The sequence below is a fragment of the Zea mays genome, chromosome 4, assembly GCF_902167145.1.
Source record: "Zea mays cultivar B73 chromosome 4, Zm-B73-REFERENCE-NAM-5.0, whole genome shotgun sequence".
Taxonomy (NCBI): Eukaryota; Viridiplantae; Streptophyta; class Magnoliopsida; order Poales; family Poaceae; genus Zea; species Zea mays.
Genome location: NC_050099.1, coordinates 244,421,583 through 244,493,671, shown reverse-complemented (window position 1 = coordinate 244,493,671; position 72,089 = coordinate 244,421,583). Strand labels below are relative to the sequence as shown.

The following is a 72,089-nucleotide window of genomic DNA, read 5'->3' as shown; positions in this document are numbered from 1 at the left end:
GCCGGATTACGCAGGCCGCGCGGGCTGTGCAGACGAGCTACGCCAGGTCGTCGCGCTGGCTGGCTGCGCCGACTGGCCGCGTCGAACTAGCCGCAGCATGGAGGCCGCTCGGCCGCCTGGTTGGGCCCACCTGCAACGGGGCAAAGCTCTGACACACGGCGGCACTGCAGAGGCCGCGGCGAGCGAGACCAGCTTGGCGCGGGCGGCTAAGTCGCGAGGGCGACCCCGATACGGACGGGCTCGATGGTTCTATGTGCGAGATGGAGGAGAGCGGACATGGGGGCAGTGTTGGGGGCCTTCGGCTTCCGAAGGTCCTCAAAAACATGATTTGACAATGTTTTCCAAGTAAGATATGTAAACAGGTATCTTCGAAATCAGGTTACGGGTATACAAGAGTATGGTCAAGACGAAGCTTGAATGGGACGAAAGGCGATCATGACGAAGGATAAGATAATCACGAAGCTATGCGCAGAAAAGCTTCGGCATGACAGCAGAAAAGGGGAACCGACTTAAAGATGAAAAGCCAAATTAGACCTCGTAGAATTACTATAGAGTTATTGATAAATGTAAAGGGCATTAATGTAATTTTACACGGGTTGCGTCCCGTGCCTATAAATAGATGAACAGTACTCTCGTACTGTTCACGCTGACTTTGCATTCACTTTTCGCATCACGCCTGTACCTTTACTTTCTGTCAATCCGAAGGTACTTTTATAATTTGTTATTATAAATATGATAGTGAAAATAAAAATAAATTGATGATAATATCTGTATTATTATTTGTATTTTATATATGCATTCTTCTTTGTCATCTATAAAACTTACGAAGGTCTCTTCCTTCATAACCTTCGTCCGGAATTCATTATATCCGAAGGGATATAATGTCTTGAAAGACGAAAGACTTTAACATTTAACACTTTTTATGTTGCCTTGTTCTTAGCTCTTAGCATTTGAGAACAAGTCACCAACATTGACGCCCACCTCCGGTGAACTCACTTCCATTTTTTGAGTTTTGAACACTTTCGGCAAGCATCACCTTCGTCATGCCGCCGAAGAAAGCTTCAGCAACAGGGGCTGCCACTCTGCAGCCGCTGGACCCCAATCAGGATGTCCTTTCTCTTAGGGAGGCCCGAAGCCAGAAGAGGAAGGCCACAAGTCCAACGCCTCCGGAGGATGACTTGGATCAAGAAATCCAAAACTTGGAGATGCTCCATCAACAGGTTCAACGAAAAAAGGAAAAGATGGCTCGTCTAGCTGACCTATAGAGGCAGATAGATGAAGCTTCGGAAGAAGTTCGTCATCTTGCTCAAGATGACCAGAACCGAAGGCCTCTGCGCAGAGAGCTTCATCATGAGGGCTTCTACAATGAGGACGACTGGTATGAAGATTTCCATCATGGAAATTTTGCTTTTGATGATGCTTCTCCTCTGTCAACAGAAATGCAGGCTACACCATGGCCACAGTCTTACAAGCCACCCCAGCTCCCCATGTACGACGGTCATTCAGACCCGAAGCAATTCTTGATGAGCTATGAAGCAACCATATCTTCGTATGGTGGCAATACTGCAGTCATGGCAAAGTCTTTCGTCATGGCCGTCAAGAGTGTTGCACAAACCTGGTACTCTTCACTTCGGCCAGGAAAAATCACCTCATGGCAAAAGCTGAAGGACATGTTGATAACCAGCTTCCAAGGGTTTCAGACGAAGCCGATCACTGCTCAAGCCTTATTCCAGTGCACCCAGGACCACGAAGAGTACCTTCAGGCGTATGTCCGAAGGTTCCTGCGTCTGAGGGCACAGGCACCAACAGTGCCCAATGAAATTGTCATTGAGGCCATGATTAAGGGACTTCGGCCGGGACCTTCAGCTCAATACTTTGCCAGGAAGCCTTCTCAAACTTTGGAGAAGCTGCTTGAGAAGATGGATGAGTATATTCGAGCTGACAATGACTTTCGCCAAAGAAGGGAGGAAGCATTCAGGTTCTCTGAAATGACCAGGGGCTTCGGAGGAAGATTCCATCCGAGGCACGTCAGGTCAATTCACAATTCTACTCAAAGTGATGATAGAGGGAGTCAACAGCAAAGGCCACAATACTCCTCGCAAGCTTCAGGGCAGCAGCAAAGCTCTTTCCGGCCGCCAGCGCCAAGGGGCAGAGGCGCCAGGGGCTTCGGGGGAAGATTTGGGGATCAGCCAAGAAAAATTTACTGCCTATTCTGTGGTGAAGACAAGGGCCATACCACCAGGATGTGCCATGTTACCATCCAGAAGCAAAAGGAGATAGCAGAAGTTGCAGCACAACAGAGTCAGCCGAAGCAGGTCATGCATACTGCTTCGTACCATTCGCCTTACATTCCAGAATATGTAGGCAATCACCCTGCAGCTTCTGTTGCTTCGGCAAGCCAATCCCAAGCATCTTGGCAACAGCCTCCACCGCCACCACCAACACAACGAGGTCAGCAGCCAGAAGGGAGTCAACACACTCACATCCAGCGGGACTTCAGAGAGGAGTCCAAAGTTCGCACAGTCAATAGCACTGTGCCAGAGTCGAAGCACATTTACTGACAAATATCCTACCTCGACAGCAGCCTCTCGCATTTTCGCATTTAGTATTACTTTCTTTTTAATAAGGAACAATTATGGGAAGTTTAAGTGCTTTTTATCGTTTTTCAATCTCTTGTAACAGTTTTGCTTTTTACCATAATGAAAATATATCTTCTCCATAAGCTTGAGTTGCCGAAGCATGAGAATTCATGGTGGCACGGAGGACCTTCGAATTATCAAAAATTTGTTCTAAGGAACGCAGTGCAATTTCTTCGAAGCAGCAAAAAGTCGTTCCTAAGGGAGCGCAGTGTAAGTTTTCTGATCAAAAGTCCTTCCGAAGGGAATGCAGAGCTTACAGCGAAAAATAAACGCTGATTCCGTTGAAAGTAAAAGGCGAAGAAGCTCCTAAGGGAGGCTTACAGCGAAAAATAAGCGCTGATTCCGCTGAAAGTAAAAGGCGAAGAAGCTCCTAAGGGAGGCTTACATCGAAAAATAAACGCTGATTCCGCTGAAGTAAAAGGCGAAGAAGCTCCTAAGGGAGGCTTACAGTGAAAAATAAATGTCAACCTTCGGCAAATATCATTTTGCATAACATCACATCATTACATCATTTGCATAGCATAACATCATACATCATAGTGCATCAACAACGCAAGAAGGAGGGGTCTCGATATTGATATTCGAAGATTGTTTTGAAGAAATAGTGACACGACACAAAAAATAGCCATTGAAGAGTTATACCTTCGTCAAACTCTGAAATGGAAAGATCTATTGATTATTGATTTTACGAGGATTGGTTACTGATTTTATGAGAACACAGATATTATTTACGAAGCATGAAAAGAAGGGAAGGTGTTTTTTTCGCCGAAGGCTCAAAAACGGTATGTATATAATGTTTCATGCATCGTAAAGAATAGAACTATAAACAGCTAATATATTACATCCAAAGTTGCACAATATTACACATGATTCTCAAACAAACATTACATTCTAAATGTTTTTACGACAGCATCTAATCTTCCTTTAGGACTACTTCTGCAGCTTCGTTTAGTAGCTGATCAACAACTTTATCCATGATGGCTTCGGCCATTTGTCTAATTTCGTCATCCCCCTTCGTGTGGGGGCCCGAAGATAGCTCAGCAGGTTCTAAGGGAAGAGAAGATACAGATATATTACTATTACAAACCGTGCACAAGTTCGAAATCAAAAAATTACAACGAAGAGTCAAAAACCACTAATTAATACCTATTTGCCCTACGGGCTCTGCGCTTTTCTCAGCGACCTCTGCTACTTTTCTAGCATCATGGATGCCTTTTTCGCTTTTTTGAATAATTTCTTGGGCCATTTCTCGGCCACCATTGTCCCAGATGTCGGTGAAAAATTTTCCACCGACCAAGCTTGCTTCGGCCGAGGGGTCTTTTATATCTTCGTAAGATAAGGCAGTTTCAGATTGTGCCAAAGATTTCACATGCTCACAGCCTTTCCTCTCCAAAATAGTAGCAATCCCCCTGGCACCCGAAAAGGCGCATATGTCTCCGCGGCTATTCAAAATTTCCTCAAAGGCCTCAGCTTCGTGACTGATCCATTCAATCGGGCCTTCGGGGTTACCCCTTGTGAAGTTTTCTTCGCTCGAGAATGCGCCAACGCTGGCGAAGCTGGATTTTATTTTCTTAGCACATTCTATGGATTTGTCATAGCACCTTTTCTTGGATGCGCGAAGCTCTTCAACATTTCTTTCTAAATGATTTGCCCACTGATCACTAAGTTCTCGTTTCGTCTCTTCAAGTATGCGTTCTTCTTTAGCTCTGGCTAGCTGTTTCCGAAGATCCTCAATTTCGCACTTTTGAGCCTCAGCTTGAGCTTTAGAAGTAGCTTCGTCTTCCTTTATCTTATCCACCAATGTAAGCAGAATTTTATCTTTTTCCAAAGCTTCGTTCCTCAGCTTAATAACCTCTATTCGTAGGTTGTTGAAAGCAATATTATAGCTCTCATCTTCAGCATTCTTTTGCGCTCTCAAAGCTTTGCTAAGTATTAAACCCTATATGAAAAGAATTAGTATAAAAATAAAATAATAATTCAAAAATTATAAACTTCCGAATATACAATTTTCATACCTTCAGACTATTATAAGCGAGGCTATCTGCAAGATCGTCCTTTGTCATAGCGCAGAGGCCAGCTTCAAGCTTCGGGAACCCCATACTTCTAGCCATCTCCCGGCAGACAGATAATTCTTTGTTGTCTGGGAGGCAATATAAGAAGTCATCTTCGTCTGTACCATTGAATACTAAGGCCCCCTTTGGATACTTCAGTTCTCGGACATAGTGATTAGCTTCAAAAATCTCTTCTTCAGATAATCTTTTTCCCGAGGCATGTCGTACAATATAATCGAGGGCTTCGGAGGATGCTTCGGAGGCAGCAGTACCAGTTTCTTCAACCAAAATTGGCTCTGCTATTTCTGTTTCTTCGGCTCCCAAGGATTTCACCTTGGCGGGCTCTGAAGGCCTAGCTTCAGTCTCTGCCTGGTTCTTTGAAGCTTCGACAACAAAGGCTTCAGTGTGCACTTCGGAAGTTTCAAAAATTTTCTTCGGAGTCGTGCTCGAAGACTTAATTGTCTCCAAAACATCCAGCACATTAACCATCCTTTTTCTTTTGGGGGTCACTGCCGGACCCTTTTGGCTTTTTGCTGCTTCATTTTTTGCTGAAGACTTAAAATTTCATGTGTCCTTGTTTCTGTAGCCTCCGGTTCTTCCATTTTCTTCATTTCTCGTATTATAATTGGCTCTTCAACATTCGGTAGGAGAGTAGGTTCCTTGGCTTCAGTGTCCGAAGAGGTTTCACCGACATATTCAGGCACTGTGGCCGGTTCAATATAGCGTGGCCGGTGTGTGAGAACCTTGACCCTTTTCCTCTTCGGCGCCGGCTCGCTAGGAGCGGCTGAAGCAGCTTCCTTCGCAGAAGATGTATTCTTTCTTTTTTGACCCCGCGCTGGATAACGGTAGTCAGGGTAGACAAACCCAATTGCATCGAATACTCGATTGAGTCTCTTCTTCTTTCGGCCTCCGAAGGCTGCTGATAGTGCAGTGTCTTTGGCTTTCGAGTATAATCCAAGCAATTCATCGCTTATGGCCTCAATACTTTTCAACCAGTCATCATCTGGCTCAACGAACTTATCTCCGTACTTGAATGTGTATTTTAGCCCGACTAGTCCACCTTCGTCAGGTTCCTTGATGGTTTCCTTCGGCATTTCCCAGTTATCTGCAAGTGGCCATACTCTGAAGACAATGTGTTCTTGCATCAAATCCCTTGTCCCAATAAAAGAGCACACCGCGCCGAAGGCTCTCTGGCATTCTTCGGCTGCTTCATCCATCTCCACCTTCGGCCTCCGGAGGACGAAGCGTTGCCAAATAGGGCACATAATGATACCTCTAATATCTTCCCGAGTTTTTAAATCATTCTTCACATAAAACCATTCCGTCATCTAGTTGTCGGGCCATCTTTTTCGAAAGGTTGGCACGGGACAGCTTGATCCAGATCGGGCGCCGAAGCTGTAGCAGCCAAAATTGTTGTGATACTGCTCTTTACCCCAGGGTTTCGTCTCGTACAATAGCTCATGTATGTTGCAGAAACTTTTTGCATTTGGTTCTAAACCTTGGCTCCTCACGGCCCACACAAAAATGCCCATCCTCATGACTGCTTCGGGAGTAAGTTGATGAAGGTAGATTTCGAATATCTTCAGTATTTCCACGACAAAACTGCTCAAAGGAAATCGCAGTCCAGCTTTTAAGAAGCTTCAGAATATCACGACTTCAATTTCTTCGGGAGTCGGACAAGTCTTCTCTCCTTCGTCAGCCCTCACAATAGACAAGTCCCGAAAATATCTGACCCTCATATTGACAGATGGCTTTCTTTAATACTCGATTTACCAAAAACCGCATGGCTTGGTCGCCAAGGTCGATCTTCGGAGTCTTCACCACCACTATCCACATCATAACTGTCACTGTCACTAGTATCTTCAGATAAACCCTCCAAAATCTCCCTAGTAATCTTCTCTGTATTGGTCTTTGACATTGATTGAAGAAAGCCCAGATGCATCTCCTCAGAAAGGCTCAGCTTTGAATCACCAACAGCTTTCTTATCCTCAGACATCTTCGTAAACGCTGAGAAAGTGCTCTCCAAACCGAAGCTTAAAAATTTAAAAAGTCAAACAAGTGTTGTCGCACACAGGCTAAAAGTTGAGTGAGCAAGAGCAGATGGCAAGAAAGCGTGCCAAATAAACTCGTGGTGAGCTCTTATTTATACGCCTAGTGCGTTGAAAACTGGAGGGTCCCGCTTGTCAATGACTGTTGCTATTCTAGCAAAGGGAAGGTGTTTTTTCGGACCTTCGGCTTAAAGCCTTCGTCCATGTCGCAATATGAATTTATTATTCCAGCAAATTAATATTGCGAGGGGCTACTGAGAGCACCTAGAGGGGGGGTGAATAGGTGATCCTGTAAAACTTAAACTTAAAGCCACAAAAATTTGATTAACGTTAGCACAAATAATGCCAAGTGGCAAGAGAGAAGTCTCAACAAAACACAACAACCACAAGAGATCAATCACAGAGATGACACAGTGGTTTATCCCGTGGTTCGGCCAAGACCAACGCTTGCCTACTCCACGTTGTGGCGTCCCAACGGACGAGGGTTGCAATCAACCCCTCTCAAGCGGTCCAAAGACCCACTTGAATACCACGGTGTTTTGCTTGCTTTACTTTATCCCGTTTGCGAGGAATCTCCACATTTTGGAGCCTCTCGCCCTTACACTTGAAGTTCACAAAGAAGCACGGAGTAAGGGAGGGATAAGCAACACACTCAAGACAAGAAATCACAGCAACACCACGCACACAAGTCGCAACAAGAGCTCACAACACAACTCAATGAGTTCACAACTCAACTAGAGCTCTAATTGCTATCGCAAAGAATCAAAGGCGCGGAATCGATGTCTTAGTGCTTAGGAATGCTTAGAGAATGCTTGGTATGCTCCTCCATGCGCCTAGGGGTCCCTTTTATAGCCCCAAGGCAGCTAGGAGCCGTTGAGAGCATTCCTGGAAGGCAAATCTTGCCTTCTGTCGCCTGGCGCACCGGACAGTCCGGTGCACACCGGACACTGTCCGGTGCGGATTTCTTTCCTTTCCTGGCAAAGCCAACCGTTGGCGCCTGGGAGCCGTTGGCGCACCGGACACTGTCCGGTGTACACCGGACAGTCCGGTGCCCCCTCCCGACCGTTGGCTCGACCACGTGTCTCGCGCAGATCGCGCAGCCGACCGTTGGCCCGGCCGACCGTTGGCTCACCGGACAGTCCGGTGCACACCGGACAGTCCGGTGCACACCGGACAGTCCGATGAATTATAGCCGTACGCCGTCAAATTCTTCCCGAGAGCGGCCAGTTCGCCTGAGCCATCCTGGCGCACCGGACACTGTCCGGTGCACCACCGGACAGTCCGGTGCACCACCGGACAGTCCGGTGCTCCCAGACTGAGCAGAGTCTTGGCTGCTCGAGCCAAGACATTTCCAATTGTTCTTTTCCTGTTTCCAGCACTTAGACACAATGCATTAGTCTCTAAAACAATGTACTAAGTCTGAGAAACATACCTTTTGACATGATTTGCACTTTGTCCACCACATTGCATAGATCAACACAAAAGCACTTGCGTTGGCACTCAATCACCAAAATACTTAGAAATGGCCCAAGGGCACATTTCCCTTTCAATCTCCCCCTTTTTGGTGATTTATGCCAACACAACATAAAGCAACTAGAACAAGTGCAATATCAATGCAAATGAGAACTCAAATTTGTTTTGAATCAAATTTGGCATATATGGATCATTCTTTGCCACCACTTGGTTTGTTTTTGCAAATCAAACTCAAATTTCTATCTCTAAGTTAAACACACTTGTTAAGACATGAAGAGAGTCGTTCCAAGAGAAATTGATTCAAGATTCCAAAAACTCCCCATTTTTTCCATAATCAACACTTCCCCACAAGAAGCCAACTTTTGACAAAAAGAGCCAACAAGAGTATTTTGACAAAACAAAAGCTCTATTCTATTATTTTCAAAATTCTCAAGTGGTAGCTGATCCATTTATTGCTTTGGCCTTATTTTCTCCCCCTTTGGCATCAAGCACCAAAACAGGGTCAATTTTGGCCCTTGAACCCCATTGCCTCACCAAAATCTTCAACTAAGAGTAAAAGGCAATAAGATCATAAAGATGAACTTGGAATAAGTTACCCTCTCATCGGAGTGCAGTGGAAGTCTCGCATGGTCCAAGTCCACCTTTTTCCTTTCAATCCTCCTTAGAGACTAAATCAAGCAAACTCAAGCACATGGTTAGTCTCAAAGGGTCAAGTTGTAACACATCTCCCCCTAAATATGTGCATCACTTTGCAATGGACTTGTGAGGTCCGGGGAGTGTTTGTACAACTCGAGCACCATAAATAAACAACACAATGCAAAAGGAACATGATCAAAGGCATAAACACATGTATGCTATAAATCAATCCAAGTTCCGCGAATCTAAGACATTCAACTCACTACGCAACTTGCAAAAGGTCTACTCATCTAAAGGCTTGGTAAAGATATCGGCTAGCTGGTTCTCGGAGCTAACATGAAACACTTTGATATCTCCCTTTTGCTGGTGGTCTCTCAAAAAGTGATGCCGGATGTCTATGTGCTTTGTGCGGCTATGTTCAACAGGATTAACCGCCATGCGGATAGCACTCTCATTATCACATAGGAGTGGGACTTTGCTCAAATTGTAGCCAAAGTCCCTGAGGGTTTGCCTCATCCAAAGTAGTTGCGCGCAACACTGTCCTGCAGCAACGTACTCGGCCTCAGCGGTGGATAGGGCAACGGAGGTTTGTTTCTTAGAACTCCATGACACCAGGGACCTTCCTAAGAATTGGCACGTCCCCGATGTACTCTTTTTATCGACCTTACATCCAGCATAGTCGGAGTCTGAGTATCCAATCAAGTCAAAGGTAGACCCCTTTGGATACCAGATCCCGAAACAAGGCGTAGCGACTAAATATCTAAGAATTCGCTTCACAGCCACTAAGTGGCACTCCTTTGGATCAGATTGAAATCTAGCACACATGCATACACTAAGCATAATATCCGGTCTACTAGCACACAAATAAAGTAAAGACCCTATCATAGATCGGTATGCCTTTTGATCAACGGACTTACCTCCTTTGTTGAGGTTGGTGTGTCCGTCAGTTCCCATCGGAGTTTTCGCGGGCTTGGCATCCTTCATCCCAAACCGCTTGATCAAGTCTTGCGTGTACTTGGTTTGAGAGATGAAGGTTCCCTCCTTGAGTTGCCTCACTTGGAACCCAAGGAAGTAGCTTAACTCGCCCATCATCGACATCTCGAATTTCTGAGTCATCACCCTGCTAAACTCTTCACAAGACTTTTGGTTAGTAGAACCAAATATTATGTCGTCGACATAAATTTGGCACACAAAAAGATCACCATCACAAGTCTTAGTAAAAAGAGTTGGATCGGCTTTCCCAACCTTGAAAGCATTAGCAATTAAAAAGTCTCTAAGGCATTCATACCATGCTCTTGGGGCTTGCTTAAGTCCATAGAGCGCCTTAGAGAGCTTACACACGTGGTTGGGGTACCATTCATCCTCGAAGACAGGGGGTTGCTCCACATACACCTCCTCCTTGATTGGCCCATTGAGGAAAGCGCTCTTCACATCCATTTGGAACAACCTGAAAGAATGGTGAGCGGCATATGCTAGCAAAATGCGAATGGACTCTAGCCTAGCCACAGGAGCAAAAGTCTCCTCAAAGTCCAAACCTGCGACTTGGGCATAACCTTTTGCCACAAGTCATGCCTTGTTCCTTGTCACCACCCCGTGCTCGTCTTGTTTGTTGCGGAACACCCACTTGGTTCCCACAACATTTTGCTTGGGACGAGACACCAGTGTCCAAACTTCATTTCTTTTGAAGTTGTTGAGCTCCTCCTGCATGGCCAACACCCAGTCCGGATCTAGCAAGGCCTCTTCTACCCTGAAAGGCTCAACAGAAGAGACAAAGGAGTAATGCTCACAAAAATTAACTAATCGAGATCGAGTAGTTACTCCCTTGCTGATGTTACCCAGAATTTGGTCGACGGGATGATCTCTTTGAATCATCGCTCGAACTTGGGTTGGAGGTGCCGGTTGCGCTTCTTCCTCCATCACATGATCATCTTGTGCTCCCCCTTGATCACACTCCTCCTCTTGATGAACCTGTTCATCGTCATGAGTTGGGGGATGCACAATTGTTGAGGAAGAAGGTTGATCTTGTTCCTGTGGCCGCACATCTCCAATCGCCATGGTGCGTATTGAGGCTGTTGGAACTTCTTCTTCGTCTATATCATCAAAATCAACAACTTGCTCTCTTGGAGAGCCATTAGTCTCATCAAATACAATGTCGCTAGAGACTTCAACCAAACCCGATGATTTGTTGAAGACTCTATACGCCTGTATTTGAGTCATAACCTAACAAAAACCCCTCTACGGCTTTGGGAGCAAATTTGGAATTCCTACCCTTCTTCACTAGAATGTAGCATTTACTCCCAAAAACTCGAAAATACGAAACATTGGGTTTGTTACCAGTTAGTAGCTCATACGACGTCTTCTTGAGGAGGCGATGAAGGTAGACCCTGTTGATGGCGTGGCAAGCCGTGTTCACGGCTTCCGACCAAAAGCGCTCGGGGGTCTTGAACTCTCCAAGCATTGTCCTCGCCATATCGATATGCGTCCTGTTCTTCCTCTCTACTACACCATTTTGCTGTGGTGTGTAGGGAGCGGAGAACTCGTGCTTGATCCCTTCCTCCTCAAGGTACTCCTCCACTTGAAGGTTCTTGAACTCGGACCCATTGTCGCTTCTTATCTTCTTCACCTTGAGCTCAAACTCATTTTGAGCTCTCCTTAGGAAGCGCTTGAGGGTCCCTTGGGTTTCAGACTTATCCTGCAAAAAGAACACCCAAGTGAAGCGGGAAAAATCATCAACAATAACTAAACCATACTTACTTCCTCCTATGCTTAGATAGGCGACGGGTCCGAAGAGGTCCATATGTAGCAGCTCCAGGGGTCTTGATGTGGTCATCACATTCTTGCTGTGATGCGCTCCTCCCACTTGTTTACCTGCTTGACAAGCTGCACAAGGTCTATCTTTTTCGAATTGCACATTAGTTAAACCTATCACGTGTTCTCCCTTTAGAAGCTTGTGAAGGTTCTTCATCCCTACATGTGCTAAGCGGCGATGCCACAGCCAGCCCATGCTAGTCTTAGCAATTAAACATGCATCTAGACCGGCCTCCTCTTTTGCAAAATCAACTAAGTAGAGTTTGCCGTCTAATACACCCTTAAAAGCTAGTGAACCATCACTTCTTCTAAAGACAGACACATCTACATTTGTGAATAGACAATTATATCCCATATTGCATAATTGACTAACAAATAACAAATTATATCCAAGAGACTCAACTAAAAACACATTAGATATAGAGTGCTCATTTGATATTGCAATTTTGCCTAATCCTTTCACCTTGCCTTGATTCCCATCACCGAATATGATTGAATCTTGGGGATCCTTGTTCTTGACGTAGGAGGTAAACATCTTCTTCTCCCCTGTCATGTGGTTTGTGCATCCGTTGTCGATAATCCAGCTTGAACCCCCGGATGCATAAACCTGCAAGGCAAATTTAGGCTTGGGTTTTAGGTACCCAACTCTTGTTGGGTCCTACAAGGTTAGTCACAATTGTCTTAGGGACCCAAATGCAAGTTTTGTCTCCCTTGCATTTTGCCCCTAATTTTCTAGCAATCACCTTTCTATCCTTTCTACAAATTGCAAATGAAGCATTTAAAGCATGATATATTGTAGAAGGTTCATTAACTTTCCTAGGAACATTGACAACATTTCTCCTAGGCATATGATGAACAACATTTCTTCTAAACACATTTCTACCATGCATATAGGAAGAACAAGAAGCAAACATGGCATGAGAGTCAAAAGCATCATAAGCAATACAACCCCTATAAAACTGTCTTCTATCATTGTACATAAAAGCATGGTTCTTTTTAGTACTACTAGCCATAGGGGCCTTCCCTTTCTCCTTGGCGGAGATGGGAGCCTTATAGCTTGTCAAGTTCTTGGCTTCCCTCTTGAAGCCAAGCCCATCCTTAATTGAGGGGTGTCTACCAACCGTGTAGGCATCCCTAGCAAATTTTAGTTTATCAAAATCACTCTTGCTAGTCTTAAGTTGGGCATTAAGACTAGCCACCTCGTCATTTAATTTAGAAATGCAAGCTAGGTGTTCACTACAAGCATCAATGTTAATATCTTTACACCTAGTGCAAGTTACAATATTTTCTACACAAGAGTTAGATTTACTAGCGATCTCTAACTTAGCATTCAAATCATCATTAACACTTCTTAAATTAGAGATGGATTCATGACAAGTAGATAATTCACAAGAGAGCATTTCATTCCTTTTAATTTCTAGAGCAAGAGAATTTTGTGCACCAACAAATTTATCATGCTCCTCATATAAAAGATCCTCTTGTTTTTCTAGTAATCTATTCTTGTCATTCAAAGCATCAATCAACTCATTAATCTTATCAATTTTAGATCTATCTAATCCCTTGAATAAGCATGAGTAATCTATCTCATCATCATCACTAGACTCATCCTCACTTGAAGAAGCATAAGTACTAGTATTATGAGTGCTTACCTTCTTCTCCCTTGCCATGAGACAAGTGTGATGCTCGTTGGGGAAGAGGGATGACTTGTTGAAGGCAGTGGCGGCGAGTCCTTCGTTGTCGGAGTCAGACGTGGAGCAATCCGAATCCCACTCCTTTCCAATATGTGCCTCGCCCTTTGCCTTCTTGTAATTCTTCTTCTTTTCCCATTTTCCACTCTTCTTTTCCTGGTCACTATCATTATCGGGACAATTAGCGATAAAGTGACCAATCTTACCACATTTGAAGCATGAGTGCTTCCCCTTCGTCTTGGTCTTGTTGGGATGCTCCTTGCGACCCCTTAGCGCCGTCTTGAAGCGCTTGATGATGAGGGCCATTTCTTCATCATTAAGCCCGGTCGCCTCAATTTGCGCCACCTTGCTTGGTAGCGCCTCCTTGCTTCTCGTTGCTTTGAGAGCGATAGTTTGAGGCTCTTGGATTGGGCCATTTAATGCATCATCCACGTATCTAGCCTCCTTGATCATCATCCGCCCGCTTACGAACTTTCCAAGTATCTCCTCGGGCGTCATCTTGGTGTACCTAGGATTCTCACGAATATTGTTCACAAGATGAGGATCAAGAATAGTAAAGGACCTTAGCATTAGGCGGACGACGTCGTGGTCCATCCATCGCGTGCTTCCATAGCTCCTTATTTTGTTGACAAGGGTCTTGAGCCAGTTGTATGTTTGGGTTGGCTCCTCCCCCCTTATCATAGCGAATCTCCCAAGTTCGCCCTCCAACAACTCCATCTTGGTGAGCATGGTGACGTCGTTGCCCTCATGTGAGATCTTGAGGGTGTCCCAGATCTACTTGGCATTGTCCAAGCCGCTCACCTTATGGTATTCATCCCTGCACAATGAAGCTAGAAGAACAGTAGTAGCTTGTACATTTTTATGAATTTGCTCATTAATGAACATGGGACTATCCGTACTATCAAAGTGCATTCCACTCTCTACAATCTCCCATATACTAGGATGGAGAGAGAACAAGTGACTACGCATTTTGTGACTCCAAAATCTGTAGTCCTCTCCATCAAAATGAGGAGGTTTACCAAGTGGAATAGATAATAAATGAGCATTTGTACTTTGAGGAATACGAGAGTAATCAAAAGAAAAGTTCGAATTGACCGTTTTCTTTTTCTCGTAGTCGTCGTCGTCCTTTTGGGAAGAAGAAGATTCGTCGCTGTCGTAGTAGACTATCTCCTTGATGCGCCTTGTCTTCTTCTTCTTCCCGTCTCTTCTTTTGTGGCCCGAGCCCGAGTCGGTGGGCTTGTCATCTTTCGACTCATTGAAGATAGACTCCTTCTCGTTGTTGACCACCATCCCCTTTCCCTTAGGATCCATCTCTTCGGGCGATTAGTCCCTTCTTGAAGAGAACGACTTTGATACCAATTGAGAGCACCTAGAGGGGGGGTGAATAGGTGATCCTGTAAAACTTAAACTTAAAGCCACAAAAATTTGATTAACGTTAGCACAAATAATGCCAAGTGGCAAGAGAGAAGTCTCAACAAAACACAACAACCACAAGAGATCAATCACAGAGATGACACAGTGGTTTATCCCGTGGTTCGGCCAAGACCAACGCTTGCCTACTCCACGTTGTGGCGTCCCAACGGACGAGGGTTGCAATCAACCCCTCTCAAGCGGTCCAAAGACCCACTTGAATACCACGGTGTTTTGCTTGCTTTACTTTATCCCGTTTGCGAGGAATCTCCACACTTTGGAGCCTCTCGCCCTTACACTTGAAGTTCACAAAGAAGCACGGAGTAAGGGAGGGATAAGCAACACACTCAAGACAAGAAATCACAGCAACACCACGCACACAAGTCGCAACAAGAGCTCACAACACAACTCAATGAGTTCACAACTCAACTAGAGCTCTAATTGCTATCGCAAAGAATCAAAGGCGCAGAATCGATGTCTTAGTGCTTAGGAATGCTTAGAGAATGCTTGGTATGCTCCTCCATGCGCCTAGGGGTCCCTTTTATAGCCCCAAGGCAGCTAGGAGCCGTTGAGAGCATTCCTGGAAGGCAAATCTTGCCTTCTGTCGCCTGGCGCACCGGACAGTCCGGTGCACACCGGACACTGTCCAGTGCGGATTTCTTTCCTTTCCTGGCGAAGCCGACCGTTGGCGCCTGGGAGCCGTTGGCGCACCGGACACTGTCCGATGTACACCGGACAGTCCGGTGCCCCCTCACGACCGTTGGCTCGGCCACGTGTCTCGCGCAGATCTCGCAGCCGACCGTTGGCCCGGCCGACCGTTGGCTCACCGGACAGTCCGGTGAATTGTAGCCGTACGCCGTCAAATTCTTCCCGAGAGCGGCCAGTTCGCCTGAGCCAGCCTGGCGCACCGGACACTGTCCGGTGCACCACCGGACAGTCCGGTGCTCCCAGACTGAGCAGAGTCTTGGCTGCTCGAGCCAAGACATTTCCAATTGTTCTTTTCCTGTTTCCAACACTTAGACACAATGCATTAGTCTCTAAAACAATGTACTAAGTCTGAGAAACATACCTTTTGACATGATTTGCACTTTGTCCACCACATTGCATAGATCAACACAAAAGCACTTGCGTTGGCACTCAATCACCAAAATACTTAGAAATGGCCCAAGGGCACATTTCCCTTTCAGCTACTGTTGGGGGCCTTCGGCTTCCGAAGGTCCTCAAAAACATGATTTGACAATATTTTCCAAGTGAGATATGTAAACAGGTATCTTCGGAATCAGGTTACGGGTATACAAGAGTATGGTCAAGACGAAGCTTGAATGGGACGAAAGGCGATCATGACGAAGGATAAGATAATCACGAAGCTATGCGCAGAAAAGCTTCGGCATGACAGCAGAAAAGGGGAACCAACTTAAAGATGAAAAGCCAAATTAGACCTCGTAGAATTACTATAGAGTTATTGATAAATGTAAAGGGCATTAATGTAATTTTACATGGGCTGCATCCCGTGCCTATAAATAGATGAACAGTACTCCCGTACTATTCACGCTGACTTGGCATTCACTTTTCGCATCACGCCTGTACCTTTACTTTCTGTCAATCCAAAGGTACTTTTATAATTTGTTATTATAAATATGATAGTGAAAATAAAAATAAATTGATGATAATGTCTGTATTATTATTTGTATTTTATATATGCATTCTTCTTTGTCATCTATAAAACTTACGAAGGTCTCTTCCTTCATAACCTTCGTCCGGAATTCATTATATCCGAAGGGATATAATGTCTTGAAAGATGAAGGACTTTAACATTTAACACTTTTTATGTTGCCTTGTTCTTAGCTCTTAGCATTTGAGAACAAGTCACCAACAGGCAGTTTTCTTACTGCGCGAGCGCAGGATGAGCAATGTCGTGGTTGCAGCATTGTGGGCAGTTAGTAGAGAAGATGAACAGGGCACCACGCTGACATGTGGGCCAGCTGGCTAGGGGTGGGCGGATGGACGAGGTCGCGGCTGTGCCTGCGCAGAGCGCGTGGGCCGACCGGGGTGGGTGGCTGGGCCACGGGCGTGGGAGCGAGCTGGGCCGCGGCTGGCAGCCTGGGCTGGCTAGCACGCGAGGAGGGGAGGGCGTGCTGGGACGCGGGGGAAGGGGCCATGTGGGCCAGCCGGGAGGCGAAGGGAGGGATGGGCCCTTTTCCTTTTCTCTCCTAATTTCTTTATCTTCTCTTCTTTTCTATTCTCTCTACCAATTCAAATCGAATTTCTTATTAAATACATGCTCCACAAAATCACTCATCAAATAAAATATGCTTCGGCATGATGGAACAACAAAACCACCTCTAGTATTTTATTTTACCATGCTTACATATAGATATAAAATAAAGACATTCTCCACTATTTAGAGAAAAGGAAAAGAAAATCAAAGAAAAGGGAGGGTAACACCTGAATTTAGTGGATGTTAGAAAAAATTATACCCTAAATTTAGGGTGTACACAAGGCCACCTTCGGGCAGGAGACTCAGTCACGGCTCGCCTGAGGTCACCCTCGGGTGGGAGACACAGTCAAGCCTCACCCGAGGCCATCCCTCGGCAGGAGACACATTCACATCTTGACAAGGGTGGTGGCCTAGGGTGCAGCTTGACAAGGGTGGCCTAGGGTGGGAGACGCAGTCATGACTTGCCCGAGGTCTGGACACACAGTCACCACTCGCTCGAGGGCGGGAGACACAGTCACCACTCGACCGGGGCCAACCCTGGGTGAGAGACGCAGTCACGACTCGCCCAAGACAACCTCACAGTCACGGCTCTCTCGATGCCAACCCCGGGCGGGAGACGCAGTCACGCCTTGCCCAAAGCCATCCTCGGGTGAGAGAACGCATTCACGCCTCGCCCGAGGTCGCCCTTGAGCGGGAGAACGCATTCAAGGCTTGCTCGAGGCCGTCCTCGGGTGGGAGACGTAGTCACGACTCGCTTGAGGCCATTCCCAAGCGGGAGACACAGTCATTGCTCGCCCGAGACCACCCTCGTGCACGAGACGCTGTCATGCCTCGCTCGAGGCCGACCTTTGGTGGCAGATGTAGTCACAGCTCGCCCGAGGCAATCCTCGGGCGAGAGAGGCAATCACGCCTCGCCAAAGGCCAACCTCGGGCAGGAGACGCAGCCAGGCCTTGTTCGAGGCCACACTCGGGCGAGAGACGCAGTCACGCCTCGCCTGAGACCATCCTCGCGTGGGAGACGCAGTCGCGACACGTTTGAGGCCACCCTCGGGCGGGACACGCACTCACGCCTCGCCCGAGGCCAACCTTGGGCGGGAGATGCAGTCATAGCTCGTTCGAGGCCACCATTGGGCGGGAGACGCAGTATCTTATGACTGATATTTATAAATGACACTTCTTTGCAAACCTAATGACTGATATTTTGCAAGTTCTTATGTCGTGGAACAATAGTTTAAATGAGGTAACCAGTCTACCACGACGCTTCAAGAACATAGATATGCACAGGTAATAAACATTTAACGAATAGTTTGTGTTTCGTTGCAACGCACGGGCACCATACTATTAATCTTAAATGTTCTAGATACCAAGATTGAGAGAAGCAAAATGGTGCTCAAGAGCAACCCAAGATTGATAGAGGGGAAGTAAAACACCACTCAAATTGTAGCCCTAGCACCAACCCGGCCAGCCCGAGTTGGCATATCGGCTAGGCTATGTTAGGGTCAGCTAGGCTAAATTTTGGGCTAACTGCTAGTTGGTTTGAGTACCTAGCGAGACCAAGTTTCCAACCTATCTAGGCCAGGTTTGTCCACCCAGTCTCAAATGACTAGTTTTGGTATGCTAGCTATAAATATCTCTCCCACTCCACCATTTCATGATGTTGATCCTCCCCACTCTTGTCCATGACCAGACTAGGGCCTAGGAATTCCTCCTATCTTTGTGAGTGTATGATTAGATAAATATTAAACCTTGATTAGGGAGTATCCCAACCTTTGTGAGCTTGCCTTTGTGGCACTAGAGGGCTTGAAAATCCATGAGAGGTGCCCCATTTTTTAGCACTTGAGAAATTCAAATATCTTTGTTTTGTTGCAATCTTTCTCTTGGAACTTTGTCCCTAGGTGGTAAAGTGTCACTGGTAAGCACCCTAGGGTGTGTAGGCTACTACGGCAATTTGTAAGAAGGGCTATACTTTCTGTTGAAAGAGGAAAGAAGACTCCCTTGTTGAGATTAGTAAATAAAAGGGAAGTCGAAGGTCTTGTTTAGAGTTTGGCTTTTTGTTTCTAATTAGTTCAAAAATCCATAATATATATTTTTATACTAATTGGTAGATTTTTTTGACTAATTATTAAGTGACTAGGATAGCATGGGCACATTATAATCATGTTTCTTGCTATTAGCAAAGGAAGTTGAGGTAGGAAAGATCAAGGCAAGTATAAGAAAGAAAGATTTTGGCAAGGGGAGACTCCATCATGGATAGTGGATCTTGATTCCTTTAAAGACCTGGCTTAAATCTTATCCTCCCTTGATTTGATGAGGTTGATCTCTTCCTTCTTCAGTCTTGGTCTCATTGATTCGACGTTAGTGTATATTATCGGGGTTGGGGGAGTATGGTTAAGATAGACATGGATGAGATAGACTACATGATGTAGGTCAAAAGTTTGTTTGATGTTAGGTGGAGATAGATAGATTGTGCAATTCGTCATAACTCTATTGGTTCAGTTAGCTCTTCTGCTCATGGTTAAGTTGGTCTAATGTACTAGATTAAGTTAACACCTGGCTAGTAGGGTCCAATCTCTTCTACTAGTATCACTAATCTGTTTAAGTAGATCACATTAGATTATATCACATTAGATTTTATAATCCTATTTAAGAATATCATTAAGCTTATCAATTTGACTTTATTTTTGTGAAATTCTAGTATCTTTTTTCTAAGTGGAACTTCCATTTAGTATTATTATACACCTAAAATTTGCATGCCATTAGCAGGCGTGGCATAAAAAAACAAGGGTACATCAGCTTTAGCTATTAGGTGAGTGTAGAGAAGATTTGGGGTTAAGGGAAAGTTAGGTAATGGAGACTTTTATTCCGGATGGTGGATCTTGATTCATTTGAAAATCTGTTTCTACTCATATCCTTCATTGTCGAGGTTAACGTTCTTCTTGGATCTGATTTAGGGACCATCGGTCGTGGTGTTGGATGCCATTATCTGAGTTGGGATAACAATTGTGGGTACATGGGGTAGGTAGATTAAACATAGTTTTACTTTGCTTTTGAGATAAATGGGTTGGGCAACCTATAACATAGGCTAGGTCGTGGTTTCACGGACGAGTTGATCTAAGACACCAATTTAGGTTTAAAACCCATTTATCGGAATATGGTCTAATCTATGTCACCAGTATTAACTAACTTGTTTAAGTAACTCTCTTTAGATTGGATCATATTAGATTAGGTAGGGTCTAGATTAGATTGGATATAACTAGATTAGACTAGTTTAAGTTAGATAGATCTACCAGGGTACGATATATATTATTAATATATGTTGGAATCTCTTGAGATATGATGGATTATATGGTGTAGGTAAGTCAGAATCTCTGTTAGATTAAAATAGAGGGGTTATGCAACCATTGGATGGGTAAGGTAGTTGCATAAGGCCGAGTTGGTCTATCGTTCTTAATTTAGTGCAGAGTGAATTAAGTTAAACATATTTTATAGTAGAGTCTAATCCATTTTTTCAGTATAAACTTTCCTGTTGCGCAACTTACATTAGATTAGCTCAACTTGAGGTTAGCCTTCGTTAGGTTAGATTAATCTGTCACATTAGATCAGATCTAAGTTATATTTATGTGACTAGATTAGACTAGCTAAGATCTCATTATTTTGGATTAGATCCTAGTTGTTACTTTAGGATGAGATAAGTAAAGTTATTAGGATAAGATGATTCCTTCAAGATAAGATGAATCTATTAAGATAAGAGAGAGTCTTTTAAGATAAGACGGATCTATTAGGCTTGATATATTCTAGTGGGGTATTCTTAGTTGGTCTAATTTATCTTATAAACAATTTATGAGGATATGATATTCCTTTTTTTGTTTTTTAACATAAGATGAACCTATTAGGATAAGATAGAATCCTTTAAGTTAAAAGGGATCTATTTAAAATAGATACACTTTAATGAAGGATAATCTAGGTTGTTTAGTTATCATATGAATTTTATTTATTTATATTTATGCCTATATGTATATGCAGATGTAATTGTGGACATTACTCCACAACTCATCACACTCAATCAAAGATCCAAATCAGATAAATATCATAAGAACAAGCATTCAAGCATATAGATACTTATAAAAATAGTTTTGTTTTGGTTCCTATGATTAGGTCTCCTATTCCTAGAGGTCACTTTAGGTACGGGATTTCAAAGTGTGAAATCCAAATTTGTCTTTAAAAGGAAAAGGTAAGAATAATCAGTGTAAAGCGGAATTAGATGAGAAAAGATCAAGAAAAGTTTTGAAAGGATCAGAGTAGCAAAGGTAATTAGATATGGGTTATCCAATTCTATCTAGGTTTCGTCCTACAGTCAACATTCCTCTGATACCACTTCTGTCACACCCGGGTTTTAGAGACCCGGGCGCGAACATAATCACCAGGTGTGCTGGGACCAAGTCTCACACATATGATGTATCATGGTACAGAAACGAATATTACAACTTTACTATATAATAGGAGTTCTATACAAAATAAATAAATAGATCGTAAGGAGACAACGATCCAGCAACCCAAAGTTGACTAGGAGACGACGGCCTAGACCTCTCACGAACACATCGCAGCATCCTCCATGCGCCTCATCCTGTGGTAACTGTTCTTGACCTGTGGGGGTTGTGAGACAGCAAGGGTGAGCTCACATATGTTCATCACTCAACAAGTTGTGGGGAATAATGTGCATGAACTCACCAAAGGTGGGAGTTCATGTGATGTGTAAGGTTGATTAATAATAGGGGTTAAAGCTGAGCATTGCTTTTAATAAGTTGGTCAAATTTTTATTAGCAGTTACTAAATGTAAGTAAATACCAAACCATAATAATAATAAAACAAAATTAATAATAAATCTCATGCAATGCAAATGACAAATTGAATTTAGTTCCATAATTTAATCATGCGAGAGTCATGAGATGCTCATAACCGCGAGCACGACTAGTATACCCGTTTTACACTCTGCAGAGGTTGTACCCTGTACCCACAAGTCGTGTATCCCATGTCGCCAGGGTTAGCTTGACCCTTAGACACTACTGAGGTGAATGGCTAGGGATCCACTACGAGGCCTTTACAATGTTCTACTAGCTTCAGAAAACCTGCTACAGTTTCTAGGAAGAGCAATGCAGGAATCCCCCGTCTGACCGCCATCGCAGCAAAATCAACCCGGGAACCTCCCTACACGCCTACTCTCCTACTGCCCTTGCCTCTATCTGAGAGCACCTAGAGGGGGGTGAATAGGTGATCCTGTAAAAAACAAATACTTATAGCCACAAAAACTTCGTTAAGTGTTAGTGCAATAGAACCAAATGGCTAAGGAGCAAGCTCTTGTGAATCACAGTGGTCACAGAGAGAGACAACACAAAATGACACAGTGATTTATCCCGTGGTTCAGCCAAGTAACACTTGCCTACTCCACGTTGTGGCGTCCCAATGGACAAGGGTTGCACTCAACCCCTTTCAAGTGATCCAATGATCGACTTGAATACCACAGTGTTTTCCTTTCTTATACTTTCTCCCGTTTGCGAGGAATCTCCACAACTTGGAGCCTCTCGCCCTTACAATTGATGATCACAAAAGAAGCACGGAAGTAAGGGAGGGGAGAGCAACACACACAAGACTCAAAACAAGAGCACGATCATGCACACAAGCCACAACTTGAGTTCAAAACACAACGCGAGGAGTTCTCTACTTAAATGGAGCTCAAGTCACTATCTCAAAGAATTGAATGCGCGAAGTTGGAGTCTTTGTGCTTAGGAATGATCAAGGAATGCTTGGGTAACTCCTCCATGCGCCTAGGGGTCCCTTTTATAGCCCCAAGGCAGCTAGGAGCCGTTGGAGGCAATCTTGGAAGGCTAATCTTGCCTTCTGTTGGGTGGCGCACCAGACAACCACTGTTCATGTACGGTGCACGATCGCCTTCCTAATTTGGCGCAACCGATCGTTGTAGATTTGTGGCCGTTGGCGCATCAGACATTGTTCGGTGCACATCGGACAGTCCGGTGCCCCCTGCCGACCGTTGGAGCGGGCCACGCGTCGCCCGCGGATTTGGTGGCCGACCATTGCGCTGGCGACCGTTGGCTCACCGGACAGTCCGGTGCACCACCGGACAGTCCGTTGAATTATAGCCGTACGTCGCCGAAGTTTTCTCGAGAGTGGCCAGTTCGCCGGAGGCCAGCCTGGCGCACCGGACACTGTCCGGTGCACCACCGGACAGTCCGGTGTGCCAGACTGTGCTGAGTCTTGGCTACACACAGGCACTCTCTTCCAAACTTTTTCTTTTTCTGTTTCTAGCACTTAGGTAACTTCATTAGTACCCAAAACAAATGTACTAATTCTAGAACATACCTTCTTGTTGATTTGCACTTCATTCATCATTTGGCATATCATAATTCACTTAATATGTGTTGGTCACTTAATCACCAAAATATACTAGAAATGGCCCAAGGGCACATTTCCCTTTCAATCTCCCCCTTTTGGTGATTTATGCCAACACATCAAAAAGCAATAAATAGAAGTGCAACATCAATGCAATTGACAAAAAATGTCTTTTACAAGTTTTGACATATTTGGATCGTTCTTTGCCACCACTTGGTTTGTTTTTGCAAATCAAATTCATTTTCCAATCTCTAAGTCAAACTCACTTGTTTGGGCAAAACGAGAGGTAAACCAAATGAAAAATTGATTAGGTACCAAAAACTCCCCCTTTTTCCCATAATCATAAAATCTCCCCACAAGAGACCAAATTTTGACAATAAGAGTATTTTGACAAATAAAAAGTTCTAGCTCTACTATTTTCAAAATTCTCCAGTGGTAGCTGATCCATTTGCTTTGGCCTTAATTTCTCCCCTTTGGCATCAAGCACCAAAATGGGATCATTTTTGGCCCTTTAACCCCATTGCCTCACCAAAATTGTCAATAAGAGCAAAATGGCAATAAGAGCATAGATATGAACTTGGAGTTAATTACCCTCACATCGGAGTGCAGTGGAAGTCTTGCATGGTCCAAGTTCACCTTTCCCTTTCAATTCACCTTTGAGACTAAAACATGTGCACTCAAACAAAAAGATTAGTCTCAAAGGGTCAAGTTGTAGCACTTCTCCCCCTAAATAAGTGCATCATTCACACATGGACTTGTGAGGTCCGGGGATCCCTTGCACAACTTGAGCACCATACATAAGCAACAAATCTCATAAATGCGTAAAGTAATATGATCAAAGGCATAAAACACATGTATGCTATAGATCAATCCAAGTTACGTGAATCTAAGACATTTAGCTCACTACGCAGCCTGCAAAAGGTCTTCTCATCTAAAGGCTTGGTAAAGATATCGGCTAGCTGGTTCTCGGTGCTAACATGAAACACTTCGATATCCCCCTTTTGCTGGTGGTCTCTCAAAAAGTGATGTCGGATGTCTATGTGCTTAGTGCGGCTGTGTTCAACAGGATTATCCGCCATGCAGATTGCACTCTCATCTCTACTACTCTATAAGACAATAGTGTAGACGTACACACCTACTTTGGTGCACGGGTCTGCCTACAGACGCCCGCTCTCTCTCTCGCGCCCCCGCTCTCTGCGCCCGGCTGTCTCCGACCCCGCTCTCTGCGCCCCCGACGCCCCCGCTCTCTCCAACCCCGCCAGCAGCGCCATCCCCGCCCGCAGCGCCCCCGACGTCCCGGCTGTCGCGCATGGAAGGTCGCCATCCCCGCGATCCTTATGGAAGCGCCCCGGCTGTCGGCTGCTCCAAGAAAGGAATTAGCGTCGTGTGGAGGACCCGCCCCGTTCTCTGCGCCCCCGACGCGCCGCCATCGCATTCCCCGCGTGGTCTGCTACAAGGAAAGGTCCGCGTGTGGTCCGTTGCCGCCATTCCCCGCCCCCGCTCTCCTCTCTTGGCTCTCCTCTCTCTGCTGCAGCCGGCGCCCGCCAGGTCCGCGCCCACCAGCCGCAATCGTCCGCCATCTCCTCGAGCCTCTTAGTTTTGCGCAAATCGAGCTGCGCAAATCGAGCTGCGCAAATCGGGCCTTCCATCCATGGCAGCCGCGCCCCTACAGTCAAAGATTCGCGGCTGCCTTCCCCCAATTGCTCCCCCTCCTCTCTCCCTACTTACGTACACCACACCTGCCCCTTCCTTTCTCCAAATTAGCCGCAGTCCGCGTCCACAACTGTCATCGGTGCTCTCTCCAAGTGTCGCGCCACTGTGCCGCTGCCGGCGACGAAGAAGGAGCCCCGCTCCCAACCTCCGGTGTGCCGCCCGCAATTTTCTGCTCACCGCCGGCGTTCCAAGGTATACTTCAACAGCATTTTGCAGGCAGTAATTTCCTCCCATGTTGTCTCGTAGTTTCATTTTGCAGGCAGTAATTTGGTTAGTGACTGATATGTACAGAAAACTTGTTAGTTACAATATTGTTAGGCACTGATATGGTTAGGCACTGATTTTTATGTGGATTTCATAGCGTTTTGATTTAATGGTATGAATTGTTCAGGCACTGATATGGTTAGGCACTGGTTTTTTGCCAAAACACAATGATTTCAGTTGAAGGCTTTGCAGTACCAGCAGCTGTTCTTGTGCTTCGGCTTAAGTGTGCAATTGCTAGCTGAGTACAAGTAGTTTGGTAGTAGGTTGTGAAATCATGAGTTTCAGTTTGGTAGTAGTTTGTCATGTTTTCGGCAAACTGGTGAGATCATGAGTTTCAGTTTAAATAGAGAACTCATTGGATCTTTATGTCCTGTGCCACAACATATGGTTAGGCACTGATATGTACAGAAAACTGGTTAGTTACAATATGGTTAGGCACTGATATGGTTAGGCACTGATTTTTATGTGGATTTCATAGCGTATTGATTTAATGGTATGAATTGTTCAGGCACTGATATGGTTAGGCACTGATTTTTTGCCAAAACACAATTATTTCAGTTGAAGGCTATAATATGTGAGAATGATGTTTCTGAAGTGAGTTCATTTTTCGGTGCAGATTGTTGCAATAAGGGATATCATACCTCCTGCTGTTGTGTAGCTCACATTATTCCAGTCATTGTCAATTCTCTCAGGTACATTTCTCCCATGTTGGACCTATACATTTTGCATCAAGTAATTTGCTTTCATAACGTATTGATTTAATGGTATGAATTGTTCAGGCACTGATATGGTTAGGCACTGATTTTTTGCCAAAACACAATTATTTCAGTTGAAGGCTATAATATGTGAGAATGATGTTTCTGAAGTGAGTTCATTTTTCGGTGCAGATTGTTGCAATAAGGGATATCATACCTCCTGCTGTTGTGTAGCTCACATTATTCCAGTCATTGTCAATTCTCCCAGGTACATTTCTCCCATGTTGGACCTATACATTTTGCATCAAGTAATTTGCTTTCTTTGTGGGTATATTATTGGGTGACATGTTTTTAGTTGCTATAGGTCTATAAAATTATATTAATTAGAGCATCAACATTCTGAGGGTCCAACTAAATAGTATGATACTCATGTGTTGTCTGCATATTGGGTGACATGATTTGATCAACTCATGTGTTGTCTGCATGTTTCCCTAACTGAGGCTTTGCTAATTCTTTGATTTCCCCATGTTAATTTGATTTGCACATCACTAAATATTATGATACCTATTGTTTTTTATATGTACATGGAAAGAGTATACTACCTTACTGTGGTATTAAACTAGGAAGAATATTATGTAATCTGCAAATTGAATCTGCAAATTGAATATTGGCTTGTGGTAAAGTCTCCTATGTACCTAAATATTTTTTCTACCTATTGTTTTTTATTTTTATATGTACATGGAAAGAGTATACTACCTTACTGTGGTATTAAACTAGGAAGAATGTTATGTAATCTGCAAATTGAATCTGCAAATTGAATATTGGCCTGTGGTAAAGTCTCCTATGTACCTAAATATTTTTTCTACCTATTGTTTTTTATTTTTATATGTACATTGAAAGAGTATACTACCTTACTGTGGTATTAAACTAGGAAGAATATTATGTAATCTGCAAATTGAATCTGCAAATTGAATATTGGCCTGTGGTAAAGTCTCCTATGTACCTAAATATTTTTTCTTCTCTATTACAGTTCTTCTAGCAGTAGAACTTTGCTAATTGAATCTGCAAAAGTAACTTCGACAGCAAAAAGGTGAGTGAACGCCTCATGTTTATTGTTTTCTTTAAGGTTATCTTTTTTTTGCGGATTACACAATAAACAACTCAAATCAGATTTTATGCACCACTGAAAAACAGTTGCCATGCTTTTCTGCCCATAATAGAGGATGAGAACTGCTGTTACCCGTCGTGTAAAAGAGCAAGTATCCTCGACAGACATAAGCGAACAGCAGTTCTCATCCTTCTTCCTGTATTTTTGCTTGAAGGTGATCTGTTTTTTGCCAAAACACAATGAAAACTGAAATCTGATTTCAGTTGAAAAACTGCATTTTCCTGTTAAAGAAATACAATGTTCTTATGTCTTGTTCTTATGTTCATGTTCTGAAGTCTTGTTCTTATGTCTTGTTCTTATGTTCATGCATATAACTTTTATATGACATATGTTAAGCTTGTGTGTATTGGGGTTTTTTGTATTGGGGTATAAAGTTTATATGCATTCTTCCGGTATATATCGGTTGATGCTAATTCGTAGAAAAAAAGATAGTGGGAGGCTTGGATGATAGTATACTTTGAGTTCGGTGCACTTGCATCCGTTCACAATTCTCTTTGTCGTCTGCTTCTCTTCATGTTCTTTTCCGAATATACCATTCAACACAAAGACAAACACCCTTAATTGCTTGTCTTAATGTTCTTCTCCAATTACATCGGTTGCTCTGTGAGACAACCACTCACTTTGAATTTCTTAACAAGCATTTGCAGTTCTCTGTAGACGTCCCATAGTACCTCTCGCGTCAACAAACATGAAACAAGTTATTCTTACCCATTGACGAACACATATATATAACAACCTAGGGAGACTGAATGCATAAGCTCGCTTGAAATCAGAACCTCGATGACATCATGATGACTGATTAGATTAAATGGCTTTATAAAGTAAACAACATGATAATTGATCAAGTTGCATATGCCAACACCACATTTTTGAACCGCGACAGTATGACATGTGTTTCATTTAAATTTAAATTTTAAATTTTGTTAAAGGCTACAAGGTTTTGATGGAACCGGTCGTATTGAACCGAGAAAGAGACGCAGCGGACCGCATAAAACGGAAGCCTATGTAAGTTATTACATAAATCTATTTACACAGAATTTGTCTATCAAAGAAATGACCGTTATTTAGTCGTATGTTTAATATAGCTACAGGTTGTTCGACGACTACCGTGACGAAGATTTTTATGGGCTACCTCGGAAATACAGTATTGTCGCTCGGGTAGAAGTTAAATTCCCGATTGAGCCACGTTATCGTGATAGACAACATTTCATTTTATCTGACATCCATGTAAGCCAACAATTATTTAAGTTTCATTTACAAAGTTACACTATCTTCATACAATCGCCTCTTCTCCTACTGAAATCCTACTGAAATACTATTAGGGAGCCAAGATCGAGGCCATAACATATGTGTCCGTGACAGTGAAACATTTCAACAATTTACTCCATGAAAAGCATGTTTACAATATGCATAACGTAAAGTTTGGTCTTCATCCGGGTCCATTTAATTTTCGACATCTAAATGGTCCCATGGAATTGTATTTCAACCAACAAACTATCGTGGAGCCATACACTGTTCCAATTCAAATGCCGCCATTCCCAAAACATATATTCTTCAACCTTGACGATATTGCTGAGTTGCCAAACAGGACTTTAGTCGGTAAGAATATATCGATCTTGGCCCAATTTTTTAAATACCGTTTACACGAAATTTAGTATTAATCCATTTATAAATTGTTATTTTTGTAGACATTATGGCTATTGTAGTCCACATGGATACAATTCATCGCACAATGTGGGGCCCTTTCAGGAAGATTGTTATAATGGATGCTAGGTATATTCCATTAATTGTATATGTCAAATCAATATATATTACTAACCAATTCTTACCAAAATGAATGTCATAGGGGGTCTTTACATATCATTAAAGTTTGGGGTGACCTACTAAACAAAAATGCACTCCGTTGGGCGTTGGCTAAGGAGGATTATGGCATAATAATTGGGACTATGTTTAGGCGGTTCAGAAGACAAGGTACAACATGTCTTTACGCCTTGCAAACACATCTGTCACTAAGTTTTACTTTATAATGATTCGTAACAGAGATTTAAATGTGTAATTCTAGAGTTCCTCGAGTCTTCGGATCATACCGCAATACACTTCAATCCGTTCCATCACAACACCCACTATTTTGGACGTAAGTATATTCTTAAAAATTAGTTACTTTTAAATCGTGATTGTTCTCATTAAATCATGAACTTCGTGTAGATATGATTAATTGTGCCATTCATTGCAGCAATTCAAAAAGCTTTGGTGGCGCGGAGCAACCGTCAGTTTGCTGTTACATTTCTTGAAGAGCAAAGGCGTAGATAGATTCTAGAATTTCGAAAAGAGCAATAATTGGATCTATATTTAGGCCTAGATAGATTCTACAATGTAACAATACATGTCGTACTGTTATTGATCAACCAAAAGCAACATGAGGCTGAATTGTAATACCTATGACATGGGTTTAATAAGAGATAGTTTACATGGATAAGAAGACGAGATGTCGCGCTGCAAATCTGACCATTGGTCCAAAAGCACCCAAACAGAGTCCACTCGACAGCTGTTTTATATTTAGAAGGAATGATCAATGATGGAAGTATATCATAATCCATAATTCCACAATGAGCAAAGTATCAGCATAACTAAAGTAAGTTGGTCAGTGAATTTGTAAAAGTTCCCTTCCTTGGAACTTAAACTTATGTTCTACAAAGAAGTTCAGCCCTATATTTCTCAAGGTCTATGATGAAATCAAATCATGTAACATATACATAATGCATCAAATACTTTCTGTTTCATCTTTTTATTCATAATGCATAAAAAGTCTGGTGCTGTGGTCAAAAGTCCAAACTATAGCAAGCATGTGGGTTTTCCCCACAACTTTATGGACTGTATTTTACAAATCCTAACAATCAATTTTCAAACGAAAATAATTATTATTGTAGTAGCCTGATCAGGCTCAGCTGAGTATTTCTATGAAAATCCCAGAAACCGATGAAGGGCTTTGAAGGGTTTAGGCATTTAGCATTCTCATCAATTAAATTCTCTGCAAATTGCAACAATCCACAAATACCAATGAACTTCAGGAATTTTGTAATCCTTAGAATATAAACGTACCTTTGTCAATGTCAACATCATCAAATACTACTATAGGACTTTTTCCACCAAGTTCCAGTGTAACAGGCTGTCAAGAAAAATGCAATGTTAAGGAATGCAACAGAATTTCCTCTTAAAATAGGGCACTCAAATCATACTTTCTGATAATTTATCAACTAGAAGAGAGCAAAACAACACGGCACAGCACATTACTATAAATAAAACATAATTCACAGACGAACCTTGACCATAGGAGCTGCCGATGCCATAATTTTCTTGCCAGTTTCAAAACTCCCAGTAAAAGCGACCTAAATAAACAGAAAACCCATGCTATGAGGAGTGCTCATGCATGATTATGTCATTATATGCAGAATAGTTTACCTTGTAAACATCTGGGTGTGCTGACAAAGGAGCGCCAGCATCAGGACCTAATCTTGTCACAATGTTCAAGACACCAGAAGGGAGACCGACTTCTTTACAGATATCAGCAAGCTCTAAGCAAGTCCTGGTAATTCAAAACGTAGGCACATAAAATTCAAAACGTAGGAACATGATATAACATGCTAATACTTACACAGAAGCCAGTTCAGATGGCTTCAGTACAGCTGTACAACCAGCAGCCAATGCAGGGGCTACCTTCCATGTAGCCATCAGTAGAGGATAGTTCTTGCAACACAAATACAAGTACAAAGTATAATGCTTTAGAGTCAGAATCAGAATAAGTAAAACAAGAACATATGAAGAAAACATAAATATAAGTAAATAAGTTACTTAGTCAACAGCATCTTATATATAGACATAATAGTCTGAAATGGCCCGCACGACAATTATGTGAACAAAGATAGTAACACAATAGTGAGTTTCTAGAGAAGAAGCGTACACTTATACTAGGACAAAGCTCACTGTCATATCAACATAGAAAGAATACTTGATATTGGCCAAACATTGACACAAGCAAAAAAAAATTGACATTAACTTGGATATATAGGTGAGATTCAACACTGGATAGGAAGTACAAATCTAAATACTGGAAATATTTCAGAATGGTGATGAGGAAAGTTATCGAAATTAGGTTTAAAAGACTGTGTGTGGTTAGAGAATATGCAGTTTATTCGCTATACATTTACACACGGGCATCTATCCAAGTTTTTTATAATTGTCCCTGACCAATTATACTTGGATCAAATTCTAGAGGGCTCCAAACTGGACAACCTGCTGAATTTCAGTTTCAGCTAACTGAACCAACTTCAGTTAAGGCCAACCTGACAGTCCACTTTGAGTAGTTGTTACTCCAACTTTTGTATATGATCATGTCCACCACCCTTTAATGACGATTTAAAAGTAACTAATTTTTAGAATCTGAAAATTCAGAAACACAGCAGCACCACTTGGAACCATTCTTTTTCCTGGGTTCCAATAGTTCCTCTACAGTTTTTACATAGTGACCCATAGCTAATTGGTCTGGAACGATTAACATCTTGATCTGGCTTGGCCTGCTGACAGATGGCACAAGAAGTCACATACTTTTCATGTCTGGCCTGCTGACAGTTTTTCTCTAAGCCATTCCACTGTCCATAATAGGGTTTCCTTATGGAGAACGGAGAACCAAAAGAAACAGATCAGATTGAACATAATGATGGTCGCACACCATTATCAAACATCTCAAACACTATAGGTAAAGGTTATTACACGCGTGTCGATTAACGTTTCAAACGTAGTATGTAGGGGAACACTAATACACAAAGTTATATTGTAGCTGATGAAAATGGATCGAAATCGCTTGGTCCAAATGTCGATGCTAAGGAACGTAAGAGGCAAAGGGAAAGGGAAAGATATGCCGCGATGACCGTTGAACAAAGAAACGAGAAAAATAGAAAGCGTCGTGAAGTAAGCCAACGAAATAAAGGACTTGCTATACAGACAGAGGCATCTAGAGGTGATGAAAGAAGTTAAATTTCACATTGTTATTATACCTACATACATGTACCTTATACAAAGTTGACATGTATTATTTTGTATATGGGTGATATACAAAGAAGACATTAATATGAAGACATTTGAGACAGTTAACTTTGAAACAAGTGGCTGTAGCACAATTGATTTCACAAACTTTGCAACACAAGGTAATAGGGTATACCAATCACAGTTTTTTTCACCCATCGTTTTATAATACATATTTGTAGCCATGAAAATCATTTTGCCGTTGTTGATTTGGCAGTTCCAAATAATAACACTTCACCGACCGATAATATTATCGAACGAGAAAGGCAAAGGCATAGAGAAAGACGTGCAAAAATGTCAGTAGACCAAAGGAACGAGTTGAATAGGAAGCGTCGTGAGGCGCGACAACAACACAAGGGACAAGAAATGATGTCCACTGTGTCAGGAGGTGATGAAACACGTCAAATTTAAATTAATGTTTATGTGCATAAACCTACACTTAGAAAGTAATGTGTTCATTGTTTTTTAGATGTAGACCAAAAAGTAAATGTGAATCAAGATGATGATAGCGATTGGTTGCATAGGAATGATACATTCAAGGCAGACGACGTTTTCACAACCAGAGACCTTCTGGCACCAGGTACATGACTGTTCACTCAACTAAATTAGCAAAACAGCTGATTTCTGGCGGTTTAACGTATACATGCTTTATTCCAGGCGGTGTGCATGAAACTGTTGGTAACACACCCAACCATAATTTGGAAAGGGCCGCCTACTTTAGAGAGCGGTACAAAAACTTAACTCCCGCCGAGATGGAGTTTAGGCGTGAACGCCTTAGGTTGTATGATAATACACCAAAGCGGAAAGGGTCAAAGATAGAGTATATAAGAAAACGTAGAGCACTGTTGGCTGACACATTGAGTCAGGAGTCAATCGCCATGGAGTCCCCAACATATACCCCTGAGGTTGTACACCCTACAACAGATGCAATTGAACCTGATGGATTCGTAGTTACCCCCTGCGACTGGGTTATCCCTGAAATCGCCGGTAACCCGTTCCTGCCAGCTCCAACACAGACTGAGGATGCCGATTCACCGCATATGTCTACTGGACCACTAAGACGTAAACATGTGCCACGTGGTGAAAGACAAGCTATCTTAGCCCGTCGAAACCGGCAATTTGAAGCACCCATTTCAAGGAACATGGCTACTACGACTGAGGATACTATCAGTGACGCTGGTGAAGGGGCTGATTGTACACAACCCCATATGACTACAGAGAACAACAACAATGGTAATTACTATCATTGTTTTCAAGTCGGATGAGTTGTTGGTCATTTTGGCTGACCGACTTGGACGATTAATCGTGACCAGTCTCGATTGATCGGATGACTTGAAAACAATGATTATTATCCTATCTTAAATGGATGCAGCATGACGACGATAGCGTGTAGTTCGACTAAACGTGTGTTTCCATCAGTACAATGTAGGAATCAATGTCATGGTGATATCGTGGCAACAAATGAGAGTGCAAGTATGACCGAACAAGGAAGTGGGGTGGATCATACCCAGTCGAAGCCAAGGGTCATTTCCAATGGTAATTGTTAAGAATCTTTATTCAGGTTACATATTTTTCCCAACCCTGTTATCCTGAATGCCCTTGTATTTTATCGGGCTTGTATTTTCACGTTCCAGTTGATGACGATGACGGTGTCGTATTTGAAGACGATGCTGATGAGAACGAGGGATACCTATTCGCTGGGCAATGTACTAATTTCCATCTTTTTATGGTATGATACCAATGCTTATATAGATACATATGTCTTACTCATTGTTTCCAAAAAATATCAGATGAGGATACCGATGAAGATATAGAGATCGATGGTAGTCAAGATGAATCGACTGCCACTGATGTTCCTGATCCGTATGATAAGGTGTACAGCAACATCCCTGAAGAAACACATATGCTCAAGACTGTTCCCAACTGCGGTTATTGCACCGCGAAGAAGTTTGAGTATGAGACACCTGGTTTTTGTTGTCGTGGTGGGAAGGTTGAGCTAGCCCCACTGGAGACCCCTCCCCAACTCAAGAGGTTGTGGGATAGTGCAGACTCTGATGCTAGGCACTTTCGTGATAACATTAGGTTTTTTAATGGCCATTTCTCTTTCACTTCCCTATACTGTTGCCTCGATAGTATGACAACAAATGTAAGGGATTCTGGTATATACACGTTCCGAGCACAGGGCATGATGTACCACAATATAAAGTCATTTGGTAAGGAAGGTGGGGCAGAGCATAAACACCTTGAGCTATACTTTTATGATGATGATCCCACACTCGAGCATCGGTACCGTAAGTGTCGCGAAGAGCATCAACAGAAAGACAAAGAGGTTATTCGACAGATAGTCGACATACTACGTGGAAACCCGTACTCCGAGCACCTTAGGACCATGGGCCACGTTGAGAACCTTGATGACTATCGTATCGCGTTGAATCTAGACCAGACGTTGAACCAGAAGACATATAACACACCTCTCACTTCGGAGGTGGCCGCTGTCTGGATCGATGGGAGCGAAGGGCGAGGCCAGTTCAGCAAAAGTGTTATGCTCCATGGGAAGGACAGTTCAAGCCACTGCATCCGCTCATACCATGGATGCTACGATGCACTATCATATCCATTGTTCTTCCCTAGAGGCGAACTTGGCTGGCACGCAAATATCCCAAAGGTTGGAGTATCCATGGACGAAGTGGATGCATATCGTGCGACACATAGGGCAAGTAATGCAAATGATGAAGATGCGGGTTAGTTGTTTGTTTAAAATTTGATATCTTTGCGCATTATTAACTATCTTTTCAGCATCACTCACTTTATAATCCTTGCGTTTGCAGAATCTCCTAGCCATTTATGTGTGTCTGTACGTGACTACTACTGCTACAAATTTCAGATTCGCCCCGGGGTATTCAATCCAATACTTCATGGAAAGCGGCTTTTCCAGCAGTTCGCGGTCGACACGTACATAAAGATTGAGAGCTCACGTTTAGATTACATACGCAATAATCAGGGTCGGTTAAGGGCAGACCTGTACCAGGGCTTGGTGGATATCATGCTAGATGGAGATATTAGAGCAGAGAATGTTGGCAAGCGAACTGTGTTGTCGACGTCGTTTATTGGCGGTCCTCGTGACATGAGACGTCGGTATATGGATGCTATGGCTCTGGTGCGGAAGTTTGGAAAACCAGACATATTTCTTACCATGACATGTAACCCTAACTGGGATGAGATAAGGAGGGAGCTTCTCCCTGGGCAGACACCGCAAGATCGTTCGGATCTTGTAGTGCGTGTCTTTCATGCGAAGCTACAAGAGTTAAAGCATAGGCTGACTAAACAAGATATTCTTGGTAAGGTCCGAGCCTACGTCTATGTCGTGGAGTTTCAGAAGCGGGGTTTGCCGCATGCCCATTTTCTACTCATAATGCAGAGGAAGTACAAGCTCACATGTCCTGAGCAGTACGACCTTTTGATCTCAGCCGAGATCCCAAGCAACAAGTACCCAGAACTACGAAAGATGGTTATCAAGCATATGATGCATGGCCCGTGTGGGTCGCTAAACCCTAACTGCCCATGCACTAAGGGTCGTAAATCGTGCAAGAATCATTACCCTCGGCCTTTTAGTGACACAACGTTGCAAGGGAAGGATTCGTACCCTATTTACAGACGTCGTGACGATGATCGTAAAGAAAAGGTCCGAGGGTGCGAACTGGACAATAGATGGGTTGTCCCTTATAACCCATACCTCCTTCGTCTCTTCAACTGTCACATCAATGTCGAGGCATGTGGGAGCATCAAGGCTGTTAAATACCTGTTCAAGTACATATACAAAGGCCATGATCGTGCGTCTGTTGTTATGAGAGATGCGAGCAAGGAATACGATGATGTTGATGAGATCAAGCAGTATAGAGATGCAAGGTGGGTGACTCCTCCAGAAGCCTTGTGGAGGATATACGGTTTTGAGCTTAGCCAGATATCTCCACCTGTGATGCAGCTGCAACTCCATCTTCCAAACATGCACATGGTGGCGTTTCACGAGCGGCAAATGGTCGAGCGAGTCGTCAACCGTCCAGGTGTTGATAGGTCAATGCTCACAGCATATTTTGAGGCGAATAGTCTTCACGAGGAGGCTCGTGGCATCCTATATCGTGACTTCCCTGAGTGGTACACTTGGCAGAGTGGTAAGGGTAAAGTATGGCAGCGGAGGAAACGAGATACAGGCGGACAAGTTGGTAGGATAGTCTCTGCTCATCCGGCTGAGGGGGAGCGCTACTATCTTCGTGTTCTCCTAAACCATGTGACTGGTGCCGCCTCCTATGTGGATCTAAGGACAGTTGATGGTGTCACCCTACCCACTTTTCGTGAGGCGGCAGAGAGAAGGGGACTGCTTGAGTCGGACAACACACTAGATGAGTGTCTCACTGAACGTGCTCTTTTCCAGATGCCATCGGCGCTGCGACGGCTTTTTGCCACAATACTGGTGTACTGTGAGCCAAGCGATGTGGCTGTACTCTGGCAGAAACACAAAGATTCTATGTCCGAGGACTACCAACACAGGAGTCAGAACAAAACTCATGTTGAGCAGATGGTATTGATTGACATTAGGAACATGCTGCAGTCAATGGGAAAGGACATAAATACATTCCCTCTACCTCCTATCATCGACGCGTATGACGATGCTATTGGTACTGCTAGGGAGGTTTACGAGGAGGAAAGTATCCAACCGACAGCGGGAGATGTGGCTCTTAAAGACTCTCTTAACGAGGAACAGAGGGCCGCCTATGATAAGATTATGTCTGCCGTTGACACCGATCAGGGCGGGTTGTTCTTTGTGGATGGACCTGGTGGCACCGGTAAGACTTATCTATACAGAGTGTTGCTCGCGACGCTACGCAACCAGGGCAAGATTGCAGTGGCAACAACTACATCTGGCGTTGCGGCTTCCATAATGCCTGGAGGAAGAACCGCCCATTCACGCTTCAAGATACCACTCACTATTGACGATGGCGCTGTATGTAGCTTCACGAAGCAGAGTGGAACAGCAGAGTTGCTACGGAAAGCATCTCTCATTATCTGGGACGAGGCTTCTATGACTAAGAGACAAGCCGTGGAGGCACTGGACAATAGCATGCGCGATATAATGGGTCGACCCGCACTACCATTTGGTGGTAAAACCATTGTCTTCGGTGGAGATTTCAGACAGGTCTTGCCAGTTGTTCGTAAAGGGTCAAGGGCTCAAGTGGTCGCGTCTTCATTACGGATGTCTTACCTATGGGAGTCCATGTCCCACTTAAAGCTTGTTAGCAACATGAGAGCAAAAAACGACCCTTGGTTTGCGGAGTTTTTGCTGCGCGTAGGCGGTGGAACTGAGGACACAAATAGTGACGGCGACATTCGTCTTCCTGACGATGTGTGTGTGCCTTACAGTGGGAGTGACAGCGATCTTGACAACCTAATAGACTTCGCTTTCCCAAATCTCAATGAAAATATGTCTGATTCCACCTACATCACTTCAAGGGCGATACTGTCAACACGTAATGACTGGGTGGATATGATAAATGCTAAGATGATTGATCGTTTTCAAGGAGAGCATATGGTGTACCATAGTTTCGATAGCGCCATGGATGATCCCCATAACTACTACCCACCTGAGTTCCTAAACACATTGACGCCTAATGGGCTGCCCCCTCATGTTTTGAAGCTCAAGATTGGATGTCCTGTTATATTGCTCCGGAATATAGACCCTGCAAATGGACTTTGCAATGGCACCAGGCTGGTCGTTCGTGGCTTCCAAAGAAATAGCATTGACGCAGAGATTGTACTGGGTCAACACGTTGGAAAACGGATTTTCCTACCGCGTATACCGTTGTGTCCCTCCGATGAAGAGATGTTCCCTTTCCAGTTCAAAAGAAAGAAGTTTCCTGTACGGCTTAGCTTTGCAATGACGGTTAACAAAGCACAGGGTCAGACTATTCCCAATGTTGGTGTATACTTGCCTGAACCAGTGTTCTCTCATGGTCAACTATATGTTGCTCTATCTAGAGCGACAGCCCGATCGAACATCAAGATTCTTGTCATCCCAGCCGTCGATGGGAGGAAAAAGTCAAGGAAGGGTGTAAAGAAAAACCCCACCGTAGATTGTGGGACATATACCAAGAACATCGTCTACAAGGAGGTCCTAACAAACTAGACCCATATACGACTGAAACGGAACTCAATCTGTTGCATGCTAAATACATGTAAATGCACGATGCCCTTTGGTGTATAACTGATTTCAGAATCGTTTTGTATATATCCTATGTTTTATGATAACTGATTTCATGATCGTTTTGTATTTGTATATATATGTGGCTCATGCTGTTTACCATTGGTTTGCTGCAAATTGAGATTCTGTAAATAGAAATGGCTGATCGTGTTTTTCTGCAGAACTATTTAGAACCCATAACTCTTATTAAATATAATATAACAATAATAATAAGGTAACCAATAGATACTAGGTAAGTGCTCGTGCGTTACAACGGGAACATATAATACCACAAAACCCAAGGCTAACCAATACCCATCATATTTGTAGTGTAATTCGACCAACTTATTTAATTTGAAATATTACCTTGCAGCAACCTTCCACCTTGTTACTGATTCGCTGTCGAAGCCCCTCTTTTCTGGGTGCAGCTTCATTGTAGGTGCTGGTGGAAAGCCACCAGCAGTTCTTCGAGGAGAAGTGGTGAAACTTTCAGAATGTTGTACCGATGTCCCATTCTTTTGTTATGAGCAGACCTTGGAAGTCCCTTTTATTGTGCCCGTGCAATCAACGGTTAGCAAAATAATCGAGTATTATCACTCAAAATCCCCTTTTTGTAGAGTGGTTCAATCAACTGTCGACCAAAATCAAAACGCGGAAGGAAACTCATGAAACTACAAACCGCTTAGGAGTGAAGCATCTGTACAGTTCCCAAAAAAAAACAAACCGCTTAGGAGTGAAGTCAAACTGATAATTATAACATGGCTTCTCTGAACTCAGTCATTATTGAAGCAACTGTACAGATGCATGTACTGTACATTCAGTAGATGTAGATCAAACCCAACTCTCAAAGCAATATGCTGGTATGGTCCAGAGCAAAGGTTGAAGGAGCGAATTAACAACTCCATGTGGAATTCTGGATCTACGTCTGAGATTGGGAGACAGTACCCAAGCCAGGCTGCCTGTTCTGCTGCTCTTTTTGGTTGTGCTGTTGTGCAGCCGGGATAAACCGTGCAGGTGCAGTGTAAGATGGAAATGGAATGGATGCAGCCAAGATGGATCCGTGGCTATAATAGTTTTCTAGCTTGAGAGAGACAATAGAAGGTCCTGGCTTGAGTGCTTCAAACATATCCTGAATTTTTGTTGCTGTAATAATTTCTGTCGTTCCATCATCAGTGTTGCAGGCTTAGTGTCAGTCTTAGTGTCACCAGAAACCTGAACTGGATAATCAGTCTATTTGGCCTCATCGGAATATAATAAATTAATGTCTCATGAAAACTTGCATTGTTTTTTCGGGTGCCAACAGTGTGATAGAAAATATTTGCCCAATCGTCTCTCACTGATGTGTGCTGTCAGCACAAATGAATTCATTTAGTCAGAAACTGATAGTTTTCTTGTAAAATTTAGTGTGCATTTCCTGCACAAGCAATGAAACATTTTTGTGACTCCAACTTACAGTTTTGTCAAGATGTTGATTTAGAGCTTGCATCTGCTAAACTACTTGACGAATTAACCTCCACCAAAGGGCATCTATAGTTTGTTAGTAGAGTACAGGTATTCAGAATAAACAAACCTGAACTAGAGATTTATGCAATGAAATAAACTCCTCCTGTGATATAGATTTCAAGATATTCTTCAGTTGATACACATCTCTCTCCCTAAGTATAACCGCAAACTTTCTCCAGTCAAGGGCATCATTGAAAGGCAGATCATAGTAGTCTGACAGAATAACTAAAAGGATATAGAAGAATATGTATCAGAACAATGTAATCAGGAAGGAACTAAATTACTCTATTCCCATAAAAAGGAAATAGAAAGAACAATGAGATGCATTGCCAAAGTTTGTAAGTAGAAATACTAACCAGGAACACAACCATAGTGTATTGAGTCAGATATATGGACACTGTTAACTTGTGAACCACCAGGACAGATACAGAACTTGGTACGGTAAAACTGCTTCTGATAAACTAGCTCGTAAAAGCATGCAGTTAATGAGAGAGTACAGGTATTCAGAATGACTGGTTGTGTGAATAGTTAGTATGCAGTACGGTAAAACTGCTTCTGATAAACTAGCTCGTAAACTAGCTGGTAAAACTGCTTCTGGTAAGAGTACAGGTATTCAGAATGACTGGTTGTGTGAATAGTTAGTCATAAATGTGACGTGTGAAGGTAAAGATTAATGAGAGAGAAAAGAGAGAAGTCATCTTTAAACACCATGCAAGCATTATATTTTAGTAAGGTAGCAAAAACAAGTTCACAGCTGCAATATTCCATATGCTTGCAGTTTATTTACATTGTCAAACTTAATTCACCATGAACAGCTCTAATAACTTAATTCACCATGAATTGCTTCTGGCTTTGAGCACTTCATCCACCCACTGAATTCGTATATCCTCAACAGCGTCATCATTATCAGCATTTGCATATGGGCTCTCATAATTTTCCAGAACTGCATAAACAACTTGTGAAATCATTGAACAGTAGTAGCTGAGAATAAAGGAGCGACAGAAATTATAATGGCATGTCAATCTACACTTCCAGGCTTCCTGCTATATGATGCCAGCAGCAATTGGATATTACAAGTTTACAGGTTAAGGGAATGACCAAAAGCTTTATCTTGCGTGATTTGGACAATTTACAGGTCTATGAACCACCCAGGACATGTCCAAGACCACCATAAGGCATCCTATCTAAAACTCTAGATCTATTTACAACATGAATTACTAGAAAGTTCTGTGATTATAATATACACATACTTGGAGAATTAGGTATATGTCTGCAAACAAACGTTTGATGCAAAAATTGTCCGTGCTCCATCTACCCTAAACCCATCCCTGACATCACACTGCATCACTGCTATTCCATTTGACCATGTGATCTCCTCTATGTGCAGTTTGCTGTGCTCACACGCATGAAAATGGTCTGTATGACAAAAAACCAAGTGATTCTGCACTCGTCTCAGTTCTACACTATGAAATAACAGATTGTAACTATCTTAAAGTATTGTTGAGTTTTGGATCATTTGCGAAATTAGCAATATTAATTTTTATGCATCTAACAATTTGTAATGCATGGCAAAGCACGGGCACTGACTTATATTATTATACCTTATGAATGTAGGTTTTTGTCCCGCGAGAATGGAATCTCTAATTGTAGGCTTGTCTCATAACAAGCCAAAAAATTCGGTGGCAACCGCAATAGTTCGAGAAGGTATTATAATTTTCATAGTCTGTATGGATCAATTTCTTTTTAATGACTGATTGCTCCTATACTATAACTAATTTTAGTGTTATCTCATGACTCGTTGCTCCTAGACTATATTTGCACGCAAGGTGATCTTGCTCTCATCGATTTTATTAAGGAAATCCCTTGTGAACCAAGGGTAGAAGTCGTGCTTATTGATGATGCCTTTGTTGAAAGGAAATGGATGGAGTGTTTATTTCAGCCGAACGCATATTTAGGTGACGAGGTAATCCACGCTTAGTTTTTATATTTGGCGACGTTGTTATGTATAAGTTTTTTACTCATCCTGGTATTTTTAACCACAACTTACACACTTGCAGGTTATAGACTGTTACATAAATTTGATAAAAGCTCAGAAGCATCTAAAGTGCCGATCTGGAGGTCGCGTTCACATAGAAAATGCTTTCCAGTTCAATTTCCTGAAGCGAGATGGTGATGTTGAAATTAAAACAGAAGAGCTATATCCAAATAAAGACATGACACAAATATGTAGCGCTGAACGAAGGGTGTTACTTTACTTAGACCATGACATGGTACATATGAGTTTGCAATCTGAACAATTAGTGTATATATGTATTTTATTCTTATGCAAGTATTTATAACTGTTTTGTAGGTGTTTATTCCGATAAACATCCGAGAGACGCACTGGTATCTTGCCGTGATCCATGCAAGAAATATGGAGATACAAGTGCTCGATTCACTTGGTACTTCACAAGATCGCAAAGACCTCACTGACTCTGTGAGTATGCACAAACTAAACAATTATGAATTTAATATTAACTTATCCCAATCTCTAATTTTGTTTTACAATATATATAGATTAAAGGACTACAAAGACAAATAGATATGATATCTCAACGTAAGGAGTTAAAAGACCACAGGTGGCCAGACCTCCAAGTTGCTTCTTGGCCGCTCAGAGAAATAAACATGGGATATGCAAAGCAGACAGATAGGTACGTCCTAAAATCTTCTTTACCAATTTCTTCATTCATACTAAACTTTATGTTGATATTAATGTATATTGTAGCTCTTCATGTGGCCTCTTTCTTTTGAACTATATCGAATACTGGACAGGAGATGAACTGTCTGACAGTTTTACCCAGGTATATTATTACTACTACGACATATATGGACATCTACAGTCAGTGTTACATATATAATGCTAAAATAATTGTTTCTTATTTGTAGGATGACATGTCACACTTTAGGAAAAAAATGGCTGCTATATTACTATCTTCAGACCTGAATAAGAGAAGGGGGTGTCTGTTATACAAAAATGAAAAAGAAGTTGACTCTGGAAGCCCATCTGATGTTGAGATATTAGAAAACCCAACAGATTCTAATAAGAGGAAACTACTCCACGTGCTGGATGATAGCGAAGTAGTGTTTGAAGATGAGGAAGGCCCTATTACTCAAGCAGACTTGCAAAGGTGGTTTGTTGATGATTGGGATAAAAGAGCTCATGTAAAAGTCTCTAACGATGGTTGCACCAATGACTTTTTAATGGTTGGTCTTTCCACAAAGGACATGCCAGTGACTAAAGCCGATTCAATAGATGTTTTATGTGATTATATCATGGCAATAGAAGACGATACGACACTAGAGTAAGTGCTCATTGATTTATTTATTTTATGTATATCGACTACTTAGATTCTTGATATAGAGTTTCGTCATGCTACATTACAGGAGAACATGGGTGCGAAGTTTCAATCCTTTTAAGATAGAAATATCTGTCAAAGACCTGCAAAACATATTAACGACAACTCAAGATATGATTCTAAGATGTTTTGATATGGCTGTTCGGCTGCTTGCCAATAAAGAGTCACGTAGACCGAAAGAAGAAATCATAAATAATAGAAAGCATTATATGGACATGCGTTTTTGGGTAAGTTTGTTTCCAATCATTAATGTATTAATATATAGTATCTACATCTAATCATCATGTGTACATGTATATATACTGTCCAGAGAATGGTTGGTTTTGGTAAACTTCCAAAGTATCATCAGGATCCTACAACAGAAGAGTTAGCCAAAACACTCGATTGTTGGCCATCAATGAATTATTATATCACGGGTTGTAGATATGTAAGTATGTGTTCATTTCGAATGTATTTATAAAGGACACTTCTGTTGTAGGATCCTAATGACTGATATTTTGCAAGGTTCTCATGCCATGGAAATTCAATGGATGTTACGCCCTTTTCGTAATAGATCATGTTAAAAAGCATGTGACTTTTATTGATTTTACACCGACTCAAGATTGGTGTAAACACATGCCATACAAGAGGTTCGCGGAAGCGATTATCATGGCCTCAAAAAAATATAAGATTGCTTACAGCAAGAAACGTTCTGCATGGGCGGAGGATATCTTTAAGTGGGAACATACAATTCAGACTGGTGTTCCAATTGACTTAAGAGGGTATTTTCTTCGTACCACCTTTTCAGCAGTTTAAATTTTTTCTATGATATTCATTGTGTAAAACATAGTTGCCCAAATATTGTTCTATAGGTTTAATACCAGCTACCTCGTTCTACAAGCTATGGCCATGTGGGGGAATGACAGACGACTGAAATTTGTTGGGGTGAGTGTAGCACGTTCGTTTTATGTTCAAAACTTACATTCTAGCTAACTCGTTCTACAAGATAATATGTTTTGTTCTCTTATGTCTTTGTCTGTAGGATGCAAAGACTCTTCGAAGGAACTTTGTGATTGATCTGTTAAGTTATGAGGATAATTCGTGCCGATATGCCATCCCTGCAAACATACAACAGAGACTCATCGATATCGCTAAAAAGGATTAGCTGATTAGTTGTCGACATATTTGTCTGTAATTAAAAATTCTAAATTAACTTTTTAGAATTAATTTGTGTGATATTGATAATGTTTTCCACGTATATTTTGCATATTATAGTGATTTTTGTCGTTCCGTATCAATGTTTCATACAAATTTTTTACTTCCATCGCAACGCACGAGCACATATCTATACTATATATTGTTAACAAGGGCCAAGTAAGTTCTGCGCCAAGCATTTAAATTTCACTTCAATTACTTCATAATCTTTTATCTGGTGCATGATAATAAAACTATTTAATTTTTAACAATTTGTTGTAGGCATTGCTTATGGATTGTGGGGAATGGAACCACTCTGTTCAACAATCTGACTGTTGACTTGATGGATCAGATTATGGATTTTCCTGTTGACCCAATCATGGCAGCTAAGGCCTATAAGTATAAAGCAGAAATACTTCTTAAGGAATACTTGCTAGCAGATTCATATGTTCTATACACTTCTGTGCTCGCGGGGCTTCTGATGTGCAAGTTGGTACTGTTATTTTTACTGATTGTTTTTTATGGCTTGGTTGCTTATGTTTGTGCTCTGGTATATGCAGCCAAGATCAAGATTGGGATCAATGGTGAGTTCGCATCCTCCAATCTGAGTTGTGATGTATTTGAGTTATGCCAGTCGTGTGGGTTTTTATCGTTTTTTTGTTGGTGCAGGGTTCGGTAGGATCGGAAGGCTGGTGGCCAGGGTGGCCCTACAGAGTGACGATGTCGAGCTCGTCGTCGTGAACGACCGCTTCATCAGCACCGACTACATGGTATGGTCCCTCGGCTATTGTGTCTCGTCGGCCAAGAAAGGACATTTGCAAAGAACAAACAAAGAAGCAATCCCTCTATATCTATATATGGCAGCTGGGCTGATGAGGTGTGAAATATGTGTGGTGGTTTCGGCGTGGGAGGACCGAGAAAGGCGATGCCTTTCAGCAGCATGATCCAGGAGATGAAGGGCGAGATCGGCGCCATCGTGTCGCGCGGCGTGCTACGGTTCCGGCCAGGGGGCCACGCCGGGGCCGGGCGAGCGCCGGCAGCCGAGCTGGACGAGGCGCCGCGGGAGGGCTGCTGGGCGCAGTTGCCTCTCGATCTTCTGCGTATGATTAATACCATGGGGTATTCTTATTTTACTTAGTTTTGATGGTTCACATACCACAACAGCCAAATAAACAATCTACATTAATCAGTTTTTTGTCAATCTAAATAATGAAATAGTTATTATTAATACCATGGGATATTCATTTCATATTGTTCATTACTACCCACATGCCCTGTCTCTTCTGAGGGTAATAATAAAGGATAATCATGACCAATGCTCTGATTTGGTAATGCAGAGTGATATAGAGATGGTTCTACCAATCATGGTTGGAGGTTACACAGACTTCTTTTGTTCTATGCTCCATACAAGGAATTGTGGATTCATCTTCCGAGGGTCGTAGACTCCGATCAATCCAAATTGATATGTGTTTTCTTGGTCAATCATGGTTGGATTCATCTTCCGAGGATCTAGACTCCACTAAGACTGTGTATCCTTCAGCCAATATTATCTATTGATCTTTTTGTTTCTTGTTTACTGGATTAAATGTAGTTTCTTTGTTTATAAATACAAAGTCTAGACCACAACTAAAAATGTATAACAAACAAAATTGTTACTTTTGTGAAAAAAAACACTGGACAGGAGGAGGCTAGCTAATCAACCAATCAATCCATAGAGATCCAAGTGCTCCTATGTGTTCCTCAACTCTGATTTGATATGGATATACAACTATAAAGCCTTTGACAAGCTGGAGGGTGTTGAGGTTGCATGGAGTCAGTCAAGGATCAACGACTCTGTCATGGTTTGCTCATAGAATATGGAGCAGCTAAGCACAGAGATCCAACTGCTGAGGACCTTCAGGCACAAGAACATTGTCAAGCTGTTTGCCTCTTGGATCGATGAGGACAAGGACATTGTAAATATCATCATAGAGTACTTCACATCAGGCAGCTTGAGACAGTACATGTTGTTTCTTTCGTTCGTTCCACTTCTGAATGTTCATACCAAACATCTCTCTGTGTTTCTATTCTCAACCAAATTGGTGAGATATTTTTAAACTACGTCAATCTAACATTTATTTTATTTTATTTCTTTGTGTGACTCTAAACATATATCTGTTGATTTGTGGTCGTGTCTATTTCCCACCAGTTTCTTGTAAAGCAGATTTGGCTGAATAACTTGGCTGTGTGGGGGAGGGGGAGGGAGAGAGATATTTTGCCTCATATGCTCGTTCGCTAATTAGTTGCATCAACACTGAGCAGGTGACATCATGCAAGCTGTGGCATCAAGTAGGAGAGTCATTCAAACCTCCAAAGTATGAATTTAATAGTCTGCAACTCATATGATGATCCTCAACTGTCATTTTAACAGAAACTGGGACATAGTTCACATAAGCTCTTCTTTATGTACTCTCTCCCATGATGTGACTTGCATGTTTATGCAGGACATGCACAACCGTTTCATGGACTTTCTATAACTTCTATGAGAAGGTAATTTTACATTTATGGTTCGTGGGATACCAGTTCATAATTTTACAGTTGTTCATCTATATATTTATGTTGGTATAGAGAGAGCAAGATTGATAAAAAGACTTGCCAAAATCAAAGAGGAGCAGGGACAGATTGATGAGGCTGTTGGTTTGATGTAAGAAGTTGTAAGTTTGCACCATACTGAATTTGGACCAGCGTACCGGATTTGTCAAGGTCTGTTTTATTTTTCATAAATACTCCTGAACACATTCCTCATTTTAGAATTTGACAACTCTTGTAACATATAATTCCTGAAAGCACTCCTTGATAGTAATTAGTCAACAATTTAGGGCGGAAGAAGCTTTATATATGCGTCATCTTGAAAATGACTAAATGAGTACTTTCATATCTGGCATCTGTTGTTTAAATACCAGGGTCTTTTCCCCCACATTTTCTCAAGCGTTGGTTTTTTGTTTTTTCCCCTTCCTCTGTACAAGGCTACGCTTTGATTGAATACGAGAAGTTTGAAGAAGTTCAGGTTGCAATAAAAGATCTGGATGGAGCTGACCTTTATAAACAAATAATGAGTGTTGATTGGGCATTTAGCAGTGGCCCTGCTAAACGCAAACATACTCGGAAATGGTATTCCCTTCTCCCTTTTTCTACAATTTCGGTAGGGGAAAAACAAGGCAAGGTGCAGCGCTTAGTTTTCCCTTCCCCTTTTTGGCTAGCTGTGTTAGTTTGTTGGACCCAAATATTTGGGTGGTACATATTTCACAATGATGCTCAACATTAGAGTTTAAAATATCTAAAGAAAGGTTTGATCTGATCCTGATTTGGTGATGGAAGGAGGTTTTATAAATTGTCAGGGCTAATAGATGCTTGGGTTGTTACTATTTCCCCTCAGTTCTTTTTTTATGCTTGGTTGTTTCTTAGCCACTAACTAAATGAAATATTATCCGGTACTTTTTGTGTTTTGTCAGGTCACCACCAAGAGCTCGTTCAAGGACCCCACCCAGGAGAAGGCACTGATGTTTTCCCAGCACCTCGTGAACTACTTGCTATGTGTGATGTACAATAAGAAGTCTAAGGATTCGAAATATTACCTTGGTGTATGTGGATCACCTGATTTCGATGGTGGTTATTAAATTGCCTGATGTTTCCTTATTTGGGACTCCAAATATTAGCTTTGAACTCTGGTTTAAGTTGATGAGACATGGAGGTGCACTTAGACGCTTACCATTATGTTTGGCATGTTAGTTGGAGACGATTGTAAGTCAGTCCACGTCACGTCCGAACTTGTGATCTGCTAAGCTCACCAACCCCTCCCCATATTTATGATATTTTCTATGGGTTTGTAGGTGCATGCATCCTTTTATGTTGCCATCAATCTAAATTTGTAGTAACTTTTAATTCTATATTGATTTCATAGAGTTAAACTACTTGAGAAGGTATTGGAATCTAATTAACTTGCACCTCTCGATTATGTGTCCTAGATTTAACATGCACCTCTCGTGATATAAATAAACCGTAGCAACGTACGGGCACACACCTATTAGAGTCTTATAGAGTAGTAGAGATATGGTTCCGTCGCAACGCACGGGCACCCACCTAGTTATCACATAGGAGTGGGACTTTGCTCAGATTGTAGCCAAAGTCCCGGAGGGTTTGCCTCATCCAAAGTAGTTGCGCGCAACACTGTCCTGTGGCAACATACTCGGCCTCAACGATGGATAGGGCAACGAAGGTTTGTTTCTTTGAACTCCAAGACACCAGGGACCTTCCTAGGAATTGGCACGTCCCTGATGTACTCTTCCTATCAACCTTGCATCCAGCATAATCGGAGTCTGAGTATCCAATCAAGTCAAAGGTAGACCCCTTTGGATACCAAATCCCAAAGCAAGGCGTAGCAACTAAATATCTAAGAATTTGCTTAACGGCCACAAGGTGACACTCCCTTGGGTCGGATTGAAATCTAGCACACATGCATACGCTAAGCATAATATCCGGTCTACTAGCACATAAATAAAGTAAAGACCCTATCATAGATCGGTATGCCTTTTGATCAACGGACTTACCTCCTTTGTTGAGGTCGACATGTCCGTCGATTCCCATTGGAGTCTTCGCGGGCTTGGCGTCCTTCATCCCAAACCGCTTGAGAAGATCTTGCGTATACTTCGTTTGTGAGATGAAGGTGTCGTCCTTGAGTTGCTTCACTTGGAACCCAAGGAAGTAGTTCAACTCGCCCATCATCGACATCTCAAATTTTTGTGTCATCACCCTTCTAAACTCCTCACAAGACTTTTGATTAGTAGAACCAAATATTATGTCATCGACATAAATTTGGCACACAAAAAGATCACTGTTACAAGTCTTAGTGAAAAGAGTTGGATTGGCTTTCCCAACCTTGAAAGAATTAGCAATTAAGAAATCTCTAAGGCATTCAGACCATGCTCTTGGGGCTTGCTTATGTCCATAGAGCGCCTTAGAGAACTTACACACATGGTCGGGGTACCTGTCATACTCAAAGCCAGGGGTTGTTCCACGTACACCTCCTCCTTGATTGGCCCGTTGAGGAAAGCGCTCTTCACATCCATTTGAAACAACCTGAAAGAGTGGTGAGCGGCATAGGCTAATAGGATGCGAATAGACTCTAGCCTAGCCACAGGAGCAAAAGTATCCTTGAAACCCAAACCTGCAACTTGGGCATAACCTTTTGCCACAAGTCGAGCCTTGTTCCTTGTCACCAACCCGTGCTCGTCTTGTTTGTTGTGGAACACCCACTTAGTGCCCACAACATTTTGCTTTGGACGTGGCACCAGGGTCCAAACTTCATTTCGCTTGAAATTGTTGAGCTCTTCCTGCATGGCCAACACCCAGTCCGGATCTAGCAAGGCCTCTTCTACCCTGAAAGGCTCAATAGAAGAGACAAACGAGTAATGCTCACAAAAATTAGCTAATCTAGAGCGAGTGGTTACTCCCTTGCTTATATTACCCATAATCTGGTCGACAGGATGATTCCTTTGAATCGTCGCTCGGACTTGAGTTGGAGGGGCCCGTGATGCTTCTTCCTCCATCACTTGTTCTTCTTGTGTTCCCCCTTGATCACACGCCTCTTCTTGAGGAACCTGTTCATCATCTTGAGTTGGGGGATGCACCATCGTTGACGAAGAAGGTTGATCTTGCTCTTGTTGTTCCTGTGGTCGCACATCTCCAATCGCCATGGTGCGTATGGCGGCCGTCGGAACATCATCTTCATCTATATCATCAAGATCAACTTGCTCTCTTGGAGAGCCATTAGTCTCATCAAATACAACATCGCTAGAGACTTCAACCAAACCCGATGATTTGTTGAAGACTCTATACGCCTTTGTATTTGAGTCACAACCTAGTAAAAACCCTTCTATAGCTTTGGGAGCAAATTTGGAATTTCTACCTTTCTTCACTAGAATGTAACGTTTACTCCCAAAAACACGAAAGTATGATACGTTGGGTTTGTTAGCGGTTAGAAGTTCGTACGACGTCTTCTTGAGGAGGCGATGAAGGTAGAGCCAGTTTATGGCATGGCAAGCTGTGTTCACAGCTTCCGACCAAAATCGCTCGAGTGTCTTGAATTCTCCTACCATCGTCCTCGCCATGCCGATAAGCGTCATGTTCTTCCTCTCTACCACACCGTTTTGTTGTGGTGTGTAGGGAGCGGAGAACTCGTGCTTGATCCCTTCCTCCTCAAGGTACTCCACTTGTAAGTTCTTGAACTCGGACCCGTTGTTGCTTCTTATCTTTTTCACCTTGAGCTCAAATTCGTTTTGAGCCCGTCTTAGAAAGCGCTTGAGGGTCCCTTGGGTTTCTGATTTATCCTGCAAAAAGAACACCCAAGTGAAGCGGGAAAAATCATCAACAATAACAAGACCATACTTACTTCCCCCGATGCTAAGGTAGGCAACGGGTCCGAAGAGGTCCACATGTAGTTGCTCCAGTGGTCTTGATGTTGTCATCACGTTCTTGTTGTGATGAGTGCTCCCCACTTGTTTTCCTGCCTGACACGCTGCACAAGGTCTATCTTTTTCGAAACACACATTTGTTAGTCCTAACACATGTTCTCCCTTTAGAAGTTTGTGGAGGTTCTTCATCCCAACATGTGGGGACATAGTGAAGGTGATGCTTAGAAACTATGTATCTTGTTTTTTATTATGATTTCAAGATATTTGTTTTTATCTATTTTCTGTCATATGCTTCTATGGTGCATGGAAGTTGATGAGTGTGTTCTATATGCTTTTCAGTCCCTTTTCCAAAATGATTCTCCTACAACATTACTTGCTCGTGTGATGGGCACCATTGGCTCCATAGAACAAGCTATGATTGCACAGGGACGCCACACCTACAAATATTTCATAAAAACCCACATGTTGTATGAAAAAATCAGGTTTGTGCTTTTAAGAGGGAAGTCATTCAGTAGATTTACCCTATAACATGAGCAGCTTATCTTATTTTAGTAAATCTTTCCTTGTGCTATTAGCATTTAAAATTGCATTTCATTGTGCTTCAGGAAAGGTTTGCATTTGGAAGAATGGGATTTGATTGGTGATTTGTGGATCGTATGACTGGTGATTGGAGAAGCTAGAGTGCAACGACAAGGAGACAATGGAGAATAAGTATTTCACCCCCAATCAAAGGTGAAGACTAGCATTCTCATGAAAAAGCCAGTCATTACTGATATTTTTTCTGTTCGGGATCTAATTGCTCAACGTTTATGCCTTTGATTTACTACCTTCATTCTTTTTTTTCAAAAGTGTTTAGTGCATCAACATTATTTTCAGTAAATGTCTTTGATTGTTGCCTTTTATTGCTATATGTCGGGTCGTTTTGTTGCGCTGTTGTGCACGTGGTTGTAGGGAGGGCGTATTGTGGCGGCTACGAGGGACCGATGTTCTTGTGTGGCGGTGACAACGACACCGTGGAGCCAAGGAAATGTCAGCAAGCTGATTTTTCATATTGGAATCTATGGTTATTTCTAAAGATCGAATATGTTCTAGCATCTTAAAAAGATTTGTCAGAATGTAAACATTTGTTCTGAGGTCATTTAGGTCTCAAACATAATTTCTTGGACTTATTTCGTTGGAGGGAATGAGACATGTCGAGATCTAAATGTGTATAGAAGATCCAAATGTGTATAGAATATATATTTTTTATGGGTATCAAATATGATTGTGTGCAAAGCACGGACATAGTACTATAACAATGAAACACACATTTGTACATAATTCATCATATTATTATATGTTGTCATTGCAACGCACGGGCACTCATCTAGTTTAATAAGAAATTCGATTTGAATTGGTAGAGAGAATAGAAAAGAAGAGAAGATAAAGAAATTAGGAGAGAAAAGGAAAAGGACCCATCCCTCCCTTCGCCTCCCGGCTGGCCCACTTGGCCCCTTCCCCCGCGGCCCAGCACGCCCTCCCCTCCGCGCGTGCTAGCCAGCCCAGGCTGCCAGCCGCGGCCCAGCTCGCTCCCACGCCCGTGGCCCAGCCACCCACCTCGGTCGGCCCACGCGCGCTGCTCAGGCACAGCCGCGACCTCGTCCATCCGCCCACCCCTAGCCAGCTGGCCCACATGTCAGCGTGGTGCCCTGTTCATCTTCCCTGCTAACTGCCCACAATGCCGCAACCACGACATTGCTCATCCTGCGCCCGCGCAGTAAGAAAACTGCCCCCATGTCCGCTCTCCTCCATCTCGCACATAGAACCGTCGAGCCCGTCCGTATCGGGGTCGCCCTCGCGACGCAGCCACCCGCGCCAAGCTGGTCTCGCTCGCCGCGGCCTCTGCAGTGCCGCCGTCTGTCAGAGCTTTGCCCCGTTGCAGGTGGGCCCCACCAGGTGGCCGAGCGGCCTCCATGCTGCGGCTAGTTCGACGCGGCCAGCCCGTGGCCAGCCGGCACAGCCAGCCAGCGCGACGACCTGGCGTAGCTCGTCTGCACAGCCCGCGCGGCCTGCGTAATCCGGCTCGGCCCTTGCGCGACCCCGGCGCAATAGCCTCACCGCAAACTTGTCTCGCCGTCCGCCGTCGTCGCGAAGTGAGCTTCGTCTACCCCTCGTCTACCCCTTGCGCACAGCCCCGTCGCACCCTCGCTGCCATGCGATTCGACTTGCGCGCAGCACGTCGGACTTGCGCGCAAGTCACGTGTTGTCGTGCGTGTCGTCTCGCGTTGTTCGTGCGCCGTTTAGCGCATGTCGTGTACGTAGTCGTCGTCCATTTGCATGTTCGTGCACGCGCGCCGCGCGTCCGGTCTGCATGTTATTTGCGTGCTGTTTCGCGCATGTTATTCGCGCACACATCGTTCGTTCGTGTAAATCGTTATTTGCACGCTTTAATAAAACCACTTCGCCGTATCGTGAAAAATTGAACGCTCATGTATTTACTGTCGCCTATTGACAATTGAACGATTACAGCAATTTTACCTATCTGCCGATCCAGTTTGCCTACCGTCCGAATCCCCAGGTAGTCTCGGCACCAAAATTGCTGCTAGTATAGTATCTGCTGCTAACAATTGCATTGGAAGATCAAGATCGGTGAACGCTGATTTGCTGCCTTGGGCCTTAACAATCCTCAGATAGGCATCGTATCTTAGAATCCGGGAAACGCTTCTATTTTGCTGCCCAATCTGAATGAGGCGGTATTAATGGAAATATAGGATGGCAATGGCAATCCGTCGACTTGCACCGTATTTTTCTTTGTTTTGCACCAATCTGTCTGTTGCACAATAATATGCATTGAAATTAAGCTGAAGTTTTTCTACAGAAAAGGTTTGGAAAATGGAACGCTCATGTGTTTTGCAGTCTCAACAAGAAGCAGCATCACGTAACAGACGTAGCAGTTAAAATTGAGCTAGTATAGCCTCATTTGGAACAAATCTGCGTCTCCCACCCTAGGCCACCCTTGTCAAGCTGTACCCTAGGCCACCACCCTTGTCAAGCTGTGAATGTGTCTCCTGCCCAGGGATGGCCTCGGGTGAGGCTTGACTGTGCCTCCCACCCGAGGGTGACCTCAGGTGAGCCGTGACTGAGTCTCCTACTCGAAGGTGGCCTTGTGTACACCCTAAATTTAGGGTATAATTTTTTTTCTAATATCCACTAAATTCAGGTGTTACCCTCCCTTTTCTTTGATTTTCTTTTCCTTTTCTCTAAATAGTGGAGAATGTCTTTATTTTATATCTATATGTAAGCATGGTAAAATAAAATACTAGAGGTGGTTTTGTTGTTCCATCATGCCGAAGCATATTTTATTTGATGAGTGATTTTATGGAGCATGTATTTAATAAGAAATTCGATTTGAATTGGTAGAGAGAATAGAAAAGAAGAGAAGATAAAGAAATTAGGAGAGAAAAGGAAAAGGGCCCATCCCTCCCTTCGCCTCCCGGCTATCCCACTTGGCCCCTTCCCCTGCGGCCCAGCATAGCCAGCCCAGGCTGCCAGCCGTGGCCCAGCTCGCTCCCACACCCGTGGCCCAGCCACCCACCCCGGTCGGCCCACGCGCGCTGCGCAGGCACAGCCGCGGCCGCGTCCATCCGCCCACCCCTAGCCAGCTGCCCCACATGTCAGCGTGGTGCCCTGTTCATCTTCTCTACTAACTGCCCCACAATGCTGCAACCACGACATTGCTCATCCTGCGCCCGCGCAGTAAGAAAACTCCCCCCATGTCCGCTCTCCTCCCTCTCGCACATAGAACCGTCGAGCCCGTCCGTATCGGGATCGCCCTCGTGGCGCAGCCGCCCGCGCCAAGCTGGTCTCGCCCGCCGGCCTCTGTAGTGCTGCCGTCTGTTAGAGCTTTGCCCCGTTGCAGGCGTGCCCCACCAGGCGGTCGAGCGGCCTCCATGCTGCGGCTAGTCCGACGCGGCCAGCCCGCGGCCAGTCGGTGTAGCCAGCCAGCGCGGCGACCTGGCGTAGCTCGTCTGCACAGCCCGCGCGGCCTGCGTAATCTGGCTCGGCCCTTGCGCGACCCCGGCGCAATAGTCACGTGTTGTCGTGCGTGTCGTCTCGCGTTGTTCGTGCGTCGTTTAGCGCATGTCGTGTACGTAGTCGTCGTCCATTTGCATGTTCGTGCACGCGCGTCCGGTCTGCATGTTATTTGCGTGCTGTTTCGCGCATTATGCTGTTCGCGCACACATTGTTCGTTCGTGTAAATCGTTATTTGCACGCTTTAATAAAACCACTTCGCCATATCGTGAAAAATTGAACGCTCATGTATTTGCTGTCGCCTATTGACAATTGAACGATTACAACAATTTTACCTATCTGCCGATCTAGTTTGCCTACCGTCCGAATCCCCGGTAGTCTCGGCACCAAAATTGCTGCTAGTATAGTATCTGCTGCTAACAATTGCATTGGAAGATCAAGATCGGTGAACGCTGATTTGCTGCCTTGGGCCTTAACAATCCTCAGATAGGCATCGTATCTTAGAATCCGGGAAACGCTTCTATTTTGCTGCCCAATCTGAATGAGGCGGTATTAATGGAAATATAGGATGGCAATGGCAATCCGTCGACTTGCACCGTATTTTTCTTTGTTTTGCACCAATCTGTCTGTTGCACAATAATATGCATTGAAATTAAGCTGAAGTTTTTCTACAGAAAAGGTTTGGAAAATGGAACGCTCATGTGTTTTGCAGAGTCTCAACAAGAAGCAGCATCACGTAACAGACATAGCAGTTAAAATTGAGCTAGTATAGCCTCATTTGGAACAAATCTGCCGACCCAGTTTGCCTTAGAGGAGTACCGTCCGAATTCCCCTGTAGTCTCAGCACCCAAATTGTTGCTGCTAACAATTGGAAGATCAAGATCAGTGAACGCTGATTTGCTGCCAGTGCCAGAAAATTAGAAGGGCATCGTATCTTACTGCCCAACAAAATTAGAAGGGCATTATTCGCAATCAATCCCGTGCAGGTTTTAGGGCTTCTTCTTCGCGGCCTACTAATTCTCGGTTACCCTCCCATTCTATAAAAGCAGCCACCATCGGCAGAGACGATCATCGATCCATCCCAGTGCAGATCAGCATCCAACAAATCCCTCACGAGCGTCTCGATCGAGCAAGCAGCTGAAGCCATATGGCTCGCCAGGCCACAGCCCTCTTCGCATCTGCGCTGCTGCTGCTGGCAGTAGCCTTCATGTCTCATGGTAATAAGCTCGCACTGCAGTATAGAACACGTATATAATGGCCTTCGATCTCTTTTCTGTTTGCTGGGAAAAACACATGAAAAATCTTTGGTGGTGTGCAGATTCTGGTGTGGAAGCGTGGTGCCTGGAGTACCCTTCGCCGGACCCCAACTGCTGCCACGGAAGCGACGGCCTTCGTTACTGCCGCGACTTGTGCGTGGGGGTCGGCAATGGCTTCGTCGGCGGGGAGTGCAATAAGGGCACCTGCTACTGCCTCAAGTGCGCCGACGAGCCACCACCGGCGTCGCGTGCTCTGTAGGGCTCATATAGAGTCTGCAGCGGATGCATGCATCATGCGTAGCCCAGATGCGCCGGCGCCGTGCATGCATTAGGATTGTTTTCGTATAAGAAATATGAAGTTTCAATTCGTAAACCATACGGCGTGTGAAAAAAAAATATGCGTACAGTAATAATATTCTAGATCCTGAAAATGATCTATTTTCGGTGGCCGGCCGCTAATATGCGCCAAAAAATATACCAACTTATTTTTGGCTGCCAGAACACGCCGTCAAAAATAAGTTGGCTTATTGGCAGCATCCATTAGCAGCCGCAAAAAAAAGTTGTGTCCAAATTATTTTCAGTGGTTGGCCTAGGGCCACAAAAAATAATGTCCATTTTCAATGCAGAACTTTTGTTGAAATGGTGTCACCGAGAATAACTCTAATGCCACTGAGGCTGTCTCTGGCAGATCATACATATAGTCATGCACAATACGGTTTTCACTATAGATTGCATTGTTTGTAGATTGAAGTTTGAATTTGAAAATATGATATGAGATATGATGGATAAGACCATGTCCAACAATTCACCCGTATGATCACCTAAAACATTGTTTTGCACCATTTTACAGTGCAGACTGCACTGTTTGCAGAGTAAAGTTCTAATACGAGGATGAGGATGAGTGAGCTGCCGGAGATAGTCTAAGCCCCTGTTTGTTTCAGGTTATAATCTCTCCAGATTATATAATCCAGCGCAAATAATCCAGTAAGTAAACAAACAACTAGATTATGAGTTCAGATTATATAATCTAAAGCACAAATTATGATAATCTCATAATCTCCTCAAGACTTATTTGAGATTATTTTGGTAAAAGACCCACTACCCATGGTTATTTAAATAGAAATTACAATATATGTCATCATTCTTTACCCATTGTTGTTTTTGTGAATAATCTACATTTATATAATCTAAACTACCAAACAGCTACATATAAATTATAATATATTTAAATTATAATATGAATTATATAATTTAGATTATAATTCGGATTATATGATCTATAAGCTGAAACAAACAGGCCCTAAGCTGTTGGAGATAGTCTCAAAATAAATTATTTTTTATGTGAAATACTAATTTTTGACAGTTCCTAGCCACCTTAACTTTCCAATAGTGAATAGATCGAACAGAACTTTAGACATTCTTTATTACTAGCAACCAATCTAACCTTGCCAATCCTGTATCATAGAATCCGAGAAACGCTTCTATTTTACTGCCCAACAAAAGTAGAAGGGCATTATTCGCAATCAATCCCGTGCAGGTTTTGGGGCTTCTTCTTCGCCGCCTAGCTAATTCTCGGTTACCCTCCGCTTGTATAAAAGCAGCCCCTCTCGGCAGAGTCGATCGTGCATCAGTATCCAACAAATCCACCACCCTTCACTCTCCTTCTCGATCGACATCCCAAGAAGAGAAGCCATATGGCTCGCCAGGCCACAGCCCTCGTCGCATCTGCCCTGCTGCTGCTGGCAGTAGCCTTCATGTCTCATGGTAATAAGCTCGCACTGCAGTACAGACTAAGAGTAAAACTGATGACAACCAAACTGATGACTAAAAAATACATGAAAATTGTTTTTGGTGGTGTGCAGATGCTGGTGTGGAAGCGTGGTGCCTGGAGTACCCTGCGCCGGACCCCAACGCCTGCCACGGAAGCAACGGCCTTCGTTACTGCCGCAACGAGTGCGTGGCGGTCGGCAATGGCTTCGTCGGCGGGGAGTGCAATAAGGGCACCTGCTACTGCCTCAAGTGCGCCGACGAGCCACTACCGGCGCCGCGTGCTCTGTAGGACTCATGTAGAATCTGCAACGGATGTATGCATCGTGCGCAGCGCAGATGCACCGTGCATGCATTAGGATCGTTTTCGTATAACAAAGATGAAAATTTCAATTTATAAACCATGCATGCGCGCGGTGTGAAAATCACATGCATGCGGTCTGAGTTGCGGTGATCTGAGACTGAGTAACGATGTCGTATTTTCATTTTTGTAGAAGCATATTTTAAATTGGGTTATTTGAGGGGGCTATTTTTCCAATTTAAAAATATTACATATATATATGAGAAAGATATTTATTTGTTTTATTGCTGTTCTAGAAAAGTTATAAATTATTACACGCCAGAAACATAGCGTTATGATTGTTGAGCACCTTAATCAGCCGCCGGACGGTCCGGCCCACTGTCCGGACGGTCCGCGCGTGCGCAGAAACGAATAGGATTCCGAGTTTCTTGCTGTGTTTGTTAGCTAGATTCACGGAATTAGCTCGGGGAGTTTGTTTGTACCGGGTCCAGCCCCCCTCCTCTATAAATACAGAAGAATACGGCCGATTTGTAATCATCAATCGAATCAATAATCTGTTTATCTCGCATTTATTTCTTGTACATTTTGGAGTAGTTCTAGTCTATTTCTAGTTTAGCCTTCTAATTCACAAATTCTCCGCTTTTTTTCGACTCTACGTCGATTAGAGGAGTCTATGTCGGCCTACCGAGCCTAGACAACACCTAGGATCTCTCCTCCCAACGGGGTCCCTCCCAGGAGCGAGATACAGGCGTCGTCGGCGACCTTCGCCGCCCCTGCGCACGCGTGGACCGTCCGGCCGTCGGGTAGGAAACCTTAAGCCCTGCTCTAGGTCGCGGACCGTCCGCGTCTGTGCAGTGAGCACCGCCGCCGGTTCTCACGCAGTGATTGGTGCCCAGAAAAGGTACCAACACACTTTTGGCGACTCCGTTGGGGACAACACATATAGACCCATCAAATCGGCCCTCAATGGCCGGTTCAAGGGATAGCTCTGAAGTCTCCCCCAGCAATATCATAGAATCGACTTGGGGAATCTTGTCGGCTGATGAACAGCTCTAGTTCGAGGAGCACAAGGAGCAGCTGATCCAAGAGGCAAAGGCGAAGTTCCTGGCCAATTTCAAAGTGGACAGGAACAACAAAGTCATTCGGCAACGGGCGACGGATCTGGCTTCGCTTCGACCTACCACAACCACTCCCAAGGTAAGCAACACAAACGAGATACAATCTCTTAAGAATTATGTAGATGAATAGCGAGAACAAATGCAAAATATCATAGGGGTATGCAAAATGATTATAGGGGGCTGGTACGTGCGTTTGATAAACCTACTATTGCAAATTTTCCTTCGCACGAGGTTGAATTAGGGGAAAACACGCGTAATTCATCGGCTACAGGTTGTCACGACCAGTTACAACCCCTTTATGGGATACCGATAGACACGTGCCCTAGTCAACCACAACCTCCTACACACATTGGCGATAAATTCGCCGATCTACGCATGTCCGGACCGTCCGCACATGAGCGCGGACCGTCCGGGCCAACGGCGGCCGGTCCCATTTTTAATGAATTACCGAGACATGCACCCGAACCACAACGTACTGCGCAAGCTATAAATTACCCAATCGGACTGTCCGCATACAGCGACAGACGGTCCGTGTACAATCACGGACGGGGCGGGCACATACCCGGACAGTCCGCGCATACCGCCGGACGGTCCGCATATCCAACCGGACGGTCCAGCTTAGAGTTTTTGAGGAGGATTGTTATCTGAATCCTCACCCGTCCCAGCAACACTTCCCATCACACTATACAATGCACCAACCCATTAATACAAAGTCTCAGGCCCATGGGAGCGAGTACTTTCCGGCCCCGCCTAGAAGGCCAGAAAGGAACAGTCAATCCTATGAACCATACAGGGCAAATAGTAATGCACCACATAACTCAATCCAATGGGGGGAAGACAACATGCTAATATCTAGCCAACCCCACCTATATTTGACCAAAGAGCCGGTGGTCTCGCATCGGCTGCCATTGATATAGTGAGGGAGGAAATAGCCAGGGCGTTCTGAGATAAGCTCAGAGTAAGCACGGTCCCTGGGTCAATCATATCGGAAACCTTATGACATCCGATTTGATCACCACCCATACCCATAGGGAACCAGGATACCCGAATTCGCAAAATTTTCGGGTGACCAAGGGAAAAGCACGCGTGAACACATAGGCCAGTTTCTAGCACAATTAGGAGAATTGGCTGACAGAGAAGCGTTCCGCGTGCGTTTATTTTCATTGTCTTTAACAAGAACCGCGTTCGCATGGTACGCCACATTACCTTCTAATTCTATTTTGTCATGGGGGAGTTACAACAAAAATTCCACGATCACTTCTTTTCCGGTGATTATGAATTAGATTTGGTAGACCTAGTGGCCCTGCGACAGGGGAAAGACGAATCGGTTAATGAATACATCCGGAGGTTCTGGGATACAAGAAACCGATGCTTTCAAATTCACTTAGCAGAAAAACAGCTAGCAGGATTAGCATTCAATGGACTGCGATAATATTTAAAAGAAAGATTAGAAGGTATCTAGTTTTTTACGCTAGCACAATTACATCAAAGGGCTTTAGCTTGTGAAAGCCGAAGCAAAGAAACTACTAAAACAATTCATCACAACGTGCATATAGTAGAGTGCGACCAAAGCAGCTCGGATGACGAATCAACAGAGGTATTGAGAGCACCTAGAGGGCGGGTGAATAGGTGATCCTGTAAAATTCAACAACTAATAGCCAATAAAACTTGGTTAAGTGTTAGCATAATAGAATCAAGTGGCTAAGGACCAAGCTCTTATGAAACACAATAATCATGAAGAAAGCAAGCACAAGAGACACAGTGATTTATCCCGTGGTTCGGCCAAGTATAACACTTGCCTACTCCACGTTGTGGCGTCCCAATGGACGAGGGTCGCACTCAACCCCTTTCAAGTGATCCAATGATCAACTTGAATACCACAGTGTTTTCCTTTCTTTTACTATTTTCCGTTCGCGAGGAATCTCCACAACTTGGAGCCTCTCGCCCTTAGAATTTGATGATCACAAAGAAGCACAGACGTAAGGGAGGGAAGAGCAACACACACAAGACCCAAAACACGAGCACAATCATGCACACAGGCCACAACTTGAGCTCACAACACAATGCGAGGAGTTCTCTACTCAAATAGAGCTCAAGTCACTATCACGAAGAATCGAATGCGCGAAAATGGAGTCTTGGTGCTTAGAGATGATCAAAGAATGCTTGGTGTACTCCTCCAAGTGCCTAGGGGTCCATTTTATAGCCCCAAGGCAGCTAGGAGCCGTTGGAGGCAATCTGGGAAGGCAATTCTTGCCTTCTGTCGAGTGGCGCACCGGACAGTCTGGTGCACCACCGGACAGTCACTGTAGCATGTCCGGTGCAGATCGCCTTCCTAAAATGGCACAGCCGACCGTTGCAGATTTGGAGCTGTTGGCGCACCGGACACTATCTGGTGCACACCGGACAGTCCGGTGCCGGCCCCCTGCCGACCGTTGGAGCGGGCCACGCGTCGCCCGCGGATTTGGCAGCCGACCGTTGCGTTGGCGGCCTTTGGCTCACCGGACAGTCCGGTGAATTATAGCCATACTGATAGTCGCCTAGAGGGGGGTGAATAGGGCAAAACTGAAATTCTCAAAATTAATCACAACTACAAGCCGGGTTAGCGTTAGAAATAATAACGAGTTCGAAAGAGAGGGCGCAAAACAAATCGCAAGCAAATGAAGAGTGTGACACGCGGATTTGTTTTACCGAGGTTCGGTTCTTGCAAACCTACTCCTCGTTGAGGAGGCCACAAAGGCCGGGTCTCTTTCAACCCTTACCCTCTCTCAAACGGTCCCTCGGACCGAGTGAGCTTCTCTTCTCAAATCAAAACCGGGAACAAAACTTCCCTGCAAGGGCCACCACACAATTGGTGCCTCTTGCCTTGACTACAATGGAGTTTTGATCACAAGAACAAGTGAGAAAGAAAAGAAGCAATCCAAGCGCAAGAGCTCAAAGGAACACGGCAAATCTCTCTCGCTAATCACTAAAGCCTTGTGTGGAATTGGAGAGGATTTGATCTCTTTGGTGTGTCTAGAATTGAATGCCTAGCTCTTGTAAGTGGTTGAGAAGTGGAAAACTTGGATGACTTGAATGTGGGGTGGTTGGGGGGTATTTATAGCCCCAACCACCAAACTAGCCGTTTGGTGGGGCTGTCTGTCGCATGGTGCACCGGACAGTCCGGTGCACACCGGACATGTCCGGTGCCCCAGCCACGTCACCAAAGCCGTTGGGTTCTGACCGTTGGAGTTTCCCGAAGTCGGCGAGTTCCTGAGGCCGCTCTTCCTTGGAGCACCGGACACTGTCCGGTGTACACCGGACAGTCCGGTGAATTATAGTGGAGTTGCCTCTGGATTTTCCCGAAGGTGACGAGTTTGAGTTGGAGTCCTCTGGTGCACCGGACACTGTTCGGTGGCATACCGGACAGTCCGGTGCGCCAGACCAGAGGTGCCTTCGGTTGTCCCTTTGCTCTTTTGTTGAACCCAATACTTGGTCTTTTTATTGGCTAAGTGTGAATCTTTGGCACCTGTATAACTTGTATACTAGAGCAAACTAGTTAGTCCAATTATTTGTGTTGGGCAATTCAACCACCAAAATTATTTAGGAACTAGGTGTAAGCCTAATTCCCTTTCAATCTCCCCCTTTTTGGTGATTGATGCCAACACAAACCAAAGCAAATATAGAAGTGTATAATTGAACTAGTTTGCATAATGTAAGTGCAAAGATTGCTTGGAATTGAGCCAATATAGGTACTTACAAGATATGCATGGATTGTTTCTTTATTTTTAACATTTTGGACCACGCTTGCACCACATGTTTTGTTTTTGCAAACTCTCTTGTAAATCCTTTTCAAAGTTCTTTTGCAAATAGTCAAAGGTAAGTGAATAAGAATTTGCAAAGCACTTTCAAGATTTGAAATTTTCTCCCCCTGTTTCAAATGCTTTTCCTTTGACTACACAAAACTCCCCCTAAATGAGATCCTCCTCTTAGTGTTCAAGAGGGTTTTGATATATCATTTTTGAAATACTACTTTCTCCCCCTTTTGAGCACAATAAGATACCAATTTGAAATTTACCAATTGAAAATCTCCAATTTTAAAAAATAGGTGGTGGTGCGGTCCTTTTGCTTTGGGCACATACTTTCTCCCCCTTTGGCATGAATCGCCAAAAACGGAATCATTAGAGCCCTTAGAATTACACTCTCCCCCTTTGGTCATGAATGAGTGAGGATTATACCAAGGACGAAGTCCATTTGCTTTGATCTCTCCCTAAAAAGATGGAGAGATGCGCGGAGCGACGGCGAAGGGTGAGTTACGAAGTGGAAGCCTTTGTCTTCGCCGAAGACTCCAATTCCCTTTCAATACACCTATGACTTGGTTTGAAATAGACTTGAAAAACACATTAGTCATAGCATATGAAAGAGACATGATCAAAGGTATACAAATGAGCTATGTGTGCAATTTAGCAAAAGAAATTGCGGGAATCAAGAATATTGAGCTCATGCCTAAGTTTGTTAAAAGTTTGTTCATCAAGAGGCTTGGTAAAGATATCGGCTAATTGATCTTTAGTGTTAATGTAAGAAATCTCGATATCTCCCTTTTGTTGGTGATCCCTAAGAAAATGATACCGAATGGCTATGTGTTTAGTGCGGCTATGCTCGACGGGATTATCCGCCATCTTGATTGCACTCTCATTATCACATAGCAAAGGGACTTTGGTTAATTTGTAACCGTAGTCCCGCAGGGTTTGCCTCATCCAAAGCAATTGCGCGCAACAATGGCCTGCGGCAATGTACTCGGCTTCGACGGTGGAAAGAGCGACCGAATTTTGCTTCTTTGAAGCCCAAGACACCAAGGATCTTCCCAAGAACTGACAAGTCCCCGATGTGCTCTTCCTATTAATTTTACACCCCGCCCAATCGGCATCCGAATAACCAATCAAATTAAAAGTGGATCCCCTGGGATACCAAAGCCCAAACTTAGGAGTGTAAGCCAAATATCTCAAGATTCGTTTTACGGCCGTAAGGTGAGCTTCCTTAGGGTCGGCTTGGAATCTTGCACACATGCAAACGGAAAGCATAATGTTCGGTCGAGATGCACATAAATAGAGTAATGAACCTATCATCGACCGGTATACCTTTTGATCCACGGACTTACCTCCCGTGTCGAGGTCGAGATGCCCATTGGTTCCCATGGGTGTCTTGATGGGCTTGGCATCCTTCATCCCAAACTTGTTTAGAATGTCTTGAGTATACTTCGTTTGGCTAATGAAGGTGCCCTCTTGGAGTTGCTTCACTTGAAATCCCAAGAAGTACTTCAACTCTCCCATCATAGACATCTCGAATTTTTGTGTCATGATCCTACTAAATTCTTCACATGTAGATTCGTTAGTAGACCCAAATATAATATCGTCAACATAAATTTGGCATACAAACAAATCATTGTCAAGAGTTTTAGTGAATAAAGTAGGATCGGCCTTGCCGACTTTGAAGCCATTAGCTATAAGGAAATCTCTTATGCATTCATACCATGCTCTTGGGGCTTGCTTGAGCCCATAAAGTGCCTTAGAGAGCCTATAGACATGGTTAGGGTACTCACTATCTTCAAAGCCGGGAGGTTGCTCAACATAGACCTCTTCCTTGATTGGTCCATTGAGGAAGGCACTCTTCACGTCCATTTGATAAAGCTTGAAGCCATGGTAAGTAGCATAGGCTAATAATATGCGAATTGACTCAAGCCTAGCTACAGGTGCATAGGTTTCACCGAAATCCAAACCTTCGACTTGGGAGTATCCCTTGGCCACAAGCCGAGCTTTGTTCCTTGTCACCACACCATGCTCATCTTGATTGTTGCGGAAGACCCATTTGGTTCCTACAACATTTTGATTAGGACGTGGAACTAAATGCCATACCTCATTCCTAGTGAAGTTGTTGAGCTCCTCTTGCATTGCCACCACCCAATCCGATTCTTGTAGTGCTTCCTCTACCCTATGTGGCTCAATAGAGGAGACAAAAGAGTAATGTTCACAAAAATGTGCAACACGAGATCTAGTGGTTACCCCCTTATGAATGTCGCCGAGGATGGTGTCGACGGGGTGATCTCGTTGGATTGCTTGGTGGACTCTTGGGTGTGGCGGCCTTTGTTCTTCATCCTCCTTGTCTTGATCATTTGCATCTCCCCCTTGATCATTGTCGTCATCTTGAGGTGGCTCATTTGCTTGATCTTCTATTTCATCAACTTGAGCTTCATCCTCATTTTGAGTCGGTGGAGATGCTTGCGTGGAGGAGGATGGTAGATCTTGTGCATTTGGAGGCTCTTCGGATTCCTTAGGACACACATCCCCAATGGACATGTTCCTTAGCGCGATGCATGGAGCCTCTTCATTACCTATCTCATCAAGATCAACTTGCTCTACTTGAGAGCCGTTAGTCTCATCAAACACAACGTCACAAGAAACTTCAACTTGTCCAGTGGACTTGTTAAAGACTCTATATGCCCTTGTGTTTGAATCATATCCTAGTAAAAAGCCTTCTACAGTCTTAGGAGCAAATTTAGATTTTCTACCTCTTTTAATAAGAATAAAACATTTGCTACCAAAGACTCTAAAATATGAAACATTGGGCTTTTTACCGGTTAGGAGTTCATAAGATGTCTTCTTGAGGATTCGGTGTAGATATAACCGGTTGATGGCGTAGCAGGCGGTGTTGACCGCCTCGGCCCAAAACCGATCCGAAGTCTTGTACTCATCAAGCATGGTCCTTGCCATGTCCAATAGAGTTCGATTCTTCCTCTCCACTACACCATTTTGTTGTGGCGTGTAGGGAGAAGAGAACTCATGCTTGATGCCCTCCTCCTCAAGGAAGCCTTCGATTTGAGAGTTCTTGAACTCCGTCCCGTTGTCGCTTCTTATTTTCTTGATCCTTAAGCCGAACTCATTTTGAGCCCGTCTCAAGAATCCCTTTAAGATATCTTGGGTTTGAGATTTTTCCTGCAAAAAGAATACCCAAGTGAAGCGAGAATAATCATCCACTATTACAAGACAATACTTACTCCCGCCGATGCTTATGTAAGCAATCGGGCCGAATAGATCCATGTGGAGTAGCTCAAGCGGCCTGTCGGTCGTCATGATGTTTTTGTGTGGATGATGGGTACCAACTTGCTTTCCTGCTTGGCATGCACTACAAACCCTGTCTTTCTCAAAATGAACATTGGTTAGTCCTAAAATGTGCTCTCCCTTTAGAAGCTTATGAAGATTCTTCATCCCAACATGGGCTAGTCGGCGGTGCCAGAGCCAACCCATGTTAGTCTTAGCAATTAAGCATGTGTCGAGTTCAGCTCTATCAAAATCTACTAAGTATAGCTGACCCTCTAACACACCCTTAAATGCTATTGAATCATCACTTCTTCTAAAGACAGTGACACCTATATCAGTAAAGAGACAGTTGTAGCCCATTTTGCATAGTTGAGATACGGAAAGCAAATTGTAATCTAATGAATCTACAAGAAAAACATTGGAAATAGAATGGTCAGGAGATATAGCAATTTTACCCAATCATTTGACCAAACCTTGATTTCCATCCCCGAATGTGATCGCTCGTTGGGGATCTTGGTTTTTCTCGTAGGAGGAGAACATTTTCTTCTCCCCAGTCATGTGGTTTGTGCACCCGCTATCGATGATCCAACTTGAGCCTCCGGATGCATAAACCTACAAAACAAGTTTAGTTCTTGACTTTAGGTATCCAAACGGTTTTGGGTCCTTTGGCATTAGAAACAAGAACTTTGGGAACCCAAACACAAGTCTTTGACCCCTTGTGCTTGCCCCCAACAAACTTGGCAACTACCTTGCTGGATTTGTTAGTTAAAACATATGATGCATCAAAAGTTTTGAATGAAATGTCATGATCATTTGATGCATTAGAAATTCTCTTCTTAGGCAACTTAGCACGGGTTGGTTGCCTAGAACTAGATGTCTCACCCTTATACATGAAAGCATGGTTAGGGCCAGAGTGAGACTTCCTAGAGTGAATCCTCCTAATTTTGCTCTCGGGATAACCGGCAGGGTACAAAATGTAACCCTCGTTATCCTGAGGCATGGGAGCCTTGCCCTTAACAAAATTAGACAATCTTTTAGAAGGGGCATTAAGTTTGACATTGTCTCCCCTTTGGAAGCCAATGCCATCCTTGATGCCAGGGCGTCTCCCATTATAAAGCATACTACGAGCAAATTTAAATTTTTCATTCTCTAAGTTATGCTCGGCAATTTTAGCATCTAATTTTGCTATATGATCATTTTGTTGTTTAATTAAAGCCATGTGATCATGAATAGCATTAACATCAACATCTCTACATCTAGTACAAATAGAAGTGTGCTCAACGGTAGATGTAGAGGTTTTGCAAGATTTTAATTCTACAACCTTAGCATGCAATATATCATTCTTAGTTCTAAGGTCGGAAATAGTAGCATTGCAAACATCCAAATCTTTAGCCTTAGCAAGCAATTTTTTCATTCTCAATTCTAAGGCTAGCAAGAGAAACATTCAACTCATCAATCCTAGCAAGTAAATCAACATTGTCATCTCTAGGATTGGAAGTTGAAATATTACAAATATGAGAATCAACCTTAGCAATTAATTTGGCATTTTCATTTCTAAGATTGGTAATAGTGTCATGGCATGTGCTTAGCTCACTAGATAATTTCTCACATTTTTCTATTTCTAGAGCATAAGCATTTTTAACCTTAACATGTTTCTTATTTTCCTTAATTAGGAACTCCTCTTGGGAATCCAAAAGATCATCCTTTTCATGAATAGCACTAATTAATTCATTTAATTTTTCCTTTTGTTCCATGTTAAGGTTGGCAAAAAGGGTACGCAAGTTATCCTCCTCATCACTAGCATTATCATCACTAGAAGACTCATATTTAGTGGATGATTTGGATTTAACCTTCTTCCTCTTGTCGTCCTTTGCCATGAGGCACTTGTGGCCGACGTTGGGGAAGAGGAGTCCCTTGGTGACGGCGATGTTGGCGGCGTCCTCGTCGGAGGAGGAGTCGGTGGAGCTCTCATCGGAGTCCCACTCGCGGCACACGTGGGCATCGCCGCCCCTCTTCTTGTGGTACTTCTTCTTTTCTCTCCTCTTGCCCTTCTTGTCGTTATCCCTGTCACTGTCACTTGATAATGGACATTTAGCAATAAAGTGACCGGGCTTACCACACTTGTAGCAAACCTTCTTGGAACGAGATTTGTAATCCTTCCCCTTCCGTTGCTTGAGGATTTGGCGAAAGCTTTTGATGATTAAACCCATCTCCTCGTTGTCGAGCTTTGAAGCGTCAATTGGTTGTCTACTTGGTTTAGACTCCTCCTTCTTCTCCTCCATCGCCTTGAATGCCACCGGTTGTGCTTCGGATGTGGAGGGATCATCAAGCTCGTTGATCTTCTTTGAGCCCTTGATCATACATTCAAAACTCACAAAATTCCCGATAACTTCCTCGGGAGTCATTAGTGTGTATCTAGGATTACCATGAATTAATTGAACTTGAGTGGGGTTAAGGAAGATGAGTGATCTAAGAATAACCTTAACCACCTCGTGGTCGTCCCATTTCTTGCTCCCGAGGTTGCACACTTGGTTCACCAAGGTTTTGAGCCGGTTGTACATATCTTGTGGTTCCTCTCCTTGGCGAAGACGGAAGCGACCGAGCTCCCCCTCGATCGTTTCCCGCTTGGTGATCTTGGTGAGTTCATCACCCTCGTGCGCGGTCTTGAGTAGATCCCAAATCTCCTTCGCATTCTTCAACCCTTGCACCTTGTTATATTCCTCTCTACTTAGAGAGGCGAGGAGTATGGTTGTGGCTTGGGAGTTGAAGTGCTCGATTTGGGCTACTTCATCCTCATCATAGTTTTCATCCCCTACGGATGGTACCTGTGCACCAAACTCAACAACATCCCATATACTTTTGTGGAGCGAGGTTAGATGAAATCGCATTAAATCACTCCACCTAGCATAATCTTCACCATCAAAAGTTGGTGGTTTGCCTAATGGGATGGAAAGTAAAGGTGTATGTTTAGAAATGCGAGGGTAGCGTAGAGGAATCTTACTGTACTTCTTACGCTCTTGGCGCTTAGAAGTGACGGATGCCGCGTCGGAGCTGGAGGTGGATGCCGATGAAGAATCGGTCTCATAGTAGACCACCTTCCTCATCCTCTTTTTCTTGTCCCCACTCCGATGCGGCTTGTGGGAAGAGGATTTTTCCTTCTTCTCTTTGTGGTGTGAAGAAGATCTCTTCTCCTTCCCTTTGGAGGAGTCCTTCTTCTTCTCCTTCCTCTTGGTGCGGGACTCTTCCGATGAAGTGTTCCCGTGGCTTGTAGTGGGCTTTTCGCCGGTCTCCATCTCCTTCTTGGCGTGATCTCCCGACATCACTTCGAGCGGTTAGGCTCTAATGAAGCACCATGCTCTGATACCAATTGATAGTCGCCTAGAGGGGGGGTGAATAGGGCGAAACTGAAATTCTCAAAATTAATCACAACTACAAGCCGGGTTAGCGTTAGAAATAATAACGAGTTCGAAAGAGAGGGCGCAAAACAAATCGCAAGCAAATGAAGAGTGTGACACGCGGATTTGTTTTACTGAGGTTCGGTTCTTGTAAACCTACTCCCCGTTGAGGAGGCCACAAAGGCCGGGTCTCTTTCAACCCTTACCCTCTCTCAAACGGTCCCTCGGACCGAGTGAGCTTCTCTTCTCAAATCAAAACCGGGAACAAAACTTCCCCGCAAGGGCCACCACACAATTGGTGCCTCTTGCCTTGATTACAATGGAGTTTTGATCACAAGAACAAGTGTGAAAGAAAAGAAGTAATCCAAGCGCAAGAGCTCAAAGGAACACGGCAAATCTCTCTCGCTAATCACTAAAGCCTTGTGTGGAATTGGAGAGGATTTGATCTCTTTGGTGTGTCTAGAATTGAATGCCTAGCTCTTGTAAGTGGTTGAGAAGTGGAAAACTTGGATGACTTGAATGTGGGGTGGTTGGGGGTATTTATAGCCCCAACCACCAAACTAGTCGTTTGGTGGGGCTGTCTGTCGCATGGTGCACCGGACAGTCCGGTGCACACCGGACATGTCCGGTGCCCCAGCCACGTCACCAAAGCCGTTGGGTTCTGACCGTTGGAGCTCTGACTTCTGGGCCCGCCTAGATGTCCGGTGGCGCACCGGACATGTACTGTAGCGTGTCCGGTGCGCCACTACGCGCGTGCCTGGCTTCTGCGCGCTCTGGCGCGCATTAATTGCTGTTGCAGGCGACCGTTGGCGCGAAGTAGTCGTTGCCCCGCAGTTACACAGGACAGTCCGGTGTACACCGGACATGTCCGGTGAATTATAGCGGAGCAACTGTTGCAGTTTCCCGAAGTCGGCGAGTTCCTGAGGCCGCTCTTCCTTGGAGCACCGGACACTGTCCGGTGTACACCGAACAGTCCGGTGAATTATAGTGGAGTTGCCTCTAGATTTTCCCGAAGGTGACGAGTTTGAGTTGGAGTCCTCCGGTGCACCGGACATGTCCGGTGGTGCACCGGACATGTCCGGTGGTGCACCGGACACTGTCCGGTGGCATACCGGACAGTCCGGTGCGCCAGACCAGAGGTGCCTTCGGTTGTCCCTTTGCTCTTTTGTTGAACCCAATACTTGGTCTTTTTATTGGCTAAGTGTGAATCTTTGGCACCTGTATAACTTGTATACTAGAGCAAACTAGTTAGTCCAATTATTTGTGTTGGGCAATTCAACCACCAAAATTATTTAGGAACTAGGTGTAAGCCTAATTCCCTTTCACATACGCCGCCGACGAATTCCTGAGAGTGGCAAGTTCGCGAGAGCCCAGCCTGGCGCACCGGACACTGTCCGGTGCACCACCGGACAGTTCGGTGTGCCAGACTGCGCTGAGTCTTGGCTGCTACAGCCAAGTCTTTTCCTTTCTCTCTTTTCTCTGATTCTAGCACTTAGACAAATATATTAGTACACAAAAACCAATGTACTAAGTCTAGAATCATACCTTCTTGTTGATTTGCACTTCATCCATCATTTGACATATAATTACTAGGGATGGATCCGGATATTTATTCGGATGTCATTTTTTTGGTCTTCTTTCTTCGATTGCGAACAACTAACATATAGAATTTGCTATGTAAATTTATATTCTTGTTTTTAGCATTGAGACTATTAATCTTCACAAAAAATAAACATTAAATTCATTCTATATCTTTTTAAATAATTCATATAAAATTCGGATGTCTATCCGAATACGGATTCGGATGTTTTTTCACCTTTTTTGTTGTAGGGAGAAAGTAATGTACATAAAAAATTATACAAAAATTTATTTAAATACTTCATAATATTCTTAATAACATTGCCGAAAATTAACTTTAAATTCTATATATATCTATGCTAAAATATTAGATTTGTGATACAATTCGGATGTTTTAGGAACATCCCTAATAATTACTCACTCAAAGTGTGTTGAGCAATTAATCACTAAAATATATTAGAAATGGTCCAAGGGCACATTTTCCTTTCAATCTCCCCCTTTTTGGTGATTTATGCCAACACAACAAAAAAGCAACAAATAGAAGTG

At 43.6% G+C, this 72,089-nt stretch overlaps 1 protein-coding gene, 1 long non-coding RNA gene and 2 pseudogenes across 5 annotated transcripts; 3 read left to right on the top strand and 1 right to left on the bottom strand.

The window, feature by feature from the left end:
* Positions 1 to 24,524: 24,524 nt before the first annotated feature.
* Positions 24,525 to 44,678, top strand: LOC103656021 (uncharacterized). The gene is made up of 16 exons (XM_020552925.3): positions 24,525 to 25,281; positions 25,970 to 26,045; positions 26,241 to 26,316; positions 27,079 to 27,138; positions 41,645 to 41,734; positions 41,839 to 41,993; positions 42,088 to 42,300; positions 42,381 to 42,506; positions 42,587 to 42,720; positions 42,795 to 42,870; positions 42,956 to 43,371; positions 43,454 to 43,652; positions 43,736 to 43,852; positions 43,930 to 44,186; positions 44,277 to 44,349; positions 44,447 to 44,678. The coding sequence occupies exons 5-16, from the start codon at positions 41,662 to 41,664 to the stop codon at positions 44,567 to 44,569; spliced, it is 1,962 nt and encodes a 653-aa protein (XP_020408514.2). The 5' UTR covers positions 24,525 to 25,281; positions 25,970 to 26,045; positions 26,241 to 26,316; positions 27,079 to 27,138; positions 41,645 to 41,661; the 3' UTR covers positions 44,570 to 44,678.
* On the bottom strand, positions 29,685 to 30,647 carry LOC103652562 (uncharacterized). The gene is made up of 3 exons (XR_002269356.1): positions 30,537 to 30,647; positions 30,316 to 30,382; positions 29,685 to 29,761 (listed from the first exon to the last, which is right to left on the bottom strand). It is a non-coding gene; the product is annotated as an uncharacterized lncRNA (long non-coding RNA).
* Positions 44,679 to 44,685: 7 nt separating the features above from the next.
* LOC103654884 (Glyceraldehyde 3-phosphate dehydrogenase, NAD binding domain superfamily pseudogene) lies at positions 44,686 to 45,514 on the top strand (annotated as a pseudogene). 2 transcript variants are annotated; one of them, XR_002268924.2, is made up of 5 exons: positions 44,686 to 44,778; positions 44,881 to 45,087; positions 45,159 to 45,182; positions 45,268 to 45,368; positions 45,463 to 45,514. The product of XR_002268924.2 is annotated as a Glyceraldehyde 3-phosphate dehydrogenase, NAD binding domain superfamily pseudogene, transcript variant X2 (transcript). The 2 variants fall into 2 exon arrangements; XR_004549370.2 differs by having other exon boundaries at positions 44,881 to 45,182.
* A 66-nt stretch (positions 45,515 to 45,580) lies between these two features.
* LOC100216758 (serine-threonine protein kinase pseudogene) lies at positions 45,581 to 48,402 on the top strand (annotated as a pseudogene). The gene is made up of 8 exons (NR_158977.1): positions 45,581 to 45,717; positions 45,936 to 46,127; positions 46,375 to 46,679; positions 46,900 to 46,952; positions 47,082 to 47,127; positions 47,206 to 47,340; positions 47,604 to 47,748; positions 48,090 to 48,402. The product of NR_158977.1 is annotated as a serine-threonine protein kinase pseudogene (transcript).
* The last annotated feature ends 23,687 nt before the right edge of the window (positions 48,403 to 72,089 follow it).

Coding starts and splice junctions, on each gene's coding strand:
- LOC103656021 (XM_020552925.3), top strand. CDS start 41,662: ATGGAATCTCTAATTGTAGGCTTGTCTCATAACAAGCCAAAAAATTCG. Junction 42,301..42,380: donor TTTACTTAGACCATGACATG/GTACATATGAGT, acceptor ACTGTTTTGTAG/GTGTTTATTCCGATAAACAT. Junction 43,853..43,929: donor ATATCACGGGTTGTAGATAT/GTAAGTATGTGT, acceptor ATATTTTGCAAG/GTTCTCATGCCATGGAAATT.